This window comes from Lissotriton vulgaris, chromosome 3_1 (assembly GCF_964263255.1).
Source record: "Lissotriton vulgaris chromosome 3_1, aLisVul1.2, whole genome shotgun sequence".
In the NCBI taxonomy this organism is placed as follows: domain Eukaryota; kingdom Metazoa; phylum Chordata; class Amphibia; order Caudata; family Salamandridae; genus Lissotriton; species Lissotriton vulgaris.
In genome coordinates, this window is record NC_141689.1 from 1,762,951,641 (window position 1) to 1,763,023,729 (window position 72,089).

Here is a 72,089-nt window from a genome sequence, read left to right on the forward strand (position 1 = left end):
GGTGTAGGTGCAGCAGATGGCAGACAGAGACGTGATAAAATATCATGCAACTATTTCTAGGTGAGTAATGATGAGCCAAAGCAACTCATGACTGTTGAACAATTGTGTTTTATTAGCCTTAACATCAGGTGAAATGTGTGCACACAGCCATCAACTCCATACTCGTATGTGCCTTTTGTAGGTCAACATGGCATATATACAGTCCATGCACAAATTTCAACCCTTTTCCTATTATGCCATGGGTTACCTCACCCATTTGCATGCCTCAGTCACACCACCGACTATTTCTTGCGCCCACGCACAGCACTAGAATGGTGAATGTTCACACTGCCCTCCCTTGATGAGGCTTTGGATGCTGTTCCTTGCCTTACACTCCGTCGTCTGGCATCAGTCACCGGTGGAGTAATGCTGCTGCAGCTGGAGGCATCCTCACTGTCCCCTGCACCCAGAATACCTGTGCCAGCTATGTTGGCTGTCTGTAGCTGGTCAACAGCAGTGGTGACCTGCACCAATAAACTGTCAGTATCATGGCTGCAGTGGGCCATTTCCACCTGCATAGACACAGTGCGTCTGGACAGGACAGCTGTGGCATTGCACAGATGGTTAACTTCCTTTTTATAACCATGCAAACGGCTAAATAGGTGTTGCTTTTCCCGGTGTCTGGAGGCATGGTCCCTCTGCATGGGGCTACAGACCTCTTTGATCGCTACAGTCATCCTTTAAAATGTCTGCATTAGCCCTATGGCCCTCTGCTAGAGTCGTGTTAAGCTCTCTGATGCCGTCCTTGATGTTAGCCATGTTGTGATTTAGGCACACCAGCTGCCTTTGCATTGATCCCATGCTTTTTAATTGCAGCCACTGCACCTTGAACATAGTGCCCTCCAGCCCAGAGAAGACAGATGATTCCTTTCCTTCATCAGGGTCATGTTGTGCCCTTGCTCTGCGTCTTATGCGATTGATGTTGCTACGCTGCACAGTAGTCTGATCAGTTTGACGCTGTGCCTGCTCTTCGGGCCTTGACTGTGGCTCATACTGGATGTCTTCCACTCCTACTTCTATCTCCTGTAGTGGACCCACTGTGTACCTGTGTGGTTTTGGTGCAGGTGTTCTTGGTGTTGTGATATCTGACTCTTCTTCCCCTGCCTGTTCCTGTAGCTCAAGTGCCTCATCAATTGGTGAGTCTTCACCCTGTGGCACAGGTTCCTCCGTGAATACAAGAGAACTACTTATTGTGTGTCCTGCTTTCTGTTATTTTTTAATTAAATGTACTTGAGTTGGTATACCTAAATGCTGTACTTAACTTGGTCATTTACTGGTGTGTCTCAACTGCAGGTATGCTTCTATGTATCAATGCTTTACTATCTTATGTGTGGGACTGGATCTCCCATGATGCATTGCTGGGTGGTAACACAATTGTGGACTGGAGTGGCAATCTTACTTGATCATTGAGTCATTTATAAGTGGGGTGTTTAATGAGTAATGGGACTGGGGTATTTTAGCATGTATTCTACCTTGTCTGGTGTTGGTTGTGGCCGAGCTGTCGATGTCTGCTATGCCACTGATAGATTCTGATTTAGGGTGGACTCCACCAAGTCCTCAAAGGGTGTGGATGCGGGCTGTGTAGATGGTCCTTTACCTTTTTTCTTAGAGTCTGCAAGCCTGCTTGCCACATTCTCTCTTGACCTTGAATGCAAGTCATACCAGCGCTTGCGTAGATCTTCTATAGAGTGCTGTGTGACCCCTATGGCATTTACTTTGGCTTGGATGTCCAGCCAGATCTTTCTCTTCTCTGACTCAGGGATGTGCAGGGATTTTGTTCCAAAAATTTGTTCATGGCTCTTCACAATTTTCTCAATGAGGACCTCCAATTCTTTCTCACTAAACTTTTGTTTTCTTTTGCGTCCTGCAGCCTCCTTTGCCTTCTCCTGTGTAGCCATGATATTTGTTGTGCCTGTCTTTGTACTCCTGATGGGCTCCTGAGTGGTGTGCTCCTGCTGTCAGCCTCTTACACAGCCTCAGGCACTCAGAAACAGCATGGGCAGTCAGACTTCCTGGTTGTGATGTCATCAAACTGCATCCGCATAGCAGATTCGGTAATTTGCGATTTCTTATTTTGTGAAATCACAATTACAGAATCGCTATTTGGGAATCGGTAATTGCGATTGCAATTATTACAGATTCGCAGTTTTTGGGCACTTTTTTACCTGCATAGCGTTTTGTGATTCTCAAATAGCGATTTGGTAAAAATTGCTATTTGGGAATCGCGAACTGATTTTTTGATACATCTGGCCCATGGAATGTTATGAGTGTGGGAAGTCTCCTGGCTTTTCGGAACAGGCAAAGGGAGGTGGCTATAGGGATAGAGTCACCTGAAAATGAGCAGCAATCTAAATATGTTTTACCTAGTAAAATCATGAGTTTTTAAAGATTTCTATGAGAAACTATATACGGAGACGGGTGGGCCTCTGGTGGGAGGTTGTAATGTGGTATTGCAATTAATTGATGAGGCTAAATTCAGTTCGCCCTAGTTCATTAGCTGCTTTGAAAGTGACGGGCCCGATTATATACACCTTGAACTATGTAAGGTATTGTATTAAAAAAGATTTAAAAAAAAAAAAAAGAGCTGGCAGACGAAATGCTTCAAAAAGCAGCAACACCAGCATCATGGGGGGCAAAACGTATAATGGTATTTGAGACAAAAAAAGCTCTAATTGTATCCAGGGTCCTACAGACCGATAACATTAATTAACTGCAACACCAAAATGTATTAAAACATTTTGGTGAATCATCTCAGTAGTATAATCTCTGCTAGTATCCTCTAGACAACACAGGTTTATTCCTGGCTGTGGGACAGACTTTATTTAATGTATTTGACATTGCTGAAACCACTGGGGGAAAATGGGTTTGATCCTATTAGAAGCCGAAAAGGCATTTGACCAGGTGTCATGGACCCTTTTGTGGGCAGTGTTAGGGAGGCATGGATTTGGCTTGGGGTTTATTTGAATTATTAAATCACTATATTCTGCCCCAGGGCCAAATTACGGATTATGAAGATAGAATCGGAAGTGGTTTGTATCTCCAGGGGGACAAGACAAGGCTGTCCATGTTTACCACTTCTTTTTGCCTTGTATATCGACCCTTTGATTATAATGCTGGAAAGGAATCGGCAGATTAATCTGATATCTGTAGGGCAAGCAGAATAAAAGGTACCAGCATACGCAGATGATGTAACAATTATTATAACAGGCCCCCAGCAAGCTTTGGGACAGATAGAGGAAACAGCAAAGGCAGTTGGAGATTTGTCAGGTTATAAATTGAATCAGAGGGAAACTCAAATGGTATGGACTAGCAATATTGGGCAGTTTGATACTCGGGTAGTGGAAGAGACAACCAATCTGGGGAATTGTATATTGTCACCTGTGGAGCATATAGTAGATTTAAAGATGTCGCCCCAGATACATTCAATTGAACAGGATCTCGGTAGACTGAATCATCTCCATCACTGGTGGGAATGGGGAATGTTTGAAAAATGACTATTCTACCCAAATTATCATATCTGTTTATAGCGATTCCCACTGGAATCCAATCGTAGGTGGTTAATGAAAATTGAGAGCTTGTGCTATAACTTTTTGTGGGGATTTAAAAAACATTAGAAGGGCTTCTAAATACATGACTTTTCCAAAGGATCGTGAATAATGGGGTGTACCGAATATAGCTTTGTATTACTGGGCATTTATGTTGCACAATGTGAGAACTTTGATTATGGGAAATACATGCATGCTCAGACAAGTTGAATCCCCGACAATATATGAGCTGATAATGGGGGCGGAGGCTAAAGGCTATGGGGTTAAATATATTGAAGCCAGTTATCACAATAAAACAAAAGTTAAGATGTTGCAAGGGGCATGTCGATTGTGGCAGTAGCTTAAAAAGAAAATGAAAATTGCCAAATATTATTATTATACACCTCTGTGGGGACACCAACTCTACTATTGATATTTCAAGACCCTACTGTTAGGAATTGTATACAGAGAGGTATTTGTAAGAAGGGGGATCTGTTTGATGGAGAACAACTATGCCCATTCAGAGACCTTCAGGAGAAATATGGTCTTACTAAACAACACTTTTTGAAATACCTCCAGGTCCAGGACTTTAGTAATAAATTGCTTAGGATTCTAGGATCGGTGACTAAAATTCCAATTGTAGAGGGTTTAGATTGTTGCCTTACTGGTACAAAATTTCCGGATGATTTGGAGTCTCAAAATGCTAAAGGGGAGAGGAGGCTTGGAGTGGACGGGTTAATATTACAAGAAGCATTGGTTATAGGTAGCAAAGTACTATTAACAGCTGTATTTAAGAGCCAACATTTTAAAACGATCTTTGATCTGTATTATACCCCAGAGAAATTATTTCAGTAGGGTAGGCGAGATAATGACTGTTGCCATCAATGTGGCGCCATTGGTGCTGAAATAGTACATATGTTTTGTTTATGTCCGGTATTAGGATCTTTTTATCAAGAGATTGGTACATTTGTAGAACAGGTTACCAGGGGTCATATTAAAATTCAACCTACATTGGTGGTATTAGGGGTAGTAAAGGACTCAAATGGAAAAATCGGTTAGCCAAAAAGGAGGGGTATATGTTTTTCATAGGGAACCTCACAAAAGATACATCCTCTTTAGTAACAAGGGTCTTGTGTGAAAGAAGTAGGCTGGAGAGAGAGTGATCCTTTTTTAGGACAAGAACCCTCACTCACCCAAATGTGACATGCTTCATCATTGGGTTCCCTCCTCACATCAGGAACGCGAGTTCCCCGATGTGGGCTACAACTCCCCACTAGGAAAGTGTAGGTGGAGAGGAGCTGAGGCATTTTAGGTAGGGAATGGCAATGAGCACAAAGGTGAGTGAGGGGCAGAGTCGCACAAGACCCCTGCCCACGCAGATGTCCAGTGCGACTACTGTGTACTGATAACTGTTTAGCTGATGGGTACCTCGTGGCTATAGAGAGGTTCAATGCAATTAGTTTATAAGATGGAAATGGCGTATTAATTACCCATCATTTCCATGACAACAATTGAACACGGCCACTATAGCCATCTGAGAGTTTTTTGATTTTACTATTTGTTGCAGAGTGACTTGAATGCTTTTCTGGTCCTGATGAATGCCTAGATAACTCGGTTTGAGTCTAAATAGAGGCAGAAACATGTTAAGTACTGAGGGGGTATATTTGTTTTGAACCCCCAGTGGTCCCGATGTGAGGAGGGAACCCAATGATGAAGCATGTCACCCTTGAGTGAGTGAGGGTTCTCGTCCCAAAAAAGGATCACTCTCTCTCCAGCCTACTTCTATCACACACAACCCTTGTTACTATAGAGAACGTATCTTTTGTGAGGTTCCATTGCAGTTAGGGAATGGTACACCCCCCCTCTTTGGGATTGTCTCCCTTGGATTCCTTGTGTGGTTTTGAAATATGTTTTTATAGCCATGGCAGTTGCACAAATGTGTATAGCTACAAGATAGTTAAATCCAGATCCCCCCACATTGTTTTAATGGAGGTCTAGGTTCTTGGCTATTCATAACATGAAGATTGAGCTGTATGAATGTAAAGGACAAAAGGTACAGAAATGGAGGGCTCGGATATGGTGCTCAGTCACTCAACGGATTGATGGATTTGTCTGACAACCATATGGTGGGGTTCCATTCATACACAAGGTGGCTTTGGTGGGGTTTATGCATTGTGATTTTCTGGTGCCAATTTTGAACTGACTTGTTAAATATACTAGTGAGGTCCTTATGTATGTATGATGTTTTAGACCAAACTACCCCTAAACAGAAATACTATCATGGAGATTTTCCATGTTTAATTTTTGGAAGTACAGTACTTTTTTGGGATGTCTGATGTATTGCACTAATATGTACTGTACTGGATATTATTCATTGCTAATGAGTACTGTACTGTATAATATTTATGGCTAATTTGCACAGTTGCTAAAATTCATTTGTTATATTAGCTAAGGGTACATCTGATCAATTGTTATTGCTGTTTGATAAGATATTTGGAGAAATGTTTTCCCTTGGTGGGAAACCGAAATTTGCTCCTTTTGTGGTTTTAAATGCAAATAAAACAATAATAATAATTTAAAAAAAGGATTATAGACTTTAATCAGCACAATGACAAGTAGCTGTTAGCTAGTAGGTCATTGTCAGTAGAAGACGAGAACTAGATGAATTAACACCATCACGCATCTTCCAAAGCAGTGGTATGGTTAAATGTATGGCTATGGAGAGACAAAGGGGCTGATTCACAAGCATGTTGTGTATTCACATGAGGAAATTACAACATGTTTTAGTGACCGCTTTGTGTGGAATTCACAAAGGCAGCTAGCTGACTTGCACGCATCTCCGAAGCCCTACTTACGAACAACTCTTTCCTGCTCTAGTTACTAATGCGTAGGCTCAGGACATTTTGCTTTTTTTCTGTTTCATTCTCATTTTTCCCTTATAAACATGTTGTGTGGAAGCCGCCCCATTCAATAGACACATCTTGAGAATTTCTGGTCGCATGGCACATTTTCATCATTCTTTCAGCAGAGTAATACTGAAAAACTAAATGATTTTTTAAGTGACTGTGCACTTAAAAATGTACCCATACAGTCGATTAATAAATTGCGGAAATTCACAAAATCGGCTTTGCCTGGCTGTGACCATTTCTCTAACAATCCCTTTCAGCATGATACACACCTTAAAACATCCACCCTGTCACAATTGCCCATATTGAACTCATTAATATTCATGAAATACTGCCATAAATTACATATTGAAGACTTAGATATTTTAGAGTTCCCATCAGAGGTTGTTGCTTCTTTAATTTAAATAGAACTTGCACAAGATTGAAATGTAGCTGGCTGTTGGGGTGAGTTACACTCATTCACATAAACAATGTTTGTGGTTAGGCCCAAAACTTGTGGGTTGATGACTACATTCATAAACTGGTCTATAGATCTGTAAACATTTTGGACATCTCTGCTAGTTAATGTAGCCAGAGTAAACAAGAAGACATCAGAAAATGCTCCAATTTTTTATTCCTGTGAGGCTGATAAATGAATTAGTTTGGATAATAAAAGGAATGAAATTAACGTGACATATTGAAGTTTCACCTTTGTGAGACTGTGTGCGTGGACACAGACGCAGCGGGCAGGACTGCGCTGCCAAACAGAGCACAGATTGCACTGGGATTAATGTCTCTTAAATGCAAATATCTGAATGAATTTACCGTAATATATGTAAGGGACTGAGGGGCCTAAAACGCGCGGACACTCACTTCAATAATGGGACACATACACTCATAGTACTGGAGCGGACTGGGCGTCACGTGCAACCCCCATCCATTTATTGATACCCTTCTGGCCACGCCTGGCCAGAAGGTGATACATTGTGTGGAGGTGCTTCCGGGCCTCAGCCGAGACCCGCAAAACACTAGACCGCTACATCCCTTCCCAACTTGGTATTTTAAATCAAACAAGTTCAAAGTCAGCATGCAAAGTCTGACAGTTTTTGGCTTGGCCAGGGATTCGGCCTGAGGTGGTAATGCTCCCTGCCTCTGGCCAGCAGAGGCTCCGTATCTCTGGACACGGGGGAGGACGGCATGATGACTGAAGAAGTCATCGGAGATTGACGGGCCCTATCCTCAGGTCGACCAGCGCCATCCTCCAGGGACTCCTCACCAGCCGCTGGGACGTCCGGCACTGACGGGATGCGCTTAAACCATGACACGTTCCGAGTTACTTCTTCTCCGTTCCACTGCACTGTCACTGCCGTGCCATTGGTCGTCTTAATTATCCACGGTTCCGCTTCAAACGGGGTCCTGAACTTTCCACCTGGTCTCCGTGTTCGGATTAGTACCATGTCACCTGGTACTAGCTCCTTTTCTCGTGCACGCCTCTTCCGGCTCGCCCTCTCATTCGTCCTTCTCCTTCTCTCTTGGGTGGCCACGGGTACATATGGTTCTGGCCTCCAGTCTCTGCCATTGGTATTAAGTCTCTCCGGGGCCCCACTAGCATTAAAGACCAAGGGGATCTTTGTGTGGTGTTGTGCGGTGTGCTCCAGTATTCCCTCAGGAAATGTTGCAGCGCTTCCTCCGGGTCAGTTCAAGAAGTCTTTATTCGATTAGTTCATCATAAAAGACATAAAATACAGTTTATACATATAAAAAGCAGTTTAAAACAAGTATTAAATCATTGACAAGCTAATCAGCTTCTTGTACATATTTACAAAAATTTACAATAACGCTCAAATACAAACATGTTTCAGCAGAATACAGGCCTAATTGTAAAACACACATCTTTTAGGTCCCCGTTAAATTGCTTTTAATGAACCTGCATCTAAGCAACCAGGCCCACCCCAAAAATTTAGCAACCCCCACAACAATTAGAGGGTCCAAATTGGTCTTTAACATTCTGCTTGCTTCCCCAGCTGAGCTGGTACCTAGATTTCTACATACCGGCCTAAGCCATTTGGCTCTTGGGGCAATGTATAGTGGACACACATACAGAAAGTGATTCAAGCTTTCCCCAATACCTTGGCACTTGGGACAGTGCCCCGTCCATTCAGCTCCCCACTTTTTAGTAAAATCCCCAAGAGGAAGTGAGCCGCATCTGAATTGAAAAAATAATTTGCGGTCCATGGGTTTTGTTATAATATCCCAATACCTTTCCAACTTGGGCATATCCTTATAAACAGTGAACAGACCAGTAAGGCTACTCGAGCACATTTTAGAATGCCTGTTATGTGTCACCCATTCCCAATAACACTGTTTGAGATCCTTTTTTGAGGGGAAATTAGCTATCTCGGGGGAGGACCACAGGTCTCCATACCCCAGAGCTATTAGGGTGGCCTTAAGATCTCTAAACCAGCCAATGTTTGTGGCACCAAAGCTGTTTCTAATCTCCAAACAGGCTTTTGCATAGTGATGAAGTTCCGGCGTTGTCCATAGACGACGCCAGAATGATAGAGGGCGAAGTCTTGCTAGGTCCTCCACCGGTTGTCACCCTAAATCATAAAGAAGGGGAATTAGTGGTGTTGACTGAGGCAGACCTGTTGCCATTCTTAAGAATTTATTTTGGGCATGTATTAACGGGTCCAAATTGCTACCACCCCAGAGTTCTGCTCCATATAGGACTGCTGGTAAAACCTTACCGCCATATATCTTAATAAGCGTGGACATTGGCCTTGTAAATGAACCTTTGTGTTCCTTAATCAGTGCCCCACCCAGCTGCTGGTGCTTCAAGGTCATGAGCTCGACCTGATTGGACCAGCTCAAAGTCTCACTAAAGGTAACTCCCAAGTAGGTGAAATGCTTTGTCTGCTCCAGGGGGATATCCCCCATTGAAACCCTGGCATTTATTTGTTTTTGCCCTCTTAGAACCATAAATTTGGTTTTGGACACGTTCACCTCTAGCTCATGTTCGCTGCAGAAACTCTCGAACCTCAACAGGGCTTTCTGCAAACCCTGTCTGGTTCGTGAGATCAAGAGTGTATCGTCAGCGAACATGAGCAGGGGGATTTTCATTCCAGCCAGACTTGGGGCATCCGTGGAAAAATTGTCATAATACTTGGTAACTCTATTTATATATAGAGAGAACAGGGTGGGTGCCAGCACACAACCTTGCCTGACACCTTTGGCCACTGGGAAATTCTCCGTCACCTCACCCGGTTTACCCCAGCGCACAAAAGCAAAGGTATGTGCATGTAGGTTCACTATAAGTCGTACCAAGATGGGGGGCATGTCCATGTCTAATAGGCATTTCCATAACCCGGCCCTCGGGACAAGGTCGAATGCTGACCTTAGATCCACGAAGGCCGCGTATAGGTTGCCTTTGCCCACGGTGACCGTCTTCCAATGCAAAAGCATGAAGCGGAATGCCTGATCCAGGGTACTCACGTGGGGTCTAATCCCAGCTTGAAGAGGAGTAAGGATGTCATGCTCCTCTATCCATGCCTGAATCCTGGAAAGAACAAGACGGGTTATGATCTTCTGTACCGCGTCTATTAGACTGATCGGTCGGTAGTTGGATGGAACCGACCGGTCACCCTTCTTAAAAATAGGAAATATTTCTGCACCAGCCCATGAATCAGGTACCCTAGCACCCATGGCCAGTGCATTTACCAATCGCACTAAGTATGGTACCCATAGATCAAGGTCCTCTTGAAATATGTCCGCTGGTATGCAGTCGGGACCAGGCGCTTTTCCCCTGGGGATGGCTTTCAGGACTATTTCGACTTCTCTAGCCGAGAACACAAGTGTATCTAGCGATAGTGGCCAACTAATGGAATCTTGCGTATTGCTGCGGCATCTAAATTGTTCCTCAAAATGGGACACCCATTTCTGTTGTTCGACGGATGCGGGACTTGGGCGATCATCCTGTGACCGACCCCTTCTGAGAAGTTGCCAAAACTGCTGTAGGTTCCTAGAGCCACAGGCCTCAGCTAGTGATGTCCATCGCTCGTCATCCCAGGCGGCTTTGGCAGAGCGTTTAGCTTCATTGAAAGCCTTCCTACTTGCTTTAATTAGGGCTGGGTTCTTTGATTTTAAAGCTTTGAACAGACCCGCATGGGTCTGTCGACAAACGTCGTTGTACCAATTGGCGGGTTTCCTAACCATCCCTCTACCCTTATTGGCAACATACTTAATAAACAGTGATTTAAGTGACAAAAACAAGCTAGCATGAATGTCTGTGATATTTGAGTTGATCATTTCCTGGTTTTCACATTGATCAATTTCTATCAGTGAATTGGAAACCAGGGCTCTGATCTTTTTACGTGCTTCCACATCCACAGAGACCTTTGGCCAGCGAACCCTCCTCATGTCATTTGTGAGTACGACAGCCTCCTGTACCGGGTTGAGCTGTCGTTCAACCAGCCCTGCAAAACTAAAATCCTTCAGTTCCGCTACCAGAGGTTCGTGGTCTCTGATCTTTTTACGTGCTTCCACATCCACAGAGACCTTTGGCCAGCGAACCCTCCTCATGTCATTTGTGAGTACGACAGCCTCCTGTACCGGGTTAAGCTGTCGTTCAACCGGCCCTGCAAAACTAAAATCCTTCAGTTCCGCTACCAGAGGTTCGTGGTCACTTTCTGGACGTGGCTTAACAACCTTGTCCAATACCACAGGCCACATTTTGATATCTACTAGGATGTAGTCAATACGACTGCTATGTCTACCATTGAAAAATGTGTGTTTACCCATCCTGTCCGAGCTTACTCGTCCGTTAAGGGCACGTAACCCCCAGTTCAGACAGAGACCTTTAATATATGTGGCTGCTTGGATCCACTTATTAATCGGGGGTATATCAAGTTAAGGGACCCCCCAGATCAGATCCTCTGCTTCAGTTAATAAACCATCGTCATTACTTAGAGGTTCAAAACAAGTGTTTAGGTCACCCATAACAACCACATGACCAACTTTTAAGGTAGAACTTAGGAAGTCATCCAAACAGAGAAGGGTGTTTGAAACTCTGCCACCCGTGATTCCTCTAGCATATACATTGATCAGCAGTATATCCATCCCACTTTTTGTTTTAATACTAACTATCAATATGTCTGGACAATCAATAAAAATTTCCTTAACAGACACACCTTCATATTGGCGAACCCAAATTGTAAGGCCACCCATGGCCCGACCTCTATGACCTCTAATGGCTAGTTTGTTAAAGTTCAAGAAACCTGAAAGAAACACTGGAGAGGTTGCCCAGGTCTCCTGAAAAGACCAAACATCGCCTTGACAAATAAAATCAACCCAATCAGGAATGCATATACGAGATTCAATTCCCGCTATATTCCAACATCCCAAGGTAGTACCCTTTATACATACTCGGTCACACAAATTAGTTACGTCTAGAGGGTGGGATTCGTTGGGCTGGGGAAGGAGTTCTTCATACTCGAAGGCAACTGTATTCGTACCTTCCATTAGCATACACATTGACCCAACCTGGGTGATTGGCTCTGGATTAGCGCTCACAGAAGTGACGTCCATGGAAGACAATGAGGTGGGTACCATAGCCAATATATCAGGCTCTCTTGAATAATCCATACACCCCTTCACACAATAGTGAGGTTGATCTTCGAAACCTTTAACAGTGCTTAGTGAGTTACCCAGGACAGCTCCAACGCCCATACAATCAGAATTAGACTCATCATCCCTTGTTAAAATAGCTGGTCAGTCGTTAGACGACAGCCCTGATAGTGGGTCATAGAGGTTTCTCAGCGGGATGTTCCAATACTCATTGGGCTGAGTGAACCTGTTTGGATATTGATATGCTGGGAAAAGACTTGGGGGCTGTTGAAACTGTGGAAAAACGGGGGTGGGGGGAACCAAAGGGTACAGAGACTTATTATAGAGTCAGAAGTCCGATAAGGCTGGGGGACCTAGAGGCTGGGGCTTGGCCATAGCCCAACCCGGTGTTTGTAAGGAACTATTATAGCTAGATTGTGTGTAGGAGCGGTACCGTGTCTCAGGGTTAAATTGGGGTCCATGAAAACTAGATGTAAAGTTGGACCATTTGAGGGAACTTTTGGTATTTCTAGCAGGAGGTTGATCTGTTGGATTAATCAGGGTCTCAGGATAAAAATAACTGAGGTTCCTCGTGGAGATCCCTCCCTCATTTCTTCCCACATACCAATCTGAGAGATGGGATACTACTCTGTGATCCCTAAAGTTATTGATCACTATATCCCCCTCAATATTCTTGGGGCGTACCCCCACCCCCTGACATCTTCTGACCGAAACAATATCCCCGTTAAGATGAACAGGAAGAGGTCTATTTGTTTTCAGCCAGAAGATGATTTTGTTTTTTAGGCTTTCGTTATTTTCCCGATCCCCCTCCGAAACTGGTGGCACACCCGTCATTACAATAACGTAGTTCATAGAATCCGGAGGCAGATCTACATTATTCCTCCGTGATAGGGTTTTGTGGTGTTTAATGTTAGTATTTACAGATTTGCCCACCCCATTCTTTACCTGAGGCATTACTCCCTTGGTAGGTGGTTTATTAGCAACCACCCCAGGATTCGCTTTGGCAGAGCTAGCTGCTCTGGGGGGTTTAACAGCCAAAGCCGATGTTTTATTTGAAGTGGTGCCTACGTTAGTTGTACTTTTAAGTTGTTGGCTAGAGATAGTTTTTATATTGCCAGCAACATGGGTTATACCATGTGGTTTAATGGATAGTCCAGAGTCCTTATCAGAGCTAGGGGGATGTGTTAGCTCAACGGACGCCAGTAGGCGATCCATTTTGTCGCCCAATGTCCTAACACGCTCCAGCAAGGGTAACATATATGATTTGATAAGCTTCTCTATGATGACATAGGGCACCTCATTAAGCCCTTCAATGACAGTCTCAGGGGTAACCAAATCGTGTGGGTCTAGCAACGGTAACTCAACATTGGGTGGGATCGGTAGCTCAGAGTTTGGTTTGGATAGAGACGGGGGAGTTGATTGCCGACTTTGGCCTTTACTTTTTACCCCGCCCTTTCTCCTTTTTTTTCTAGGTGGGGAACGCACAACCCTCTTAGCCTTGTCAGGCTTGATTCCAGCGTCACACACACTCATTGGAACCAGATTCTCGCCAGGATCTATGCAGACCAATGACTGGTTGGACAACGTAGGACGAGATTCGGATTCCATAGTCTGGATATCAGGGTTGTTTAAATCAATGAGGCTAGAATGATCAATAGGGGGACAATCTAAATGGCCTCTGCTGGTAGCACTAACACACAGTGGAGAAATAATTGGAAACCTAAATATACTGGGGATTTGATTGATATCAGTAACATCATCTTCAATGGAGCTCAACCCGTGGGCTGCCGTTTCTTGGGTGAAGTTTGGGTCTGATAGTGCGGGCAGCGGAATTTTCTTTAGATGCTCAATAGAGCGTCGGTGCTCAACTCTTCTCTCGGCAAGGAGAAGATCCATATCAACTTCCTTAATAGATTTCTTAAAAAATTTGTCGAGTGGGCCGTGTACAGAAACACCCACGCTTGGGGGTGCGGAATGGCTCATATCCAGACAGTGCTAACTATACAATTTGACCCAGATTACACTCCAGTACACTACTGACAACTATAAAACAGTGGACATGAATAAATACAAATAACAGTAACCTGGCCCTGCCCGGCCTCCTACGGCCCCGGACGGCCACAGACGGTCCCGCCCTTGTCCCGGGTTTCTCCCGGCGCTCCCGCGCGCTTCCGCGCAGCCGTGCTGGCAGTGTCAATTTATAAAGCACAGGGGAGGGGGAGGAGCAGACAGGGAGAGCGGCCCAGGTGTTCTGAATTGGGGCTGGCAAGCGCTCCTGGGAACAGTAGTCCCGGTCCAGCGCCTGCTCTCGCTCGCAGCCCTGCCTGTCACTCGCCTTCACAGGGACACCGTCGTGGTCCTTGAAGATCCTGGAATCACCCCACACGAAGCGGGACCCGCGCAGCGGGTTCCGCGAGAGGTAGGCGGGTATTGCTGGTTTCAAAAGTGCTCCGTCCAAAGGGTTGCTGCGATTTGCAGATTAAGCGTCCCAGAGTAAATCCCAAGCGCAAGAGTCTTAAAGCACAGGGGAGGGGGAGGAGCAGACAGGGAGAGCGGCCCAGGTGTTCTGAATTGGGGCTGGCAAGCGCTCCTGGGAACAGTAGTCCCGGTCCAGCGCCTGCTCTCGCTCGCAGCCCCGCCTGTCACTCGCCTTCACAGGGACACCGTCGTGGTCCTTGAAGATCCTGGAATCACCCCACACAAAGCGGGACCCGCGCAGCGGGTTCCGCTAGAGGTAGGCGGGTATTGCTGGTTTCAAAAGTGCTCCGTCCAAAGGGTTGCTGTGATTTGCAGATTAAGCGTCCCAGAGTAAATCCCAAGCGCAAGAGTCTTAAAGCACAGGGGAGGGGGAGGAGCAGACAGGGAGAGCGGCCCAGGTGTTCTGAATTGGGGCTAGCAAGCGCTCCTGGGAACAGTAGTCCCGGTCCAGCGCCTGCTCTCGCTCGCAGCCCCGCCTGTCACTCGCCTTCACAGGGACACCGTCGTGGTCCTTGAAGATCCTGGAATCACCCCACACGAAGCGGGACCCGCGCAGCGGGTTCCGCGAGAGGTAGGCGGGTATTGCTGGTTTCAAAAGTGCTCCGTCCAAAGGGTTGCTGCGATTTGCAGATTAAGGTCTGTTCCATCTGCCACTGATATTCTCAGTATCTTGCTCACAGTCCTCATGAAATGCTCGGCCTCACCATTGGCCTGAGGCCATTGTGGCTTGATCCTATGGTGCTTCACTCCCAGACGTTGTAGGAACTCTTTAAACTCACTCCCTTGGAATGGCGGTCCATTATCCGTCTTAATCACTCGTGGGATGCTGAACATAGCAAATGTCTTGCTGAGGACGGGTTGCACATTTACGAAGCTGGTGGATGGTGCCACTTCGACCACCGAGTATTTAGTATAACTGTCTATCAACACTACTGTCACCCTTCCATCAGGAAAACTTCCAAAATCTAGGCTGACCCAGGCCCACGTGGATGGAGCAGGTGCTTCGGTAATAACCGGCGCTGGGGCCTCCGGCATGCTGGTCAGCTGGCAAGCCCGGCATGTCTTTACAACGATATCCACTTTGTCTTCCATGCTGGGAAACCACACCTTTTCCCGCATTCGTGCCTTCATTCTCCTGGTCCCCTGGTGTCCCTCGTGGGCCAATACTGTCGCCTGGTCTTGAAGTATCACGGGTATGACCACCCGAGATCCTCGAACTATGAGGCCATTATTCACTCTGCTGAGTTCATTGTAAATCTTCCAGAACTGTGCCAACCGTTCACGATCCGCTTTGTGCCATCCATTTACATTGCACAGAAAATCCTCCCACAAGCCGGCTTCTATCGTCTCTCTTACTCTTTGGATCACCACATTGTTTTCGTACTGGGCTTTGATGACATCTGCTGCAATTGCCTGGGGACAGGCCATCTGCGACACCATGTTCATAAACTCCTCTGTTTGCATCTCCTGATCCAGCACTGGATGTTCTTCTAATGGCGGATGTCGCGACAGGAAGTTTGCGGGTTCTTCGCTCCTGGCCTGTACACCAGGTCCATTTGGTAGTGTTGGATCTGGATCGCCCATCTCTCAATCCGTGGCGGCAGATGTGGGGCTGTGCCTTTAAATAACGGTATCAACGGCTGATGATCCGTTACCATCCTTGAAGAACCGGGTTTTAGAACCCAGCAGCGCCAGGGAAAATGCTGGAAGTCTTCGGATTCCCCTGCCTCAGCAAACAGAGACACGGGACACTTCTCGATGACGTCAAAAGACCAAAGTTTATTGGCTGCAACCAGGAACAGAGGTCTACGAAGCACAGCATAGGTGGTTCGCTAGAAACTGCACAATTTCAATGAGCGGAGCATGGTCTTTTATGCCAAAAATCACATTCCAAAGTAGCATTGATTACATATAAACTAACCAATGACAGTGTGACAATTCAAAAGTAGCGCATGACGACAATCCCATTTTCCGTTGTCCAGCCCACCAGAAATGACCAAGCACATTCCAATATCCTGATGGATCAGGCCGGACAAACCCATCATAAAACCTCAACCCAAATCAGTGATTATGTCGTAAAGGAAGGAGCAGAAACAGATTAGAAGCAAGATAGAAAGGTGGGTGCAGTGTACTGTAAACTCAGCAATGTCCTGCTCTTTGATCTTTATCGGACCAGCTGTTTAACAAGGAACTGGCTCAGCGAAATCAGCCTCGGGCAAGGGAGTCAGTTCGGCCAGGTCATTCAGAAGTCAGCTAAGGTGTACGCGTCCCAAGGACTTGCTCGGCCGCAGTCATCGGCCTATGTGAGGGCAACCACCCAAAATCCCTGCCGTACAAAAAATGGAACCCGAGGGTTCAAACGAAATCCCTGCATTCATAGTGTTCTCATTGATTGATTAATACGAAAACACTCGTACACACCGCACTCGTGATTTGCGGTCCGCTGACACCAAAATCGTCTATTTCCGACGACCTTTATTGAATGGGTTCGGAACCACCGAACCACAGACCCTCGAACTGCGGAACTACAGACCCTCCTTTTTCCCTTACATAGGCAACAAACCCAAACCCATGTCAGTCTGAATCTACGTCTATCTTCATCAGATCATCGATATGTTGCTGTAGCATCATCCCAGTACTTCGTACCTCTCTCTGGACAGGTCTCCTCGCACACGAAGTAGCACAAAGGCAACAAATAGCGGGGGCACACTGTATGCAGAGACAGAACAGGAAAAGGATAGCTAAGACCATCCCAATGACCATCAGAATCTTCCATCCCCACGTGGATATCAATCCCCAAACCCATCCCATCAAGGACCAATCTCCTTTATCTATATGTACAGAATCGGAGATGTTATGTAACTTGGAAATGATCTGGAAGACTGACGGAGCGTTGTCTGGAATGAAAACGCAGCAGCTCGATTGAATCAGTTTACATACTCCACCTCGGTCTGCAAGTATGACGTCAAGAGCAACTTTATTCTGAAGCGTCATAAGTCTATCCGACTGGAGCTCAGCAGTCAAGTTACTAAGGGCACCAGCAGTTTCGACTATGGTGGACTCAACCACTCTCGTCAACTGGCGAATGTTCCTGCTGTTAGCCATCGGTCCCCAGAACGGCAGAAAACCCTTAAAGAAATCTCCCAACTCTTGCCCTGCAGTATCTTCCGGACTGAAGACACCTCTAGAAACTCTCGTCTTATGGTAATCTGCCGCAGCTGTAAAAGTGGGAGGCAACAGGAAAGAAACAAAACATATGCCCAAAAAATCAGGGGGCAATCATGTATACGCTTTGTCGTAGCAAACAAAATAGGTACCCTTAGCTGCTAGAAACGCTGGGGAAGTCTGAGACGTAAATACATAAGTCTCAGTGCAGACACTCTTCCCTAACTGAGCTTTCGGATTCTTGCCATTACCCTGCAGACAATAGCGACCCTGATGGGGCACTATCCAAATCGGTGGAGAACTCTTCGCTCGCTGGTTAACACTCAGACTATCTCCATATCCAGTAACGTCCCAACCACTATATGGTTGTTTCTCATCCTTCGGAATAGTCTCAACCTCATTAGTCCCTTTAACCATGTCGACTATACCTCTAGCTAAAGCACTATTCTTCGGGTTGTTTTTCGGTGAACATAGGGGATAGACACTTTGGGCATAAATGAACATCGTTCTATATGCCCAAATAGAACAATTGAGGCTGAAAGGCAAAACCAAGTACGGAATACCTTTACCGGTCGTATGGGGCATTAGGCCACAAATCCAACAATTTGTCGTCTTCATAACTAACTGGTGTTGGTGCAAAAGTTGAATAAAGGAATTATTGGCGAATTCCAATCTTCTAACTACTTCATGTTCGGGCAGAGGGTGAAAAGAATGAGAAGAAATAGTAGGAGGAGGTGTAGGTTGCACAGTGGGAATAAACGTCACTTTAAAAGAGAATGTCACATAACCAATTAAAAATATCATTAAACTCAGTAGCAAAAATAAGCACAGTATTAAAAATCTTTTTCTTGTGATCAGTTTGCATATCTTGCTCTTAAAACTACTTGTCTCTACAGGTCTCTCCAACTCGAAGAACTCCATCCTCACTAAATATGCTGCTCACGGTGGTAGGGTGTTCTATGCTAAGGAATGCCTCTGTCAACCCAGGGCAACTCCCTTAGGCCAACCAGAACCGTCGACCTATTGTCTCAGGCTTGCACTCCAAAGACTTGTCTACCGCGACCCTACAGCTCAACCCGGATGGTGGTTCGAAAAACAAAAATGAGTAGTTCCTCGGAGGAGAGTTAACCTGCAAACAGAAAAATCATAAAAAACTTCATTTATTTTTTATTTGTCCATGACTCTCGGTCGCAAATTATAACGATCTTTGCCAGGCAATGTCTGTTCTCTAAACAGGAGTTTGAGCTCCGTAGTGTTCAATCAATTCAAAGGAGGCACAGCTTCTTGCAAAAGATTGTCACTTTCTTTCTCAGTGTTCGTTCCAATCAAACGGGCATCGCTGAATGGCAGAAAACGTGGCACAGTTTCAGTCTCAGAGTCTGGAAGTCCTTTCTGGACCCACCGGTTGTACGGCAAGGGCAACGGAGCCCGTTTGCAGTGTACGCCGTGGATCCAGTTTTTCTTGCCTTGCACACGAACTGCAGAACGTGTAGATAGTAAAACCAAGTGCAGTCCTGTCCAGCGGGGCTGCTCATTCTTGCTCCGCTGAAAATTCTTCACAAATATCCAGTCACCGGGTTCAATGGCGTGACCTGGATCTTCAGAAGCCTGTCGTAGACTATCGTGAACCTGTTGGTGTAAGACACGCAATTTAGCCGTCAGTTCGTACAAGTAATCAAGTAACACAGGGTGTTTAAGCTCACTAAACTTTGTCGGTCTTGGCACACCCCAAATATTTGCCGGGCGGCCAAACACGACCTTATACGGACTCAAACCCATTCATGAATGCACAGTCATTCTTCTGGACAGAAGGGCTAAGGGCAAATCATCTGGCCATTGCAAACCAGAGCTCGCTTGAATTTTGGCCAATTTTTATTTCAAAGTGCCATTATAGCACTCGACTAAACCAGCTGATTGGGGGTGATTTGCAGCGTGGAACTTCTGCCTTATTCCTAATCCCTCACAAACTCTCTTCATCACTTGACCCACAAATTCACTCCCATTGTCACTCCAGATCATTCTCGGCAATCCAAACCTGGGAAAAAACTCTTTGATAAGGGCTTTCGCTGTGGACAAGGCAGTATTGTCCTTCAAAGGGTAAGCTTCCACCCATCTAGAAAAGGAGCAAACAACCACCAACACATATTTCAGGTTGTTGCACCACTCCATGTGGATGAAATCTAGCTGCAAAGCCTTGAACGGATACGTTGGAGGAGCAAAATGACCAGCCGGGGTTGGAGTTCCCTTACCAGGATTGTACATCTAACATACCATACAGTTCTTAACCAGATTCTCTGCACATTTGGGAATTCCTGCATTCTGCCAAACTGGGGCCAACAACTTGCAAATCCCTTTCATACTGATATGTGTCATCCCATGAGCCATTGTAACAACTGGAAGCACATATGCATCGGGTAACAACCATCTCTGATGCTCAGACAAATCAGTCCAACAACCATTCGAGTCCAATCTACCCTTACTTTCTCTCCATTCATTCAACTCCTTCTCTGTAGCTTCAGCTTGGATGGATTTCACACTCTCAATCGTATCTTCACACATACTTTTCTCTGGAACCCATCTCGCCGGACCTGCAACATACATTCGGCTCATCACATTTCTCGCAGTTTCTTTCGCAACTTCATCCGCAAACGCATTTCCGCGACCAACATCATCCGTAACTCTCTTATGTGCACTGCATTTCACAATCGCTACTTGCAATGGCAAAGTAAGTGATTCAAGGAGTTCATTCACCAACTGACCATGTTGGATTTTCATCCCATGCGAAGTCAAGAACCCACGTTCACGCCACAAACGTCCAAAACTATGGGCCACACCAAACGCATACTGACTGTCAGTGCACACATTCACTCATTTTCCTTTTACCAACACACATGCTCTGGTTAATGCAATCAACTCTGCTGCTTGTGCTGAATTATGTGGGATACGTGCAGCTTCAACAATCATATGCAAAGTCGTAACAGCATATGCCGCAGTCGTATCACCATTCGGCAGCTTGAAGCACGAACCATCAACCCACAAAGTACCATCAAACTCTGGAAGAGGAGTATCCCTAAGGTCTATCCTCCCTTTCGTTTCTTCCTCAGTTCTAAGGAAACAATCATGTTGTTCTTCACCATTGTCTATCTCAGCTGAAATCAGCAACAACGTAGCTGGATTCAACGTGTTGCATCTCTTAATGTGCACGTGACTCGCTAACAAGGTCAATTCGTAACCCGACAACCGAGCACTAGTTAAATGCTGTGTCTTGGTACGATTCAACAAGGTATCCACTGCAGGTGGAACCATCACAATCAGTGTATTGTCCATAACCAAACCAGCAGACGGTCGAATTGAAACAGCCGCTGCTGCTGTAGCTCTCAAACAACTCGGCAACGCTCTAGCTACCGGATCTAAAGTCGACGAAAAATAAGCATATGGACGTTGCTTATCACCAAACTGTTGAGTCAAGACTGACAATGCACATCCCTCTCTCTCGTGCACGTACAATGTGAAAGGCTTACTGTAGTCGGGGGTACCCAACACAGGAGCCGAACACAACGCATTACGTAATTCTGAAAAGCTCTTCTGACATTCGTCAGTCCAAGGAATAGGATTTGGAGTATCCTTAACAGTAAGAGCTATGAAAGGCTTTGCTAACAAAGAAAAATTAGGGATCCACTGTCTACAGTATGACGTAATACCCAAAAACGCACATACTTCTCTCTGTGTCGTAGGCACACTCATTTTCACAATAGCTTGAATTCTTTCTGGGGTCAGTTTCCTTCCCTACTTCGATAAGAGGTGACCTAAGTAGGTTACTTCTTGTCGACAATATTGCAACTGCGAGAGAGAAACTTTGTGATGAAAATCAGACAAGTGACGTAACAGCAACAAGGTAGCCTCTCTACAAATCTCCTCATTGTCAGCAGCAACTAGCAAGTCGTCATAATATTGAATAAGAGCCGCACCATCAGGTAAAACCAACAAATCAAGTGGCGTTTTCAAAGCTTGGCTATAGATCGATGGACTCTCGCAATAGCCTTGAGGAGCGCGCTTAAAGCGGAAACTTCGTCCTCCTGAAGAGAATCCAAAGATGTCTCTACTCTCCACAGCAATCGGGATGCTGAAGAAAGCATTCTTCAAGTCAATCACCAAAAACCACGTGGCTGTAGCCGGGATCAAAGTCAACAAAGCGGTGATATCAGGTACAACAGGAAATTGCGGAACAACGATCGATCACAAACCTATATACAGGAGGCTGTGAAGAATCAGTCCTCTTCAGAAGAGGCAAAACAGGACTATTTTCACACCCTTTTCAATCAGATTGTAAATGATCGCCAAAAGTGCTCTCTCACCATCATTCGAGATACGATACTGTGGAATACGCGGTAACTTAGCATTCGCCTTGAGTGTCACAACATATGGCGGAATCTCCAAAAGGCCTACATCGTTCAGACCAGTAGCCCAAAGCGAATCAGGGAGGGAAGACAATTCAGGTGGAAGTCCAACTTTAGATATATACATCAGAGAGATCACTCTCTCACCCAATGTAAGATGTACTCCTGACGGAGAACAATACAGCGTCGCATACAATCTCTTCAATAAATCCAATCCCAACAAATTCTCACCACAACCGGTCGTCAAAATGAGGGATGCTTCAAATCTACGAGGTCCAACAGAAAGAGGCAATGGAGTAGAAATTGGATTCGTAACCGGGGCACCAGAAAAACCTACTGAAACATTCTCAAAGCCAGACAAAGGTGCGCCAGGGAGTTTAGAGTGCATAATAGAACTCTTCGCAGCACCAGTATCCAACAGAAAAGGCTCTGACACACCTGATGGAATCACTTCAACATAAGGTCCACTCTGATCTACGGGAACTGAAACTCTCTTTGTCTATGGCTGTCCTAGCAATCATTACCATCCACTTCCTCACCTTCGACGTAGTAATCGTCCGTATAGTACTGTGGCGTCCTACCAGATGCACCATTCTGCTGATCAAAGCTATTCATAGAATTCTGTCGAGGCAAAGAACGCACGTTCTGTCCACGACCTCTACCTCTAGGTGCTTGTTGAGCACCTCGACCTCTCACACCAGAAGCACCATTTGTGCGCTGTAACAAAACCAGACAACTATTCTTGAAATGGCCCTCTTCTTTGCAATACGCACACTGATTAGGCCCATACAGAAAACGTTGTTGAGAAGACTCGTTCGTTTGCGAGTTTCTCGAATACTGCTGATTCTGCTGATAATCGCGTTGAATATTAGTACGGGGTGGATAAGCTTGTTGTAGAAGAACTTTAGTCTTCAATTCCTTAGTCTTCTTATCCGCTTTCTCTACCTCATCTTTGTGCCCATTTTCATAGTACTGGGCCGTAGCTAAAATCTGCGCTGACGTGGAAACAGCCCAAGCACTCTCAGAATCCTTCAACTTATTGCACAGTTCTGGAAGCAAATTATGTATGAATTTATCGATGAACAATCTCTGGCCACCCTCGGTAGCCATGTCCTGACCACTGTGGTCTACAAAGGTCTCTTCAAACCGCGTGAAAAAAACAGACACTGTCTCATCTTTCTTCTGCTTACACGCAGAGAACTTGTCCCAATTGACACGCACTTCAGGCATCAAAGTCTTCATATAAGTGATAATTTTACCAGGGAGTTCAGCAATCACATCCTCAGGCCTAGCACCGCCTACTTGTCTATTATCGGCATCTCTAAGATTAACCCATGTCTCACCTAATTCCTCCGCATGATCCGTATGACAAATCTTACTCCAAATATGCTGTGGAACAACATTCCCAAACAACATATCTATATCTGCCAGATTCATGATACACGAACCCACAGTCTGAGTTAGCTCCTTATAGTACCCTGCTGGATTTTTGCGCGGGTCAGGCAAAGACTCCTTAATAGCTAAAACTTAAACACGCTTCCAAGGAACATGTACCCAAACACGCTGAAAATATGGCGGAATGGCTGGCTTAGCAGCTGCATCGCCAGGTCTCCAAACCGGAGGAACCTCACGCATCAGATACTGACGCGCTGTTCTCCTAACTGATGAATCAGGCTCAAACAGTCGCTCAGAAGGAGTGTCACTCCGGAAGGACAATGACGTCGCAACAGCTTTCTGAATTTCGAGAGGACCCACAATGGTCCCTTTCGCAAACTCAGAACGTATTCGGTACAACTCAGAAGGAGCTTGACCTACTTCTTCAATCCATTGTTCATGGAGGAACACACGCATCATCTCAAAAACGTACCGTTGCTTTGGTGCTTCCCATTAATGGAAAACATACATAATACCCTCAAGATCATACTGTGTAGAATACGCAACCCATTTACGCGCCATGTGATCCAACACTGTCCGTTCATTAGCATCAGGCAACTGACTAAGTGATTGTCTACGCTCGACAACAGGAGACGTACCCAATGATCCCAACAAAGGAGAAAAGAAACTAGAAACTGCAGCAGTCATTCTTTGTCTAGCAGAAGGAGAAGGTGAAAGAATAAGAGAAGACGGAACAATAGGAGAAGAATCCAAAGTCGGAACAGAAGGAGTCTTATAGATAGGCGTAGGAGTAGCAGACGAAGGAGGAGGCAAAGTTGGCGGCCCTTGGGAAGGCTGCGCCAAAGGAATAGTAGCCAACAGAAGAGGAGCTGGCTGTGGAGGAATCGCAGGTGGCAAAGCAACCGGAGGTTGCGCAACTACAACTGGTGGCGGTGGTGCTGTAGCATCCTGTGCATAAGGGGGTGGCGAACTCAATAGATGCGACATCAAAGGATCTTTCGCAAGATCTTTCTTTTCTTCCTGCTCTTTAGACGGCAAAACTGGGTAGCACTTATCTACCGCTAACTTCCTGATCCTAAGCATCTGTTCGCTCTCTTGCTCTTCCTCATTATCCCTAAATGCTATAGCAGCTTGCACCATTGACAAACCTCGTTCTTGTTTATTCTTCTTCGCTAATTTAATTTATTTCTGTTTGGCTTCTTTGCGCCATATGCCGGCCGGACTTTCTTCTTGAACAGTTTAACTTCGAGATTGTCTAAAATCTCCGTTTCAAAGCTACCATAACGGGGCCACTGTAGGACACCGTCTTTCCTCGTATATTTAACCCAGATGTCATTATACCCGATGGGGCCCACACCATGTTTTACATAGAGCTCATAAGTTGGAGTTCCAATCGGAGGAACCGGACACGAATCCTCCAACCGGGAATCCCTAGAACAACCACAACCAAATATCTTTCCAAGTCTGCTAAGACCAGGCATCTTCGCTCACTAGTCTAGATTCAAACTTCAAGGGAAATCTCAAAACGATAGTCTTGTGAATACACAAGTCCCTCGGCTTTGGGGCCTGCAGGTACCAAATCAAAGCGATCCTCAAAGGGATACCTAAACAAACTAAGGACTGGGAGACGCTCCACTCATACTTAACTGAAATGTCGATGGCGTCACCAGAAGACCCATCTATCGTCTCGCTCTACAAATTGTCTATGGCTCCAAGACAGGGTGACAGTCAGGGCAGCAGTCCTTCGTAGCTGTCGGAAAGCGGGGAGCCTTGCAGCAAAGACTTTCAGACCACGACGACATACAGGGGTCGATGAAGTGGCAGGCCTTCCTCCAGAATTTCCACACGAAACTCCTCACGATCTTCGGGCTTGGACCAGTACCGCTGAAGTCGCCCTACGTTGGGCGCCAACTGAAGAACCGGGTTTTAGAACCCAGCAGCGCCAGGGAAAATGCTCGAAGTCTTCGGATTGCCCTGCCTCGGCAAACAGAGACACAGGACACTTCTCGATGACGTCAAAAGACCAACGTTTATTGGCTGCAACCAGGAACAGAGGTCTACGAAGCACAACATAGGTGGTTCGCTAGAGACTGCACAATTTCAATGAGCGGAGCATGGTCTTTTATGCCAATAATCACATTCCAAAGTAGCATCGATTACATACAAACTAACCAATGACAGTGTGACAATTCAAAAGTAGCGCATGACGACGATCCCATTTTCCGTTGTCCAGCCCACCAGAAATGACCAAGCACATTCCAAAATCCTGTAGGATCAGGCTGGACAAACCCATCATAAAACCTCAACCCAAATCAGTGATTATGTCGTAAAGGAAGGAGCAGAAACAGATTAGAAGCAAGATAGAAAGGTGGGTGCCGTGTACTGTAAACTCAGCAATGTCCTGCTCTTTGATCTTTATCGGACCAGCTGTTTAACAAGGAACTGGCTCAGCGAAATCAGCCTCGGACAAGGGAGTCAGTTCAGCCAAGTCATTCAGAAGTCAGCTAAGGTGTACGTGTCCCAAGGACTCGCTCGGCCGCAGTCATCGGCCTATGTGAGGGCAACCTTACAACATGGCTGCCGTACACAAAATGGAACCCGAGGGTTCAAACGAAATCCCTGAATACATAGTGTTCTCATTGATCGATTAATATGAAAACACTCGTACACACCGCACTCGTGATTTGCGGTCCGCTGACACCAAAATCGTCTATTTCTGACGACCTTTATTGAACGGGTTCGGAACCACCGAACCACAGACCCTCGAACTGCGGAACTACATCCTGAAGGGATGTCCGGTGATGTAGAGGTGAAAATGATTACAGGCCCATTTCACAGCTAAACCCTCTCTCTCAACTTGTGAATATCTCGCCTTTGTTGCAGTGAGGGCCTTGCTGGCAAAGGCTAAAGTAACCCACACTCCCGGTTCCGCTTCTTGTGTAAGCAGTGCACCTCCCCCAACCGGGCTAGCATCCACGAGTATCTCTGTCTGTCTTGCCGTGTCAAAATACGCCATTGTTGTACCATCCAATAGAGCTGTCTTTACTTTATCAAATGCCTCGGCCTCCACCTCGGACCATTTCCAGGTGTTCTCCTTCTTCGTCAGATTCCGCAACGGCTCTGCAATCGTCGCCAGCTGAGGGGTGAATCTGGCACAATACTGGGCCATGCCCATGAAACTTTGAACCTCTGATGCAGTTGTCGGGGCTGGAGCGTGTTTAATGGCTGACGACTTCCGGGGGTCAACCTTGACTCCCTCTGAGTCAAATACATATCCAAAGAACTCTATGTTTTTTTTTTAAAACTGGCATTTCTCCTTGTGCAACGTTACTCCGTACTCCGCCAGTCTCCGCAGCGTGGCTCTCAGTCTCCGATGATGTTCTTCACTGGTCTTGGCATGAATGAGAATGTCATCACTGACATTTAGCACCCCTTGCAAACCGGACAATATCTCTCTGATGGAATTTTGGAATATTTCGGCGGCTGACATGCCAAAATTGAGTCTCTGATACCTCCTCAATCCTAGGTGCGTTGAAAACGTCGTTATGTAGCGGCTTTCTTCCGCCAGCTTTAGCTGGTGGTACCCCGCATTGAGATCAAGTTTGGAGAACCACTGTGCTCCGTTTAGGTCCGTTAAGATATCGTCCACGGTAGGTGTGGGATGTCTCTCCCTTTTTATCGCCTTGTTGGGCATCTGCATATCAATGCAAATCCTTATTTTTCCAGGCTGTCTGGGTTTTTCGGCGATCAACATCGGCGAAACCCAGGGTGTCGGGCCCGTTACCTTCTCTGTTACCCCTTGCTCTTCTAGCTGCCTGAGTTCTTGTTCGACTGCTGCTCTGAGGGGAAACGGGATCCTTCGATGCCTGAGCGCTATAGGCTGTATGGCCTTCTCAATATGTAATTTCACTGGCGGTCTTTTGATGGTGCCCAATCCATTGAATAGCGACGGAAACATCTGAGTTATTTCTTCCATTTGGAGGCCTTTGACCGCGTTGGCAAATGCGATCAGCTTGAGATCCTCTGCAGTGTGACTTCCTACTAGCAAATCTGCCTCCTTGTCGATCACATGAAACGTTGTCCTCACCTCTTCATCTTCAGCTCTTACTTGTACAGTCATTCTTCCTCGACTGGCAGCGGTTTCTGGCTGCCATTTGTTAGAATACGAACCTTGGACGGTACCAGCTGTGGGCGGGGTTTCAGAGCTTTGTAGTGTTGGATGCCCATCACGTTTATGGTGGCTCCTGAGTCTATGACTCCCGTTACTGTCGATCCATCAATCTGAATTTTACACTTTGGTTGTGGTCTTCTTCTTCTCTTCAGCTCGTTCTTAAACGAGACATAATAGCATTCCTCGTCATCGTCAGTAGATGAGTCATCTAGCCGTGCCTGCTGACGGGGCGGTACTTTGTCAGGTCTGGGCTGTTGTACGTCGTCCAGGGCGAGCTGCCTGACGGCTCTGGTCACAGTCTTCCTTCCTGTTGTGCCCTGTCCTCGCAAACCTCCTCTAGAACTGCCTCTGCCGACGCTGGCAAAATGGTTGTGTCCTCCGCATTTGGCGCAGGTCTTGCCACATGCCAGGCAGCCATCTTGGTTGTGTTCTTCATATCCTCAGTATCCGCATGGCGTCCGCCGCGGTGTTCTGGTTGGCCATCTTCCTCGTCTTCCTCGACCACTGCAACGTACTGCATCCACCCTTTCTGTCTTTATAGTGACCTCAGCATTTGCTTGGGGATTGAACACAGTTTCCATTGCTGTGGCTCGAGCATCTGACAACTCATGTGACCTCGCCAGGATCAATATCTCGTCTAAAGTGATCCAATGTTGCCTCAGTATTAATGTCCTTAGGTGCTTGTTCCGACACCCCTGAATTATCTGCGCCGTCACTTCTTTCGTTTGATCATCATCCGGGCACGTGCTTATTAACTCCCTCAGACGTGCATGGAAGGCATCCATTGTTTCCCCTTCCCTTTGTCTTGACTGTCTAAACTTGAAAAGCTCATAGTGGGGATTTAACTGTGGGTCAAAATGAGCATTTAATGCTTGAATTGCTGCATTGTAATCTGTGGCTGCTCCGGTGTTAGGCAGATGTGTGAATAACTTGTAGAGTTCATCTCCTCCAAAGTGCAATAATAATGACCTTTTTACTTCCTCATTTGTCTCTCTGGTTGCAACAAAATAATTATTCAATCGGCCTCGCCACACTGTCCATCTCGGTGCTGCCGTTCCAGGATCGATCAGTTCACTGAATGGGGGTATCGGGTGAATTTGCGGTTGTGGAGACTGCTGTATTACAGGCTGCATCACCAGTGCTGGGGCCGCTGCTTGCTGCCCCCCTCCAGCCGCGGCATTATTCGGTGGGTTTGGCATTGTCTCCACCCTCTTAGTCCGTTCTGCTCCTGATCCTCTTGATCTCTCCTTATTTAGTTCACTGCCTTCATCAGCTTGGTTGCTCTACTATTGTGGGCCAATGCTTGTTTGTTTATTATTATACTCCTTCTCTTCTTTTTTTTTCGTGTGCGGCCGATGCGCACGTGTGCCCCGGGGCTTTCCCTCACCCCTCACTATTTTCCTTGCCTTTGCTTCGCTGGAAGGAGTCTACACACGTCTCTGACGCTGGGGCTGGCTTCGCGCTCATTCGCGCATGTGTACTCCTCACTTCCAGCCGGCCGGGCCTCTCCGTCACTGGGCCTGCTTTTCTCCGCGTCTCCTCCCTGCTTTAACTTCACACTCACCGGTCCCTCATGCAGCTCTTGCTCACGCTGCTTACCGGCTTTACTTTGTCACGGCCACAGCTTCCAACCAGGGCGTTTCCCGGCTCCGATTCTTCGACAACTTTTCGAATCCCAGTCGCGCACTGCAGACGGTCGTGGTAAGACTTTCTTCTTTCACCTGCTGGATCGATCCCAACCTCCGTCGCCAGTGTAAGGGACTGAGGGGCCTACAACGCGCAGGGCACTCACTTCAATAATGGGACACATACACTCATAGTACTGGAGCGGACTGGGCGTAACGTGCAACCCCCATCCATTTATTTATACCCTTCTGGCCACGCCAGAAGGGTATAAATAATAGTTTTCAATTTACTAAAAGCAGAGGTGGCCACTCTTTGGGTGGAGCATAGTTGCAACACTAACACAAAAACTGGGAGATAAACAGCTGTTAAACTTGTCCCAGAGTCGGAAGTTGCAGACCACTACTCAGGGTACGATTCACAGAACTAACTTAAGACAAAATCCTAAACTTACTACCATTTTGATATTCACAGAAGGCACTTATTCATTTTGGTATTCAAAGAAGGCACTTACTCGTTTCGTTATTCACAGAAGTTAGGAGTCCTAACTATAGGACTCCTAAAAGTCTTCTGTGAATACCGAAAGTCTTAAAGTTAGGATTTTTAAGTTTAAAGTTAGACTTTACTATTCCTAAACTGAGAAAAATCCTAACTTTAAGACTTTCGGTATTCACAGAAGGCATTTAGGAGTCCTAAAGTGAGGACTCGTAACTTCTGTGAATACCGAAATGAGTAAAAGCCTTCTGAGAATACCAAAATGAGTAAGTGTCGTCTGTGAATACCAAAATGGTAGTAAGTTTAGCATTTTTTCTTAAGTTAGTTCTGTGAATCGGGCCCTCAGTCTTCAAAGTAAGGATGTATTTGTTCCCTGCCGGCAGGATGCATGGTACCTAAATTTTAATAGAAAGTTGGACCTTCAAAGCTTTCTTCACACTATTGGGTAACTTGGCTGTGCAGTCAATGACTAGTTCATAGGAGGTGGCGTTAAGGCTCAGACATAGAATAACACAATTATTGAACAAACACAATAAATATGAAAGCCCCATCAGGGTTATTGCTTGAAATAAAATAACTATTTCATAAATTCCTTCAATGTACATTACATTGCAAATTATTATAAACAGTGGAAGTCTCGGGTCTACAGCTCTAATTGTTAAACAGATAATAAAGAAAATAGCATTAGGATTAGGGTCACATTGTACAGCTCTTAGCAAGTTTAGATTACTGTTTCATTGTTCTTTTGGTGGAACATTTCTGATAGAAAATAATAAGTAAATTCTCTATACAGTGAACGATGAGAACAAGGATGGCTCCATAGAGGCTGACAGTGGTGATATTTTTTAACATTGAACTCCTAGGGGCATATTCACAAAGAGCTATTGCCAAATTAATGGCACTTTATTGCAGCCAAAGTCATGATAAAGTTACCACCCCATTCACAAGCTGGTGCTAACAGCCCACAGCATCAGTTTACCCGCCATAGCAGCCGCAAAAGAAATCACCACAGGGTACCTCCGCAACTATTGCTAATGAGATGCAGAGTAGGCATTCCGGTGCAAAAAGCTGTGAAAACACCACACCTCAACATTCTCAACGACCAGCCAGATCAGCGATAAGAACACAAAACACACAATAAGGCGTGCTAGCACCAGGAAATGAACACCTGCTCTGACCTGGTGTAAAGTCGGACCACAGCCTGCACCACAAAAGGGAGGCCAGCCCATAGCCACAACTGAAGACAAACAGATGCCATGGAGCAACTGATTATGCAGCATGGACAACCAGGAGGACCACATCTCCCGCCGGCACCACCCCCAGGCCCACCCCTCCCTGACAATCCCCGCCCAAAGACATGCCACACCAGTAACACCTAAACATGTACGAAATAATCTGCCTGATGTCGCACAATCACAACTGGTGACATTCATGTGTCATCACAGATATGAGCATCACACATTCACTTATGAAGCAAACAATGAAACTTTCTTGAAATTAACTCAGAAATGAAATGAAGACACATTGTGGCTCCCCTCGACACAATCCGTAGGTCACAGCCTGCAAGAATAAATACATGATGAGGTGTGTCCTGCGTACATCAGAGGACAGAGAGAGAGAGAGCGATGGAGAGAGAGAAAAGGAGAGAGAGAAGAGAGAGAGAGAGAGAGAGAGAAGAAGAGAGGGTGAGAGAGAGGAGAGGAGAGGGGGAGAGAGAGAGAAGAAGAGTTGGGGAGAGAGAGAGGGAGAAGAAGAGAGGGGGGGGAGAGAGAGAGAGAGAGAGAGAGAGAAGAAGAGAGGAGAAGAGAGAGAAGAAGAGGGGGAGAGAGAGAGGGAGAGATAAGAAGAGAGGGTGGAGAGAGAAGGAGAGAGAAGAAGAGACGGGGAGAGAGAGAGAGTGCCACCCCTGCGCAGCGAGGCCACACTGCTCACATGCTGCAACCCGTGTGTCTCCGACCACTTACCGATATTTATAGTAGTACACCATGTCACACATCAGAGTCATAGCCGTCATCTGAAACAGAGTCCAGATGCATGACTGGAACAGTACACACTCTTGCATAACACAACATCGCCCGGCCGCACATGCACACCCAGGCAGAGGCACCCCAGCCCCTCCGCCGCACACCGGAGCATGCCCGCCCATGCACACCCCGGCCTCACTGCTCACCGTCTGCCACCGGCGTGTAGACAGGATGTCCCACCATGTGCCGCTACAAGCCACAAGCCAGGTGCCCACAGACATGGCACCCTCCACACCATGCAGCCATGCTGCGTAGGCCACCAAGTCTCACGTCTGGTGCTGGGTCTTGATTACTCCATGGCATAGGACATACTGGGGCACCCGGAACCATTGCAGGATGCAAACCGCTCAGCCCAATGGATGCCACGAACTCTGTGAACCCATAAGCGAGGCCAAGTGGCGTTAGGCCCGCGCAGCCACTGGCTCGACCTACCCTGCGGTCCACCAAGGCTCACAAATCCTGAGCAGTCTGGACTGCCGGGACGGGGCATCATCGCAGGCTGCACACCCGCTCAGAAGTGTAAGGTGCCAATGACTCAGTGCACCCAAAGTCACCGTCCCATGGCGGGGTGCCTGTGCTGGCCGCAATGCGTTGTGTGCCACAAACCCTGTTCAACCCCAGTCAGCGCCACGTGGTGGTAGTCCCGTGCCGGCCTCCAGGCCTCGGGTCCGTCATACAGTCACCACCCCCAGAGGTGCATGTGACGTCGTCGGTCCCTTACATTTGCAGGGTCACATGGCATGTGATTCTGTGCCAGATGGGTGTGGTGTGCATGCAAATCTGCCCTCAGGGAGTGGCTGTGACATGCTGACAACTAGACCAGTGACCTACACACCACCAGCGAGTACACCTGCGACGGCTAGCAATAAGGCTCCCCCTTGGAGCATAAGTGAAGTGGTCTGGCCTGGCAACGCCATACCAGCGCAGGGCCTGCAACAATGACACCGGGGCTCTGGGCGTGGTTCAGTCCATGTCCGGACATGAAAGTGGCAGATGCGTGTGTTCCTGTTGTGGTGTCCACAGGACCCTTCACACAAATTCCTATGTAGCACCCTCTGACTGGCATTCCACAGGATGAGCATCATTGACGCAAGGGAAATCACTGCCCCTATATTCATCCACACATACATACATGAATGATGAAAGACATGACACAGCAGTGCGATACTGGATGTTTATTGCACATCCAGTGCAGTTCTGCAGCTGGAGCAGTACAGAGCAATGCTGAACACACTACACAAAATGGGCCCATGGAGGGCCAGCCAGAGTCCATCTAGGGATGACAAGTACTGCGGAAGAGGAGGGCTGCAGTCGCCAGTCTGGTCGCCGTGTCATTAGTCATTAAACAGAATGTGGTAGTCTATGTCGTAATCCAAGGTGAGTGCATCTGTGTAAATCGGGGGTCAGTGGAAGGCCATGAGGCCATGTTCAGGACCAAGCAGGAACAGGCCAGGTGGCAGAAATGAATGCGACTGAACCGTTCTGATCACAGGCACATCCACATCCTCATTCTCTGATGTGTGCTCTGCCCCATCTGGGAGTATTTCAGTACTGGCTGCGGCACTGTGTGCCACTGACACATCAGGGGCCGGAGGTGGATTGTCGGCCGCACTGTGTGCCACTTACACATCAGGTGCTGGAGTGGATAGGCTTGCAGCATTGGGAGGCAGAGACACACCAGGGTGCGGAGAGGTGGACCGTGTGGGGACAGCAGCATTCATCATCGCCATGCCTTGTGGCAGCAATGCCATGATGAGGATCTGCAGGGCATGGTAGATCCCAGCTACATTCTGCTGATGTGCAGCGGTGGCTGCCATCCTTTCCGCCTCCATCCGCACCATGTCCTCCATGAGCCTCCACATGTGTGCCAGCTCACGGCTGGTATCACTGGAGCCACTCTGAGCAGACAGGTGTTCTTCTCTCCACGTCATAACTCCATCGATGTCAGTCAGGGCTTGTTGGAGACCGTGGAGCGGGCCTACACACCCAAGGATGGCATCAAACTAGGTTGCCATGAATCCGAAGCCCAAAAGCACGTGCTCTGCGGTCTCCCTCCCTCCAGCACACGGCGTTGGAAGGCCATGTGTTGTTCGTGGGGGTCTTGGGGGAGTGCCGGGCTGTGGGTGCCTCCTACTGGGTGCTTTAAGTAGTGGGTGGGGTCTCCTCGATGCAGCTGCTCTGCCCTGATCCTGGAGGTGAGTGGGGGATGAGGTCAATGATGTCTTGGATGGTGTGGGTCGATGCCGGTGTTGTCCTCCTAGTCATCAGTGAAGAGTGGCTGGGACTGTTCTGCAGGAGGTGTTGATGGTGCACCTGCGAAGTGAAAGGGAGATGGTGTATTACAATGTGTTCACATGTATGTAGCTGAATGGTAAATGTTGACAATCAGACAGCATGGCATTGTACATTGTGACAGTCTGTAGATCTGGGTGAGGACCCAGAGTCATTGTGGGTGTGCACTGTGCTCTGCTTGATTGTGCATGTGTGACATTGTGGATATCTCCACCCGTCCCCCCAGTACCTGGTGGTCACTCACCCTGTTGTGGTTGTGTTGTGTCCTATCGAGCAGTGTCCGATCCCCCGACTCCGGTCACAGTCTTCACACTGGTGAATGTCGACACCAGCTCCTCCATGTCATCCAGCTCTAACTGTGGAGCTGGGCCCCCACTTCCAGTTATGTTATGTTATGTTATGTGTTTTGATGAGCGCAACAGCTGCCCCAGCAACGGGGCGTCCCGGCGCTAAGAACCATAGCACAACCTACTGGCGAGGGGGATAGAGAGATTAGAGGCTACAGAAGTGGAAAGAGGTGAGTTTTTATTGCCTTTCGGAAAGCGGACAGGTTATCGAGGCAGCGGATGTGAAGGGGCAGGGAGTTTGCATAATTTTGCTCCCAATAGTCTGAAGGAGCGACCCCCAATACGGCAAAGCTTCGTGCGCGGGACCACTACAAATTGTTGACTCATGGAGCAAAGATTGCGTTGGGGGGTGTACGGTGTAAGCAACGGTCGAAGTAGTTTGGGGCCATCAGTTTTAAGGATTTTGAAAGCAGTGGTAAGGGCCTTGAACTGAATACGAGCTTCCATAGGCAGCCAGTGGAGTCTCTGTATGGTGGCTCTAGCCGAGCACCTTCTGGGAAGGCCTACAATTGCCCTGGCCGCTGAGTTCTGGACACGCTGAAACCTGGTTGTCTCGGCTTTGTTAGCGCCTAACAGTAGGACGCTCGCATAGTCCAGTCGGGCAAGGATGGTGGATTGGACAATGAGCTGCCGTGTTTTGGGGTCAAAGAAGCCTAGGATGGGATTGAGGCTTCTCAGCAGCCCAGTGCATGTAGCTGCTACTTTTTTGGTATGCGTCTGGTAATTCAGCGCAGAGTCCAACCATACTCCTAAGTTTTTCACCAGAGATTTGGGAGGGGGGGTGGGGCCCAGCAAGGGGGGCCACCAGTGGTCGTTCCAACAACTGGTGTTCTTGCCCAGGAGTAACACGTCGGTTTTTCCTGCATTCAGTTGTAAACAATTTGCAGTCATCCAATTGGCGACTGCAGCTAACCCGTCCCTAAATCTTGTGGCAGTGGCAGAGGGCGCCTCCGTGAGGGTGATTACCAGCTGGGTGTTGTCAGCGTACGACACCAGCGTGAGGTCCCATTCCTTAGCCACTGCCGCAAGAGGTTGCATATACAAATTAAAAAGGGATGGGCTAAGAGCAGAGCCCTGCGGGACTCCTTGGCCGATAGCATGGGATTGGGAAGAAAAAGGGGGGGCTGACACGCGAAAGGATCTACTCGTAAGGAACGACTGAAACCATTCCAGTGCCAGATCTCTGATCCCAATGTTTTCCAGACGGCTCAGTAGGATATCATGGGAAACCGTGTCGAATGCTGCGCTGAGATCGAGTAGTATCAGCGCAGCACTCTGACTGGTGTCCATGATCCCCCGGAGGTATTCAGTAGTGGCAAGAAGGGCGGTCTCCGTACTATGGCCAGGCCTAAACCCGTGTTGGGAGGGGTCCAAGATGGTATTTTTGGCCAGATGGTCAGTGAGTACGGAGTTCGCATGAGCTTCCGCCAATTTGGACACCCAAGGGAGCAGTGAGATGGGCCTGTAGTTTTCCGGCTTTGCAGGGTCTAGAGTAGGTTTTTTAAGTATCGGAGTAACCCAGGCCTGTTTCCAGCATGTAGGGACTGTGGCCGATGAAAAAGAAAGGTTAAGGAGTGAGGCCAAAGAAGGAAGAAAGAAGTCCAGCGCTTCTAAAAAGTGGGCTGGTCTCATGGGATCTGAGGGGGCACCAGATTTCACCTATCTGCAGATTTTAGCTAGGTCTTTAAGAGGGATAGCTGGCAGGTGGGTGAGCTTGGAGCCTTTGAAGGGAAGATTGGAAAAACGGGTGCAGTCAGAAGGAATATGTGAGAAGGTATTGTAAATCTTTCTCACCTTTTCTGTGAAGAAAGTGGCTAGGTCCTCGCATTGCTGCGTGGAAGAAATACACGAGGCAGGGTTGCCACAGTTTTGTAATTTTTGCACCAATTTAAAAATAGTTTTCGTAGGGTTAGGGCTTGATTCAATTTCCTTAGCATAGAAGGATGCACGCGCCGCACGTATAGCTTTATGGTATGACTTGAGTGTGGCCAAATAGTATGCTTTGTCCATGCCCCTAAAGTCTTTCCTCCAATTACGCTCCGCTCTTTTGCATTTCTTTCTAAGAGTTTTCAAGTTCTCGTCATACCATGGGTTAGAGGGGGTGCTCCGTCCTCTAGTCCATTTGGCTGGTATGATAGTGTCAAGTCCTTTGATGATCCACTCCTGGAAGACGGCATATGACATATTAATGTCATTAATGCTTTCCAAGTTGGCCTCGCCTAAACTGGCGGGAAAGTCCATATTATGGAGTTTGTGCCAGGGCCGTTTCAGACGGGAGGCGGGCGGCGCCCTTTTAGGTTGAATGGAGGCTGTAATTACAAATGTGACAAGGAAATAGTCAGTCCTACCCATAGGTTTAGGAGGGTTTGCTTTGGCTTCCAGAATATTAGTAAAAACCGGGTCGAGTAGGTGACCAGCAGAGTGAGTAGGGGATGTTATAAGGGGGGTTAGCTGCAAGGCTGTCAGGTCCGCTAGGAGATTGCTAATACTTGCAGTGCAATTAACCTGTGCCTCGAAAGTCAAATACATTTAAAAAATGAGGCACTTTACGCAGAATGAGGAGGAAATCAGTTTTATGTGTTGAGCTTTAAAAAGATTCTTTTTAATCCATGTGTTTATCCTGGTCATACAGAGATTGAACTTGATGCATGTGGCCCTAGTCTTTTCTATGTTTACCACTAACTTTTTGCAGTTACAGTGTTCCAAAACACATCTAGTTTATTTTGCACACCCAACACTGTTAGATTCATAATCACAAGATCACCCCACACAAGAGCCACACTTTATGGCTCCCATTAATTTTGGGGCTCACCAACTTTGCTGCCAATAAAACTGACACCAATTTGGCTATAAATATGGAAAAGAGTAAGGGGACCAGGACACATCCCTGTCTCAGTCCATCAGTAATTGGGATATTCTGGGTCAATATCCCCTCCATATATGTAATTACCTTGCCCAATTATATGAATGCAACTCTTGTATTAAAACTAGAAGGCTCTTAGGAATATCTTGTTTTACCAGAGTTTCCTTAAGGCAGTTCTGGTCCACCAGATCAAAGGCAGCCCAAAAGTCTATGAAGCAGCAGATTAAATTGCCCATTTGCTCTACAGACTTCCATGCCAGGGACCATAAGCAGAAACAATGGTTTACCCTTAAGGCCCCTTGTTCTGGGGCACAATATGGTTTAACTTGACCCATTCCTTGAGACTGGCTAAAATTATTTTTGCAAACCATTTTTCACCTACATCCAACAGGAAAATCAGCCTATAATTCTGAGTTATTCTCATGTCCCCCCCCCCTCTTATGTATTGGCCTAATAATGGCCCCTTTCCAGTTACCGGGAAACTGCCCAGTGGCTAAAATTCCTTGGAATGTCTGATGAAAGCACACCAATCTGGCCTGCTCTTATCTAAGACAGCCGGAAGGTTGTCGGGGCCTACAGCTTCAGTTAATACCAGTAATAGTCCATTCTTCTACCACACAAATAATTACTCCATCCTCCTTGCCTGCAACGTGCTGCACAAGCTTCTAAACCTTTTTTTACATTTTTTGTTCCTATTGCTTCTAACAGGTTTTCCCAGCAACTCTCACTATATACTCTTTTACGCTCTCTAATCAATTTTTATATACTTTCTGGGTATTCTGAAGGCGGCCATGTATCTTATAATCAAACTTTAACTTGAGGCTTTGAACTCCTTTTCTAAGTTGGGCATTTAACTTTCTGCAATCAGCATCATACCAATCTTTCGCTTTCCTCGTGTTAGCCCAGCTGCTCTTCCTCAGCTTCCTGTTAGAGGTTAATTCAGCCCTTAAGAAGTGAACCACCTGCTTAGTTATATATTGATACCACTTCATACAGTTCGCATGATCTTGAGTCAGTGCTTGATCCTGTTGCAGGTTGGCTAATTTTGCTAAAGCTTCCTCCGAGATTCTAGTGGTGCAGCGCTTTGAGTAGTCATTCTGCAGTGGTAAAACCTTTTCTCTTGACCTACAAGCTCCTACTGTTATTCCTAGTAATAGGGGATAGTGGCCACTATCCTCCACTTGCAGTACCTGGAAGCAGACAGTTTTATAAAACAAAACAGACATGCATATAGATATAATCAATAGGAAAGAGTTGTTATCCGTTCCTAAATGTCTGGTGAGCTGGGCGGTCAGGATCCCTTCTCCCATTGACACAAAACAAGCCCCTTGAGCCCAAAAATGCAATATCCCACATTACCAATGTAACAGCTTGGAAGCTAGCAGTGTTTATATTGTATGAAGTCAACATCTCATTGAATAGGGAGTTAGACTTCTTTGGGTATTGTACAATGCATTTTGATCGCATTGCAACATCATACATCCAAAATGGAAAACGACCTTAACAATGTAGTCAAAACACCGCAATATATTTACATTGTTGCTTTTACAATGCAAGTTGTTACCAGGCCTTGCACTGGAGGGCGCTCTAGACTAAGGAATAATGGGGCATATTATCAAGGGGGTTTATCTCTGCTTTTTTGGCTTTAAAAGCCAAGAAAGCGGAGATAAAATTATCTCCCTATTACCTAGCTGTCGCTAACACCAGTTAGTGACAGCTAGTAGGAGATAGCGACCATCTTGGGCCCCACTTTGCATGTCAGTGATATTTATCACTAATGACATGCAAAGTGGGCGTGCCAAGATGTTAGCGACTGAAAACAGTCGCTAACATCGCTATCTCCTATTACCAACTTTTGGAGATATTCGCGCTAAGCGCAAATATCTCCAAAAGCTAACACCTGCCCTGAGCAGTTCTTAGCCATGTTATCCAATGGGAGGTGGATAACATGACTAATAGCATTAGCTCGCTAATGCATGAATATCGCTGACTTTTCAGCGATATTCATGCATTCCGGCGATTTTTATCGCATTTGCGATAAACCTTGGTAATACCAAGGTTTATTTGCGGTAAAAATCGCCGCAGCTCTGCGGTAAATTTTTGTCTCTAACCAAGCAATAGCGATAATTATCGCTATTGCTTGGTAATATTCCCCAGTGTGATTTACTTTTCTAGCACCTTCCCTACTGTATGTAGGCTGGAGTTGGAATAGTAAATCTTACTATTCCTAAATCAAGCACCCTACACCTCAAGTCGTGGTAACGACTTGCATTGTAAAAACAGCGATGTAATGTACCTCAATCATTTTGACCGCGTTGCAACATCATACATCCTTGTAAAATTAGTTTAGTTGCAAATGAGGGAGTCATATCATGTAAGGCGTTAAAAGCTAAACAGAATGTTTTAAACTGGGGGACATATTTATCATAGAGTTGCAGCTTTTGTGCCACGCAGCGAGGTGCAAAAGTGGCGCAACTCTTAGGTTTGGTTTATGAAACCACGCAAGGCCACCTTGAGTAGCCCTGAGTGGCTTGATAAATCTATAGTAACGCAATGAAGTGCAAATCGCTGCATTGCGTTACTCTGCAATGGGAAGGCTTTCCCTGGGTGGAAGGTAGGTGTTCCCACACATCCACCCATGGATTCTGAAGAATTCCAAGATTTACCAATACTGATAAACCTGGGAATGGGTCAGAATGCTACTCTTTCCCAGGAGAGGTGTAACAAGGAAAAATATCTTTATTTCTCCTCGTTACTTCCTCTTTCTATGTGTGCTGTATTCTGCAGCACTCATAGAAAGAGGAAAATGCCTCAGGGGATTGTTTTTGTACAGGAAGGTGTGCCATTCCGGGAACAAAACAATCCTGCTTACAGTGCAGGCCCCCTTACACCAAGGTATAAGGGGGCCTGTGTTGGCACCAGCACTGGGAAAAGACAGGAATGTGCTGTGTTATGTTAAATATGGTGCATTCATGTCTTTTCATTGTCATGCAGTGCAGCAACGTGCTTTGCTGTGCTGCTTGAGTTTTTGGTAAATATGCCCCTGGATCCCTTGCTTCACTGGTAACCAACGCAGCTATTTCAACAGTGGAGTCACATAAGATTGGTTTGGTACTTTAAAGAATACACATGCAGCTGCTTTAGGAATGGCTTGCAGTGTAAAAAGATTGGTTATTGGAAGTCCGTTGTTTAGGTGTTTGCGTAGTACAACCTGTATCCAGTCATTGCTGCGATTACCATTTTATCGGCTTCCAAATACTAATGTGGCGCCAACTTCATCATCGATCTGAGCAGAAAGATGCATCTCTAGACCACTGACGCAATTTGCGGTTTCATTGAAAGCATGCCACGCACTATCACACCAAGGCTTTTTGCCGAATGTAGGGGTTTGGGGAGGGGCCAAAAATGATGATTCCAGCGGTCGAATTTATTATTAAATGAGTATGATGTCTGTTTTTTGAGCATTCAATTTTAGATAGTTGCTCTACATCCATTTCCAAATGAAGCACATCACTTCTTGAAAGGCGTGTTTTTGCCAGAGGTTTTGCCATCCAGACACGGAAAAATTACAGCCTGTAACCTCTCAATGCCAGCTTCTTTACCTAAGGCCATACTAAAGTATAACAAAAAGGGTAAAGAGATGGCAAACTATGTGGTACTCCATACACTTTCTGCCACAAAAGAGGATAGTTGCATGGCATGTACACAACCTCTTAAAAGGGAACATAACCAACCTAGACATGGTCCTCAGACCCTGCCACCTCCAAATCCTCTATCAAAATCTTATGAAGATCCATATCGAAGGAGGCTGACAGATCAAGGAGCACAAGTGCTGACACTTTTCCCATATGTCTTAAATCGTCCATAACTATTTGCAAACGTTTTGGGTGCTATGCAGTGCAAGAAATGGAAAAATAGAAGTGCAGGTACTCTGTACCAGAGTACATGCTTGTTTCCGAGAACTGCTGGTACTCTCCAATTAAAAGCATTAATTCTCTCTTGAAAAGTGCCAGTACACCCCCTCTCAAAATAAAAAAGTGCCGTTACTCAGTACCGGGCAGTACTGGCCCATTTAAAGCACTGGTGCTATGGGCAGGACCAACCTGTAAAGGGTCAAGGTAGTTAGACATTTGAAGATGACTGCAGATACTATTTGCTACATGGACTTCTAAAAGTATTGCCAGAACTCAGGGGGCTCAAGTCACAAAGATTTTGCTTTGATCTACTCTTGCTAGAAGTACTTTGAGAGTAAGTCACATCTACTTAGAGAAACACATTTGCAAATGTGAACATTGCATATATCCGGAACATAAAAGCAGACTGCTACTAAAAAACGGTAACTAAAGTTATACATAGAAGGCGCCAGACAGGGTATGATGGCCGCAGTTAGTGTCACAGTAGTCCCTTTTGGACATGACCACATCATTCCAATGTGACTTTTGCTTTAAATCACGTTTATTGTACTTAAAGACAAAATAATGCAATTAATAGTCTGCGTTTGCTTGATTTTCTTTGGATTTGTGCAAAATCCACTGGATTACTGTCGTTCAGTCAAGGTCTTAATCACTCATTGTAAAATCCTTTCTTGCATTAAGAGTGCCATGACTCTGTTTTAACTTTACTTCCTCCTGACCCCTTGAGGAAAAGTACAAACAAGAAAACCTTGATGAACTTTAAATGATGCATACAGATGCCCTGGGCTGCGTAATTGAAAACAAAAGAAAATGTCGTAGCTCGCTGCTTTGATCTCCCACTCAGTGTTTTCATGTGGAGACCAGACGACTGACTGGCTACATGATTTACAGACCATGCATTTCACTCATTTGATTTTTCTTGTAAATAGAACTGTACACATGTCAGGGCCAGTCATGCATGGTTTTCATGTTGTACTCAAAACACACATCAAAGATTATTTTTCAAATGTTTTGAAAACATGTAAACAAGATATCTGAATGAAAGTAAAACAAAGAAAGGAACCTTAAGCTGTTCTCAATTTAGGTGCAGAACATAAACGGAGATAATGATGTTCGGCACTGCAGGCGAAATAGCATGTTGTCATTGAAGCACTCCCCAGCCACTAAGACCAAGCATTGACAAATTTCCCCTTTTGACTTTGCAATGCTTTTTGTCAATGAGAATCAGCGTTGCCAAAAGGAAAAATTAAATAATTGGAACAAAAACAGCATGATTATGGGTCAATGTGCATTCATTATGAAAAGAACCGGTCTCGGAGCAAACTGCTTCTAGGGGCTCCGAAAAAGAGAAAAAATACGATTAAAATATAGTAATGTGTAGGGGAGGGGAAGGGGGAGCAGGGGGTGTGCCCAAGTAAACCTTACTGATTATTAAGGGCAACGGCGACAAGAATGATGCAATTGAAGAATTGGGGGTTAAATGACAACAACAACATCAGAGTGGGACAGGGAGAGGTGGGGGAAGCAACAGATCAGCTGGTGTGGGAAGAGCAACGCAGATGATGAGGTGGGGGTGTGGACATTCGGGGTTGGGGGTTTGAAGGAGAAGGCACATATGCGCGTCCATGAAGTGGTGTAACAAAAAGAAAGCAAAGCAGTTCCCTGATGAGGAGGCAAGGAACACGTCACTCAGTCAAAAGGAGGGTAAGGAAGCCATGCACCCAAGTGAGTCGCAAACACAAGGAAAGGAATGCCACCCATCGAATAAGAAACAAGTGAATGAGCTTGACAAAAATCTAACTAATGATAAGCTATGAGCTAGTATTCGCATTGTACCTTGCCAGTCACTGGTAAATACCCTATCAATAGAATGCTCAGGGAGACTTACATATTCTTCCCCTCCAGGTCCTCTGTTTCCCTAGTGATGAAGAAATACAACAAACAACCATGACGATTATCTTTCTTGCACCTCAGTGGGCCAGACAGACCTGGTTCACTGACATAATGGAGCTGGTGTAGGTCAAATTCGTGCTGCTGACACCACTGTCATACATACATGCCATGCAGAGGGTCCAGGTGTTTCGAACAGAACCAAAAGCACTCAGCTTAGCAGCATGGCTTCTGAAGACATAGAGTTGATATTTCCATTGTTTTTTATGAAAGTTGTAAATTTTGAAAGAAGTGAGGAGACAAACAATGACGGAATACAATTCTGCAAAGAGGAACAGATTCAGACGGTGGTGCTCCAAACAAATTACTCCCAGGACCTAGATGGAGGATGCCACGTTTCTAACATATTTAACATGTCTATTGGATAAGGGGCTTGCCTACACCTCACTATAGGTACACCTTGCAGCCGCCACGGTAGTGTACACAAGAGGGGTAATAGGAAGGAGTTTATTAAAAAAAAAAAAGATGTCAACAGGTTTCTAGAAGGAGCAAAAAACTGGCACTACCCAGAGTCTCTCCCACACTTATGCGTAATTTAAACCTGGTGTTAACACAGCTCATGAAACCACCTTTTGAAACCATGCACACTGCAGAGCTGCAATTTCACATTTTGTAGATGGCTTTTGGAGTAGCCTTGACATTCATATGCAGGGTGAATGAACTTCAAGCACTCACAGTCCAGGAGCGATTCCTTCATATTCATAAAGGCAGTTTAATAATTAGAACTAACAAGACTAGACCTAAGAAGGGCACTGATGCACTACATTTCAAACCAAACATTAAGACTAATCAGTACTTTGTCTTCTTTACCACAGCAACCACGGGGCACCTGTTTCAAAAGGAACTATCACAATACAACTAGCCCAAATAATACAAATATGTCACACAACAGCAGGAATGAGACTAGAGGAGAGACCAAGAGCACACTCCACCAGAAAGAAAGCAGCTACACTTGCCTTCATAGTGAACATCTTGATCCATGACTTCTACCACGCAATATCATTGTCCTCTGTACCTAGCTTTACCAAACACTACTGTGTGGACATTCAAGCTCATAAAGAAGCTTAGGTGGGAAAGGAAGTACTTAAACGCCTGTTACCAAATAAAAACTATTTTTCCACCCAACCTCCCACAGAAAAATAAACCACTGCCATAGAGTCTATGTACAGCATGTGAATCCAGAAAGATTTTTGCTGCAATACAAAATGACTACTTACCTTTATGAGTAGTCTTTCAGTGTAAAGACTTTTTGGATTCACATGCCACCCTTCCACCTTCACCAGAATATGAGTGCAAGATTTGCAACATGATAGAGAGGAAGGAAGCCAAGAATGCAGGTTAAAGGAATCGGAGGATGACAAGCTGTGGAGCTTGTGGGGTGTATGTCTAACGTGGTTAAAGAAATAGGGCTGGGACTAGGGCTGAGACTAGGGCTAGGGTTTTGGACGTAAGGCTTCGAGTTTCATGTCTGATTGGCTGCTGGGACTAGGGCTGTGATTGGCTGTAAGAAGCTGGGGTCCTATTGGTTGTAGGGCTTAGGCTAGAACTATGGTTGGTTAGGAATATGGTTAGGGCTAGGGTTCCCATTGGCCAATGGGGGTTACCTGATCACTAGGACTATTTAAGCTGAGTGCTCAGGGCGGCTCAGCCTGGGCGTCGAGGTTAAGGGCAGAGAGGATGAGGGTAGTTGCCTGGTTGAGCCTGTTTGGGACTGGTCAGGCCTAGGGCCAGAAATGCTCCCAGAATTCACATACACGAGCACCTACCCTACCCCAACCACAACCAGATTACCACACTCACAGCAAATGTACTCTACTCATCTACTACAAGATAACCCTACACAAAGTTCAATGTTTCAACACTCACTAGAAAACCCCATAAACCACACCTATACACCCTTCTACCCCAGCTACCACACATTTGCGCCATCACTTACAAACGATACACCATCTATCCAAAATCACTAACCAATCCACTCATCACAAACATAACTCAAGTGCACACCATATTTAACTATATCCCATAAAGACACACACTCCCTGCTCTAATTACTCCAAACAGGCCCCTCTTTGTCACCAACAAACCTATACTCATCCTTCCATCTTTTCATCTACCAATACCCTCCTCTTCTTTCTACCACAATAACACAACTGCACAACACTTACACTCCACTGCACCACACTTATTACCTCTTTCAGCAATTAAATCAATCACAAGCACAACACCACATCCTTTACCTTACAACTTGCACTCGCCAAAAATACTTTACATACAAATCCTTCTCAGAAAACAAATACATCAGTACCTCCTTTCACAGCTCCTCAAAAATAAAACATAACACACACACCAGCACAACAAAATCTCTCACAGACAACACCTCATAATACTTTACGCCACAAATTACAAACTACAAACATACACCCACTCCCACCATCGTGACTACACAAATGATACACACATGAACAGACACCAATGCCAAGCTTTCTATCTCCCCCCCACACCTACCACAAATACAGCAACTCCACAACTCTCTTTTAACTGCCCTTTTAGAGCCTTACAACATGACCCACGTGCTGCACAACCACCCCTAACTCATACACCTTTAACCCTAAACAGACTCAAACAAAATAAGCAACATGCCACTCGTCACAACTTTTCTTCCCCATGTCTACTGCACAACAAGGCTATACTACAAAAACAACCAAGCTCACCAATTCACTCTCAACCACGGTCTCTACCACCTACACACGTAGACCCATCAAAATGCCTTTTTAACCTGCTGGCCGAGGTACGCGATACAGAACAGCTACACTATTGCTCTATTACCAGCGCTAAGGACACGCCTGATACAGCCCACAAAATATTGCTCCCTCTCTGACAAAACAATGTCACAGTTTCACAAAAGCACATCCTCTTAACTGCCTATTAATAAATGCTCAATCGCTCTCTAAAAACAACATCACATCTATGACCTTCTCACTGAATCATGGTTGGGAGATTACATGACTCCAGTCTTGCATGAAACCGTTCCTCTAGGCTATCAAACTATCATACAAAATAGTATAGGCAAAAGAGGAGGCGACCTAGCTGTTGTGTTCAGGCAAACATTAAATATCACTAAAACTGATGACATCACCATGCAAAATTGTGAGGCCCTCTTCACCAGATGTAACACCATACCATCTTCCTCCTGTAACTTCCTCCTCCAGACTTCCACCCATCAATGCAACATTCCCAGACACACTTCTAGACACAGTTTCAAACCAGATAACACTACACTCCAACCTATGCATTTTGGGTGACCTCAAAATTTGGTTTGACAAACCCAATATGCCCCGTCCAAAAGCAATCATCACTTGCCTAGACGCACTGAACCTGCATTGTATAATCCACAAATCCACACATATTGCTGGACACATCTTAGATGCCATTTTTGCAAATAAAGAACTAGTTACCTTTCAAACAATGACTCCACTCACATGGTCAGACCACCATTTGCTTGCTTTCCAAAATAAAACAACACTAAACGACACACCTAAAACCACCTTACGTGCATCCACCTATCGACTGTGGAACAAACTCAATTTGGAACACTTAGAAACACTGCTTACATCCAGTGCAGATCTAAACACAGTAAATTCAGTTAATAAAAATATATGAGTGGCTACAGGAAGCTTTTTATATCCTAATACCACAAAAAATGACAGACTCAACAGAACAAAAGAAAACAGGCACTTGGAGAAATACAGAGATAAAAGAGATAAAACCAAAAATTAGAAAGCTTCAACCTACATGGCTCAAAACAAACATCATTCAAGACAAACTTCACTACAGAAACTTAACAGATTATACAAGTCAGCTATCAAAAAAGCTAAAAAAGGATAATATTCAGAGAGAATTCAAAATGCTAAATGTGCAAATAAAGAACTCTACAAAAATCTCTCTGAATTTCACATACCAAATTGCCAAGAAGGATCTCATCCCATTGCTCAAGATTTCACAGACAAACCACAAAATCATTACACGGCCAAAGCAGACACATTGGACTCATATTTAAAACAAAAGACAACCACCAGCACCAACCCTTTACCAAAAAACATAATCCAAGAATATGCTAACCCAGTCACTCTATTCCTTCAAACACATTTTACACTATGAAATTATGGGCCTGGCCAAGGCAAGCAGGCCTGCTGGCAGCCCTTCTGACCACTGTCCACCACACATCGTCAAGAAAATGTTTCTAACTACCTCTGCTGCCACACCAGCAAGAAGTATCATCAACAATTCCTTAACTACCAAAATATTTCAAGAAGAACTAAAAAAGTCGTACATACCCCCATTACTGAAGAAAACAAACCTGGACCTGCTGAACCCCAACAACTACAGACCGATTACAAATGGACCTTTCCTGGCCACAATGTCATAATTCAGAACCAATGTCATCCATACCCCCCTTATTCTTCCAAACCATACTTCACAAAAGTAGGAGTCCCTCAAGGCTCTATCATCTCACCTATGCTTTTCAACATCTACGTGAAGTCATTACCAGCACTGATGAATCAATTTCACCTCACGTGCTATAACTATGCAGATGACACACAAATACTCCTTCAACTGGATTGCCCCAAATGTATTCATTTATTTATTAATTTGTAGAGTGCATGGTTATACCACAGGTGCGCCCCCGTGCTAAGACAGAAACTCTGAATAGCTACGGCAACAATTTGCATGTCCTACAGAGTTACACAGACTATCCAAGAAAATTACCATTATGCGTTTTTACCGAACAGCCAGGCCTTTAGCTGTTTACGAAATCTACTTTTGCATGGCTCTGTTCTTAGGGCCATCAGTAGGGTGTTCCATGTTTTAGCTGCAAGGTACCTGAAGGAGCGTGCCCCCATTCTTGCTCTGAATATTCTTGGTACAGTCCCCAGTGCCTTCACCATAGATCTTAAACCCCGTCCTGGGAGGTATTGGGTTAGTAGTGGTTGAAGGTACCCTGGGCCTTTCTTTGATAGAATACAGTGACAATGGCACATTGCCTTAAACATGACTCTCTTTTCCACTGGCAGCCAGTGGAGTGCTGTCACGGCTTTCCTCGTGTTAACTCTTCTTGGGAGGCTAAGTACCAGTCGAGCCGCCGCATTCTGCACCCTCTGTAGTTTGGATAGTCCTTTTTTTGTAGCACCAATAGTACATTCCCGTAATCCATTTGGGAGGTCATTACCGCATGTGCTATGGTTTTCCTGGCATTAGGTGGTAAAAGATCAAGGACTTACCTTAGTATTTTCAAGGCCCCGTAGCATGTACTCGCTACCTTCCGGATGTTGCTGTTGAAAGTTAGTTTTGAATCAAACCAGATTCCGAGGTTTCTCACTTCTGCTTGTGGGGTAGGTAGTTGCCCTAATAATTCCGGCCACTACGTGGATGACCATATGGTTGGTGCCTTGCCTACAACCATTACCTCAGTTTTACTCCCGTTTAGCTTGAGGCAATGGTTCGACATCCAGTCTGCCACCTCTTCTAAATATTTGGAGAAATGGATTGCTGCCTGATCCTTGTCTTGAGATAGCATCACAATTAGCTGTATGTCATCCGCGTAGGAAAGAATCAACACCTCATGTTCTTCAACTCGTTCAGCCAGTGGTCCCACATATAGGTTGAATAGAGTGGGGCTCAAAATTTAGCCCTGTGGGACCCCATGGGGCAGGGGGATACTCTAGGATAAGTATGTCTGTTGTGCGACTTGAAAGCTCTGTGTGGAGAGAAACGATGTCAGCCAACTCAGAGCACTTTGCCTGATGCCACAGGCCTCTAATCTTTGGAGGAGCGGCTTGTGTGATACAGTATCAAACGCCGCACTAAGATCCAGCAAGATCAGTGCGGCTGTTTGCCCTTCATCTGCATATTTTCTCAGCGTTTCTGTGGTCTGTAGTAGTGCTGACTCCGTGGAGTGGGCCATTCTAAAACCTGATTTAGAGGGGTGCAATAGGTCGTTCCTATTGATGTGGTCTACCAGTTGCTTATTAGTTACTTTTTCTGCAATCTTGGCCACAAACTGTGATAGTGAGATAGGGCGTAGATTTTCTAATATTGTTTGCTCTAATGATTGTTTGATTTTTGAGCGGCCTAACAATAGCCTGTTTCCATTTGGTGGGGACCACACCGTTCTGAAAGGAACGTGAAATGAGCTCCGAGATATATGGCATTTTCAGGTTTGCACCCTCCATTACTATCTCTGGTCGAGCTGGGTCTGAAGGAGAGCCAGATTTGATCCCTTTTGATGTAACTATGAGTTCTTCTAATTCCTGGATCTTAAATTCATCCAGAGTCACCCCTGCAAAATTTGTCTAACTTCTACCGGTCAGATAGTCTCGTCGCGCTTCTATCAGGAAGTGTCATAGATTTTTGTCACTCTACCAGCAAAGAATTCTGCCACCTTATTACAGCTCTCTACAGAGGCAGTTATATCACTTCTATTTTCATGTGCTTTGAGAGACTTCAGTATGGCGAACATTTCTTTTGAGGGAGTTACTGGCCCTTTCCGTAAAAAAAATTACATCTTGATTTCTAAATTAATGAATGATATTATTTTAGTTCCTTTATGTAATTTTCTTTGGCCCTACTACAATATTCCTTTCTCCATACTCCAAAGACATTGGAAACTCACCAATTTTCAGTTGTCTCAGAGCTGTGGACCAATGGATGATATGGAGCCATCTCAAATTGAATGTCTTCAAAACGGAAATACTCATGTGTGGAGATTGGAAAAACAATGACCCACTCCTCGCATGGCCTGATGATCTTGGACCACCTCCTAAAATATCTAAGGAAGTAAGAAATCTCAGAATGACCAGGACTCCAAGATATCAATGAATGCCCAAGAGTACAAACTAGCAAGCTCAAACTTTGTTACTATAAAAACTCTGCAACGCATCTTTTCCTACCTGGGATTCCCACACAAGGTTCAGGCTACAATCTCTCTTGTTCTGTCCAACCTCGATTACACCGATAGCCTCTATCATGAATCACCTTCAATAACTATGAATATACTACAACGGATTCAGAGCTCAGCTGTCAGAATACTCCTACATGTAAAGCCCAAATCTCCCCAACCTTGAGAGCCCTACATTGGTTACCAGTTGCCAAAAGATCCACATTCAAGCTGATTTTTATCACCCACAAAGCAACACATGGAGTATAACCGCTTTTCATCAGGAATAAAATCACAAAATACATTCAACAAAGGAACCTCAGCTTCAGGTTACCACCTCGCTTAAAAATCCCACCATACAAGACAGAAAACCATAGGCGGCACATCTTTCTCTGTTCAAGCAGCCAAAATATGGCATCATTACCCTCAAACATTGGATCCACAGATAACAATCTTATCTTCAGAAGATTACTCAAGAGTTGGCTCTTTTCTACATAACCACTGTACTCAAACACAAATGTACCACATATCTCTGTGTATGTAAATATTTAATTTGATTATATGTATGTATCTAATTATGTGTACTTCTTAATATAAATATGTGCAATAATTTGTACTTATGTATTTATATATTTATTACAATACTCCTACTATAAAAAACGTTAACTCTCTCCAATGCAGTGCCATATATTTCACCAATACCTCTCTCAGTATATCCTCTACCTCCACTCTCCGACTCCTCCCAAACCTCATTCTACTACTTTGATCTCCAAAATAACCCTTTCTAGCCTCTTCCCTCCTCTATCCCTCATTTGATCATCCCAAACCTCATTTGAATACTATGATCTCCCAAACAGCCCTTCTGAATTCTTCCCTCACGTATCCCTCTTTTGACTCATCCCAAAGCTCATTTTACTAGTATGATCTCCCTGATCCATTTCTAGGGACTCTTCCCTCCTCCATCTCTCCTTATACTTATGCCAAATCTCATCTTAATACTGTGATCTCCCAATAAACACTTTCTAGGCTCTTCCCTCTCCTATTCCCTCATTATCCTTTTCAATCCAACTGACAGACTCACATGTCCACTGCTCAACTTAACTCACATTTCACAATACTATAACACTAATCTTTTTTGGGTTCTGGAGTAGCGGGCTGCTTGCCGAAAAGCGATTTGAAGCCTCATCAGGGAGAGTAAGCATTATATAACTACAATTACATTACAATACAATACAATACTTGCATACATACATAAAAATCTTTTGAAGTTTAAACATTTTAAAAACATCAAGGAGCAATACTATTTAGGCCAACATAAGCTATGAGCTAGTTTAATATGGTCCCATTACTTGAGATTAAAGTTCAAGAATGGTTCTTTCTTCTGAATACTTTGAATGATTACCTTTTATTCTTGACCATCCTGTCCTGGTCAATGGAGGTCTCAATGATATTAGCCAAGGAATATAAGGATGAACTGAAGGGGAGGCTCCTGCCAGTTTTGTCTTTGACCATGAATTTATGCACAAATAGCATAACATTTGAGCTTCCTGGAAAGGGGAGGGGGGGGGGGGCTCACATTTCCTCTCCATGCGAGTAGCCTTTTAAGCACAAACATTTAATAGTCTGCATCATGATAACTTGATAACTTTAGCTATCACTTCTAGGAAGATGTAAAATAAAGGGCCAGTTGTGAGTGAGCAGTGAAACCCTATATGTTGAACACTTGTTTTTAAATTCTTTACAATGTATCTTTCAACTAATATGGATAGATTGTATACTTAAAATATCTTTATATAATATAACAATTCTGCTGACTTAGCTGAATAAAATATTTTTGTGCATTATCATATAATCTTATGCCACCAATTCTACTTGGACGGGTCCACAGGACTCTGCAGCCATGTTTCACATAATTTTTCAAAATCACACTGCAGGCCACAATTTCCATTTGTGAATAAATTACACGTTCAAAGAATTGTTGAACTTTATATCTTGTTAAATAAGAAGGAAGTCAACTTTAAAGTTTTAGCTTAATTGGAAGTTTAACCTCAAGTATTAACACTTGCATAGATTTCAAAAGTTGATTTTATAATTCACTGTTTTATGATTATAAAGTTTAGGTAACCCTTACCTAGTTGTAGGAATCCATGTGCAGTGTGCAACTGACCCTAGAATTCTAAAGGCAGGTGCCCAATATGGGCCACCAAATGTTTCCATCCAAAGATTATCAGTTACCAATGACAATCTCTTATCCTTGCTGATCTCAGAACACGCAAAATACGAGACCAACTTTTTTGACCGACAGAAAACCAGCTAGTCTGCGTCACATGTCACTTTACATTGAATCAAAAAATAAGACTGGCAGTCAATTCACAATGGCATCTATTACATTTGAATGAGTAAGAACCTAAACTGCTCAAACCACTGTTTGCCTTTAGGAACAACCGGAACTTAAGAAGCCTCTTAGTGAGAGCTAGACCTTCTGTATAAGAGCATTTTTGTCAGAAATCCATCATTGGACCCAACCCTGTTAACCCCTTCGATGCTCATGACGGAACGGTTCCGTCATGAGCATCGGTCGAGCTGTGCTCATGACGGAACCGTTCCATCATGACCACACCCATTTTCATTAGGGCCCAGCACCGTCGGTAAATCTGCACCGCACGGATGAGGTTAAGGGTAATCATAGGTGTGGTTTGTGCCAGGCCTGCGATAATGCTACTACTTCAGAACAAGCTAAGGTAGTCAATAAGACCATCCAATTACACGCCATGATAAATTACAGGACTTCGAATGTCATGTATCTTATTCTATGTCCTTGGGGCCTGGGATATGTAGGAGAGATGGGCAGGGAAATAAGATTTAGAGATGAAGACATAAATCCAATATTCGCAATCAAAGAGAAGATGCATCATTGGTTCAACATTGGCTTGAGCATGGGCACTTTGAGAGAGGACTGAGGTGGACTGTCATGCAGAGGATTGTACCAGTTAGAGATATGGATGACAAAAGACACCGCAAACAAAGAGAGGTTTTCTGGATTTTCTCTTTAGATACATTCAGAAACGAGAATATGCCATGGGAAAATGCGGAGTATCTTGGTTCAAAGTTCGTTTTTAGGTCGAGCCTATAGCAGCGCGATGCGCTGCAATAGGAAAATTACCTCTTGCAGCTGACCAGGACTTTTCACAAGCTTGTGCTTATGGCATTTTTACCACCAATATTTCTATTGGTGTCTGCGTGCGTCTTCCTTAAAAGGCAGCACGCAAATGGGTAAAGACGGGCGTATGTCCCGCCTTTCCCAGACAAAGTAACCTCCCACGGCCTAAGGCTTGCGGTTGCACGCACGGGTGACATCTGTTTTGAATTATCGTGCCCAGACGCGGGCGCGATAATTGAAAACAGATTGCCTGGCTCTCGCTCTCGCACGCACCATTCGCGGGCTTATTCATGCCTGCCTGCCGTCAGGACATGGGTTAGTGAATGCCCCCATTTACCCCGGCTGCCTGCGGTGTGTTTTCTTCCTGCTTGAACCAAACAGTTAACGCGACTCCTTTTCGTGATCTAGGGGGAGAGCTTGTCTTTTATAGCACTGTGTGCACTTCCTGCTCACCTGAGAATAGCGTGTACAGCCCACTGCAGAGTGACTCGAAGGCTTCTCGGCAGAATGCTGCTGTTTTCTTTCGTTATGTAAGACTTTACTTTATGACACACCTGTCGAGTTTCCGCCTCAGCCCCAGGGTGTAATTGGGCAGCATGGCTGATGTGACTGGGAGTTCCAACCTGCCAGGGGTGTGCTGGTTGCTGAGGAATTCTGGAGACGGATCAAGAGGCCGAGGAACCTCGGGCAGACGCAGCGACGTGTCTGAGTCACCAGTGACTGGCGGGGCAGGGGAAATATTAGTAGGAATAGCAGGGTAAATTTGGAGACATGTCACTTTCTCTCGGGTCTGCAGACACGCAGCACAGTAGTAGTAAAGTAGCTGTAGAGCGGTCACCGAATGTCCTATATGTCTGTGGCACTTAGTCACATCATGTTCGGTTCTGACAGCCGTGAGGCGAGAGGTCAGTCACGTGTGCAGGCTTCACGGTGAAAGTAAGTCCCGAATGACGTCGGTAGAGTCAGTGGCCTGTTTGCCAGTGAAGAGTTCAGTGTTAGTCAGTTGTATGTCAGGGAAGTGGCAGCCAGCCATGTGTCATGGTGTGGTCAAAAACATGGATGGCTGGTAAAAAGTCAGTCACATATCTGGCTCGTCTTTGACAGGAAGATTTGGTTGTGGCAGTCTGATATCAACCACCATCATACTAGTAGTAGTTGTATTTAATGTTATTGTTTATTTAGATTACTTGAAATCGCATACAATGAGAGTACAAGATAAAATAATTATACTTCTCCCAAAAGATCATTAACAGTACACAAAAATATTAACTGTAGTTCAAATTAAAGGTTTGAAACATTCACACAAAAAAACAATTAACCATCCAATGGCTTGTGCTCGCTAACAAGAAAGGTTGGTAGATCAGGTTTCATTATTTGGTTCAGTTTACGGACATATTGGGCCAATAGCGTTTATTTAGGGTACCAGGAAGAGTACAATCAGCGAGATTTAGTCTTGCAGTTTGTTTAGGGGTCACAGTTAGTGCTCGTAGCTTACTGGTAGTTCTCATTAGCCCAGCTCCCTGCACGACCTGTCAGTAGGTTTTGTTAGATTATATACTCTAAACACTTTTCCACTATAAGGGCTTTAACAGTTGAGGCCATTGCGGAAGATATGGTATGAACCTTTTTAAAAAAAGAAAAAGCCTCAGCTTTAGAAAAAACTCTACAGCAGTTATTCTGAAGTGACATCCTCCCCCCCTTGATAGCCTTGACAGGCTTATTTGTCTTATGGTATGAGGTTGCCTAAGATTAAGGGGGCTCAATGGCCATGTCGTCCATGTATTTACTTTTAAGAAGCCTTGCCTAGTGACACTTCTGGTTGGTGGTCTGTGTCCAGGTCTTGAGCTGCATGCAACAAACTGAAGGCTTAACCACGTGTAGTATGCCCTAAACAAGACATGCGCACCCCCCCACGAAAACGGTATCGTTCAAGCACACAAAACTCCTCCCCCCGCCCACCCCACCACACACAACCACCCTATTTGGGCATGCACTGGGCTCTGTAACGGCTGTCTGGAGAAAATGCTCCAATACGGGTCGAGCTCGTGCTATATAAATATGCAACAACAGAAACTGTGTTGTTGCCAAGATCATATTCAAAGGGGTCTGCTAGAGCCAATGACCCGCCACCAGCTGTCAGATTTGGCTCACGCGCACCCGTCCGGTCCAGGTCTCCACTGTGTGTGCTAAAGCTGTCCTCTCAGAGAAAAGCCACCCTTCCTGGGGAGAGGGCAGGGAGGGGAGTCTTGGAACTGGATAGACCATGCTAGCATCCTGTTTACGATCTCATGGTGCTGTAAAGATAACTTCTGGAGGTAGGCTCCAAGGTGGAAAAAATGCGTTGCAGAGATCCTTGAGTAATCTGCTGGTCAGAAAATACAATCCTGCTATAGTGATGAGTTATGTGCTATTTCTTTACAGTTGCATGTAACGCACATGACATTCCCTTTGAATACCTGCAGTTTTATTAAACATTTCCGTTATTTTGTTGGTGATTAGTAAGCATGGGCTTAAAATCAGTTCCGCTCGCGGAATTTGCGGATTTTCGGCAAATCCGCAATCCGCGAATTCTCGCGAATTTCCAGAAAATTAGCAAATTCGCACGCAGCTGGTTTTTTTGCTTGGTGATACAATATTGCGGCGCCCGGCGTTCACTTACCGTCATTCAGCGTTTGCAGAGTTGTTTTTCTCCATGTTTTGCGTGTGCTGCGCCATTTTGGATCTTGCTGCGGGATCCCGCGGGAGTTTGTCGACTGCGATTACGTCATCGCGGCTTGCCACCTTGCACAGCGAGAGTTTGTCAACGAGAGTACGTCATAAAGGCCCGTGATCAAGCCTCACGGGAGTAAACAATTGCGAACACGTAGATGCGGCGGGCAGCAACAATCATGCACTCGCGAAATTGAGAAATTTGCAATTCTGAACAAGAAATCCACCAGCAAGCAGCATAAACCTTCTGAAAATGATGATTTTTATCAGAATAACTCCTCAGGTTGACATTTGCCTGCACTTTTTTTTGCAAGGAGTCCATTTTGCGGGGGGTGGGAGGAAGGAAGTACCCCACAGTCTCCAACTTCCTCTTCCTGTCCAGCAGGCTCCTCCCAGTGCTTTGTTCATGTCCTGGTCACTTTGATTTGGATCTTGACCTGGAAGGATTACTTTTTGTGGATGCTGCTGGATATTTGGATTTGAGGACTTTTTGACTTTCTTTGGATCACTTTTGGATTAGAAATTTTACAAGTAAGTTTGTTTGGGGCATTTCAGTTGCTGCAACTACAATTTTGGAATTTTCGATTATTGGGCTGTTGTTGGGGCCTTTTGCCCAGGGGTACTCAGTGGTGCATGGACTGAGTCTTTCCGTGAGGTCCCTTTAACGTAAACATCATGGAGGGCATGGATGGCATTGGATTGTGGTGATTTTTGTGTGTTTTTCGTTTTTTTTGGCTGTTGTTGGGGCCTGTCCATGTGGGTGGGGGCCATTTTGAGGCCTGGTCCAGGCAGGGCCTGGCCATGTGGTGGGGGTCTAGGGGCCACTTTGAAGCCAGGCAGTGTGCTTTGTTGTGCCATAGGCCTGCACCCAGTCTGCCATGCTTTCACCCATTATGCCCAGGGGTACTCTGTGGTGCATGGGCCTAGTCTTTCTGTGGGGTATCTTGAATTTGAACATGATTGAGGGCATGGAAGGCATTGGAGTGTGGTGATTTTTGTGTGTTTTTCGATTTTTGGGGGTGGTGTTGGGGCCTTTTACCCAGGGGTACTCAGTGGTGCAAGGACTGAGTCTTTCTGTGGGGTCTCTTTAATGTAAACATCATGGAGGGCATGGATGGCATTGGATTGTGGTGATTTTTGTGTGTTTTTCGATTTTGGGCTGTTGTTGGGGCCTTTTGCCCAGGGGTACTCAGTGGTGCATGGACTGAGTCTTTCTGTGGGGTCTCTTTAATGTAAACATCATGGAGGGCATGGATGGCATTGGATTGTGGTGATTTTTGTTTGTTTTTCGATTTTTTGGGGTGTTGATGGGGCCTGTCCATGTGGGTGGGGGCCATTTTGAGGACTGGTACAGGCAGGGCCGGGCCATGTGGTGGGGGTCTAGGGGCCATTTTGAAGCCAGGCAGTGTGCTTTGTTGTGCCATAGGCCTGCACCCAGTCTGCCATGCTTTCATCCATTATGCCTAGGGGTACTCAGTGGTGCATGGGCCTAGTCTTTCTGTGGGGTGTCTTGAATTTGGACATGATTGAGGGCATGGATGGCAATGGATTGGGGTGAATTTTGGGTGGGTTTCGATTTTTGGGGGTGGTGATGGGGCCTGTCCATGTGGGTGGGGGCCATTTTGAGGACTGGTACAGGCAGGGCCTGGCCATGTGGTGGGGGTCTAGGGGCCATTTTGAAGCCAGGCAGTGTGCTTTGTTGTGCCATAGGCCTGCACCCAGTCTGCCATGCGTTCATCCATTATGCCCAGGGGTACTCAGTGGTGCATGGGCCTAGTCTTTCTGTGGGGTGTCTTGAATTTGAACATGATTGAGGGCATGGATGGCATTGGATTGTGGTGATTGTTGTGTGTTTTTTGATTTTTGGGGGTGGTGATGGGGCCTGTCCATGTGGGTGGGGGTCATTTTGAGGACTGGTACAGGCAGGGCCTGGCCATGTGGTGGGGGCCTAGGGGCCATTTTGAAGCCAGGCAGTGTGCTTTGTTGTGCCATAGGCCTGCACCCAGTCTGCCATGCTTTCATTCATTATGCCCAGGGGTACTCACTGGTGCATGGGCCTAGTCTTTCTGTGGGGTGTCTTGAATTTGAACATGATTGAGAGCATGGATGGCATTGGATTGTGGTGATTTCTGTGTGTTTTTCGATTTTTGGGCTGTTGTTGGGGCCTTTTGCCCACGGGTACTCTGTGGTACATGGGCCTAGTCTTTCTGTGGGGTGTCTTGAATTTGAACATGATTGAGGGCATGGATGGCATTGGATTGTGGTGATTTTTGTGTGTTTTTCGATTTTTGGGGGTGGTGATGGGGCCTGTCCATGTGGGTGGGGCCATTCTGAGGACTGGTACAGGCAGAGCCTGGCCATGTGGTGGGGGTATAGGGGCCATTTTGAAGCCAGGCAGTGTGCTTTGTTGTGCCATAGGCCTGCACCCAGTCTGCCATGCTTTCATCCATTATGCCCAGGGGTACTCAGTGGTGCATGGGCCTAGACTTTCTGTGGGGTGTCTTGAATTTGAACATGATTGAGGGCATGGATGGCATTGGATTGTGGTGATTTATATGTGTTTTTTGATTTTTGGGGGTGGTGATGGGGCCTGTCCATGTGGGTGGGGGCCATTTTGAGGACTGGTACAGGCACGGCCTGGCCATGTGGTGGGGGTCTAGGGGCCATTTTGAAGCCAGGCAGTGTGCTTTGTTGTGCCATAGGCCTACACCCAGTCTGCCATGCTTTCATCCATTATGCCTCGGGGTACTCTGTCAGTGGTGTTTTTTATTGGTCTTTCCATTTTGGGGGGTCGGTATAATAAACATGCTTACTTTGCAAACTATTAATTGAAGCGCTATATATGCAACATTTATTTAACTGATGTTCCTCAGGCTTTGTTTGCTTTTAGGTGAAGAAAGACGAATCATCAGACTCATCGTTCCTCATCAGTGCCAGGAACAAGTGCTGCTGCGGTGTGTGCAGCACAACGTCACGTGTGGCCACAGACAACTCTGCAACTTGTGGAACTGCGGCCTGCTGTTCTGACATCTGAAGAAGATGGCCCCCCAAAAAGTTGCCTGTAGCTCCTCTAGCAAGAAAGTTGCCAGTAAGGAGCAGAAGAAGCAAGTGGCGCCACTTATCAAGGAGACTGGTGTGCCGACCGCCGCATTTTTTGGGGAAAAAAAAGTAAGCCTTCAGCAGCAGCAGGGTCTGCTGGGGACCAATCTGGGAGCAGCACCCCGCTCCATTGGGCTCAGTGCCACCACCACCACGCCAACTTAAGTCCAAGCCCTTGAGTGCTGCAGAGGCAGCCAGTCTAGTTGTTCAATCACCATCGACCAGTGATGTTGGCTCATCGCAAGAAAGTAGCAGCATCCCTCAATCAACACAGGTTGCTGTAACTCATCTGACGAGTGTTCAACAACCACAGCCGCAACAACAACCACATGTGCAAGTACAAGCCCAAGTACATGTGGAAGGAGAGGTGATGCAAGGAGATGTGCAAGCAGAGGTGCATGGAGTGGCACAAGTGCCCACAATAGTTGTTACTCCCGAAGTAGGGGCACATCAGGAAATTGACATTCAAGCCGAGGTATCATTTGAGGAAGCCACTCCTCCTGCTCATTCATTGTCTTCCAGATCCCTAGCAAGGAAAAGATTAAGGATGGTGTCTACACCTTCTTCAAGCACCCTTCCTTCTGATGATATGGATGAAAATTGGGAACCAGCACAGCCGTCTGAGAGTGAGGCACACCATGATCTGACAAAGGTAGCTAAGCGTAAAAGGAAAGTCCCCGAAAGTCTCATAGTTATGGAGTGTGATAATGACGCTGAACAAGAAGTGGCGTATACTCCTGCTGATGAAGACTCTCACGACGACGACGCAGTCATCATAAACGTCACTACAGGCTCAGCGGGCATGCAGCAAACAGACATTTTTACCCTAGCCCGAAATGCTGCTGAGCATGATGTTGGCGACGTGGGAATGGGACCACCACCAATGCAGTTACCTAGTACACCACCACCTACCGCTTCCATATTTTCTCGCCAGAAGGGACCTCCATCCACCTCGACCTCCATTTCCTCAATTAGTGGTGCTGCAAGGGCACAACGTAGTAAAGTTCGGCAACACACATCCTCCACTTCATCTGGCATTAGCATTCCCAGTATCGCCTCCTCCACCCCCCACAGACATTTGAAGTCCGCAGTTTGGGACTTCTTTAGTGTTAGCCCAACAAGGGAAAACATAGCAATTTGTACTATTTGTAAGCTTCGAGTTAGTCGTGGTCAGCTTGGTACCAACTATGGTACCGGAGGACAGAGAGGTCATCTTAAGAGACAGCACACTGTCAAATGGCATGCGCACCTAAAGGAGATCAAGGAAGCCCGAATTGCAAGTCAACAAACTGTATCCGTTGATGTTTCATCTGATGATGATGAGGAAGAAGAAGCGTCAAACATTTCTACACTTACACCCAGTACCCCTGTCAGCAGCACACCCCCTGCAAGATATATGTGCCACACTAAGAGTGTGGGAGAGAGTAAGACACCAATGCGAAAAAGTTCATCATCACCGAGCGTAACTGGGTCGAAGAAGTCATCATCATCCCGTAAAAGTGTCCAGCCCACCATTAGAAGCATGTTGTTTTCAGATGCGCCATTTGAACGCAACCACCCAGTGACGCGTCTGTATAACACTACGCTGGCTAAAATGCTAGCGCTGGACCTTCTCCCTTTTTCTTTTGTGGAAAGGGTTGGTTTTCTTGAATTAGTGGCAATGCTCTGCCCTAAATGGAAGGTTCCTAGCCGGTTCTATTTTGCCAGAGTTGCGGTTCCAGCACTACATGAAGATGTGCTGGAGGTGATTTGGGCAGCTTTGCAGAAGAGTGCTGTTCACACTATACATCTGACAACAGACATTTGGACCAGTTGCCATGCCGTTGATTACATGTGCATCACTGCACACTGGGTCTCTTTTTCAGGGGTTAATGCAAAGCTAACCGCAGGTGTTGACCCGGACAACATTTTTAAAGCTGCTCGGAAACATGCAACACTAGGCATGTTTGTCATGGAGAAAAGTCATACAGGAGAAAACATTTTGCATGAGTTTAACACAAAGGTCTTTCAATGGCTGTCCCCAAGAAAACGCATGATTGGTTATGTTTTCACGGATAATGGCGCCAATGTACTTAAGGCCATGGATAAGGGTAACTATTTCAGAGTGCCGTGTTTGGTGCACTGTATAAACCTGGTTGTTAAAAAATTCTTGAGTGAAGAAAGTCCAGTGAGCGAGTTAATGACCACCTGCCGAAAAATGTGCACAGATTTCAACCATTCTTTTAAGGCCCGGAAGCAGCTGAGGTGCCTGCAACATGAACGTAAACTGCCAGTGAAAGCACTCATCCAGGAGGTGGTAACACGTTGGAACTCAACCTTCTACATGCTTGAGCGTCTGATAGAGCAGTATGCAGTAGTCGATCAGTATTTCTTTACACAGGGTACAGCTATGAAGGACCTGAGGATACAGGTGGAGCAATGGAAGCTAGTTAAAAGCCTGACAGACATGCTTCGTCCTTTTGAGGTCTTCACGCGTGCAGTCAGCAGGGAGGACTGTAATTTGGGAAAAGCTATCCAATTGTTGCGCATGCTAGAGCACCAACTAAAGGCGGTGTCTTCTACGTTTCAAAAAGAGGAAAAAAAGGAACAAGCATTTGAGTTGGCGGAGAAGTTATTACAGCGCCTATTTTGCGATGAACGTCTTCAAAAGATCCACACAGAACAGCATTACATTTGTCCTACTATTCTGGATCCACGGTACAAAAAGGCATTGGCAGGCAGAGTATTCTTTCCTTTTGATGACGCATATGTTACAAAGTACAAACATTGGCTAGCTGTGGCAGCCAGTCGGTTTGAAAGAGAACGGCAGGAAACTGAAGGAAAAGGCAGTACATCAGCATCAGAAGGCCATCCAGAGTCAAAAAAATCCACTTCTGCATCTGTGGCTGTGGCAGAAGTGAGTGATTTTCCCTCTCAGCCTTTAAAGACACCAGCAACCGTATCATCTGCACCAGAAACAACAGTAACATTGTGTGAAGAAGAGGATTGGCTAACTCAGCTTGGGTTTGCTTCTCAAAAGGTTCCAGCAAAAAGTAAGCAAAGTGGAGGCCTGGAGAACCTTGAGTCGATGGTGCAGGACTATCTGAATGAATCAACAGAGGTCTATGTTCATGATGACCTATTGGGGTTTTGGCATGGGAAAAGACAATTGTGGCCAGAGATCACCAACCTGTATGTATGTATTGCGACTTATATAGCGCCCGTATCACCCGAAGGCATCAAGGCGCTTGCCTTGGGAACCCATCCTGGCTTTTTCCCCGTGAGATAACCCCTACTGGGCTTCCCCAAGGTGAAAGCCAGGCATCCCGCAGCGGGTGGGCCGCCGTAGTGGAGATTAAGCAGCTATTGCCCAGAGTTGCAGCATGGGACCCCATGATTAGAATAGGCACCGAGGCAAGAATTATCGAGTCCGTGGACACTTTTGGGTTCAGGACCCTGCCGCGTCGGGAACTGAACCCTGGTCCCGGGCCAGACCTCTGCATCAGGGTCTGCCGCTCTAATCAGTGAGCCACACTTCTCCACCTGGCTATAAATTACTTGTCTTGCCCACTCACAAGCATGTCTTCTGAACGTGTTTTCAGTGCTGCTTGTGGCATTGTAACTTGCATAAGGACCCGCCTCTCGCCCAAAAATGTTGGGAGGTTAACAATGATCAAGATGAATCAGCACCTCATACCACCAGATTACAAAATACGAGAATGCACGCAGGAAGAAGACGAGGAGGACACCAACTTAGATGAGGGAAGTTCTTCTCTGTTAGGTGACCTACTCCCACCTGAATTTGCAGAGTTTGAGGACGAGTTCTTCTTCCCTGACACCGAGCCCTGAAAATGAGTCAATGAATCACTAACTTTCTTTTTCGTCCTTATTCACTTTTATTCCTGTGTGCCTGTCTTTCTTTGTTTGGCAAAATCTATATAAAAAAAACTTTAATCACCTAATCACAAAAACAAGCCGATCAGCAGAACTGTCTTCACTTATTTGCTTATTGATTTGAAGGTGCCGCAGTCTGCATTACTCAGGTTCACAAGAACATGCTCTTCTATCCTCCTCCTCCAGACTCCTATTTCGCTCAAAACAGATGGCTGGATTACGCCCAATGAAGAAAGACTCTGCACTTGTGGGGGTGTTCTACTTCTTTGCAGGTGAGTTGACGGGTCTGGGGCCATTGCTGGGAATGTCTAATACCGGATAAAAGTGGTTTGGCCAAAATCGGAGGTGACATTTTTTTTGCGTTTTTGCTGACTTGCTTGTTTTTGAGGTGCTGTTTGGGGGGGTTCCGGGTGTTTGTGGGTGGGTTTTGGGGTCTGGGAGCACTGCTGGCACAGTCTAATGTTGATTGCATTTGTTTTTCAGGAAATCCATGGTGGAAAAGGAGAGTTGGGGCCTAGCTCTACAGCTCATTTGGACTGAATTCCAGGTAGTAGGCCCATTTTTGCTTTTTGCCAGTTTGGGGGTGTTCTGCTTTTTTGCGGGTGGCTGCAGGGGTATGGGGCCATTGCTGGGAATGTCTAATACCGGATAAAAGTGGTTTGGACAAAATCGGAGGCGAAAAGTTTTTTTGCATTTTTACTGACTTGCTTGTCTTTGAGGTGCTGTTTGGGGGGTTCCGGGTGTTTGTGGGTGGGTTTTGGGGTCTGGGAGCACTGCTGGGTATGGATACTTTTGATTGCAAGAGGTTTGAAGCGAATCCATGGTGGCAAAGGGGAGTTAAGGCCTAGCTGCAGAGCGCGCGTGGAGTGATTTTGGAAATTTGCCTGAAAATTTCTAAGTCCCCATTTTTGTAGTTTTGCTTTTTGGCTGTTTGGGGGTCTTCTACTTCTTTCCGCCTGGGTTGACGGGTCTGGGGCCATTGCTGGGAATTTCTAATACCGGATAAAAGTGGTTTGGACAAAACCGGAGTTGAAAGTTTTTTTTGCGTTTTTGCTGACTTGCTTGTCTTTGAGGTGCTGTTTGGGGGGTTCCAGGTGTTTGTGGGTGGATTTTGGGGTCTGGGAGCACTGATGGCACAGTCTAATGTTGATTGCATTTGTTTTTCAGAAAATTCATTGTGGAAAAGGGGAGTTATGGCCTAGCTGCACAGCGTATTTGGACTGAATTCCAGGTAGTAGGCCCATTTTTGCTTTTTGCCAGTTTGGGGGTGTTCTGCTTTTTTGCGGGTGGCTGCAGGGGTCTGTGGCCATTGCTGGGAATGACTAATACTGGATAAAAGTGGTTTGGACAAAATCGGAGGCAAATTTTTGTTGCGTTTTTGCTGACTTGCTTGTCTTTGAGGTGCTGTTTGGGGGGGTTCCAGGTGTTTGTGGGTGGGTTTTGGGGTCTGGGAGCACTGCTAGCACAGTCTAATGTTGATTGCATTTGTTTTTCAGGAAATCCATGGTGGAAAAGGGGAGTTAGGGGCTACCTGCACAGCGCATTTGGACTGAATTCCAGGTAGTAGGCCCATTTTTGCTTTTTGCCAGTTTGGGGGTGTTCTGCTTTATTGCGGGTGGCTGCAGGGGTCTGTGGCCATTGCTGGGAATGTCTAATACCGGATAAAAGTGGTTTGGACAAAATCGGAGGCGACATTTCTTTGCATTTTTGCTGACTTGCTTGTCTTTGAGGTGCTGTTTTGGGGGTTTCCGGGGGTTTGTGGGTGGGTTTTGGGGTCTGAGAGCACTGCTGGGTATGGGTACTTTTGATTGCAAGAGGTTTGAAGCAAATCCATGGTGGCAAAGGGGAGTTAGGGCCTAGCTGCAGAGCGCGCGCGGAGTGATTTTGGAAATTTGCCTGAAAATGTCAAACGTCCCCATTTTTGTAGTTTTGCTTTTTGGCTGTTTGGGGGTCTTCTACTTGTTTCCGCCTGGGTTGACAGGTCTGGGGCCATTGCTGGGAAGGTCTAATACCGGATAAAAGTGGTTTGGAGAAAATCGGAGCAGAAAAAGATTTTGGCGCTTTTGATCACTTGCCTGTCTTTGGGGTGCTGTTTGGCGGGCTTTTAGGTTGTTGTGGGTGGATTTTGGGGTCTGGGAGCACTGTTGGCACAGTCTAATGTGGATTGCAATTGTTTTTCAGGAAATCCATGGTGGAAAAGGGGAGTTAGGGCCTAGCTGCACAGCGCATATGGACTGAATTCCATGTAGGCCCAAAGTTTTCGAAGTGTGGCTTTTCCCGGGTTTTGCCTTCTGGCTTGTTGGGGGGGGGGTTAAACTTGTTTTCTCCTGGGTTGACAGTTCTGGGGCCATTGCTGGGAAGGCCAAATACCAGAAAGAAAGTGTTTTGGAGACATTCCCTGGGGAAAACGTTTTTGCATTTTCTGAGATTTTGCTCACTGTACCGTTTTCGGGGAGCTGTTTGTGGGGGTTCTTGGTGTTTGTGGGAAGGTTTGCGAGTCTTGGAGCATTGCTGGGTCTGGATACTTTTGCTTGCTTGCAAGTGTTTGAATACAATCCATGGTGTGTAAGGGGGGATTTGGCCTACTTCACTTTCAAAGTACGTTTTGTCACCAATTTCTACTAGGCCTCGTTTTTGGAGATCTGATTGGGGGTCTTCTACATTTTTGCGACTGGGTTTAGTAAGGGTCTGGGAGCACTGCTAGGAAGGTCTAATTTTGTTCTAAAACACAGTTTACAGTACACCTAGCTTGAGGGGAAAGATCCGCTAAATTAATTCGCCCATACTTATTTATCCTTCAAAAGGAGACTCAGACAGAGCACGCACTTTCAAAAATATTGTACTGTCTATTAGGAAACTCATAGTGTGACTTTTTGCACTACACAGCGTACATGCCTTATATTTATTTGTCAGTGGTGTTCTAATATCACTTCCTGTTTTTTCATCAATAATTACAGGCCGGGTTTCAGTCTGTGCAATGGGAAAAATAGGATGAAGTCAGACTTCACATTAGCAAGCCGCAATTCAGCATCCGCCAGGCAGGCAGTGGACAGGGTGTCTTCTGGTCACCAACATTGATGGACGGAGCGTCAGATGGAATGGAGGAGTCCCGCTAATAAGAGGAATGGTTGGATGCATGCAACTCACCAAATTCAACATGACAACTACAACAACATACAGATACAGTATCCGTTCTTTTCTAATTATCTTTTAAGTAATGTTATTGCTGTGAACTTCTATGAGTGTGACTGCATTTCTTTGATCTCTGCTTCTAAATTCATCCCTACAGCCATTGTACAGGTTTTACTTCTGCTATTTTTCAAACCTGATTTAATGTACGAAGTGTTTCTCTGAGTGCAGAGATAGGCAAGTGAAAACGCATAATTATTACTGCAGCCCTGTACTGTCGCATTCTTTCATTCACGGTTGTCGAAAGTACTACTTACTTTTCAGTAACCATGCATGCAGTAGTGCATGCACTTCCTTTATGTCACTTAAAAGATTTATGGATAGCTTTGTACCCAAAGATTTGTTTATCTTCAATTATTGTTTGTCCATGCTGTGCTTTTTTTTTCTTCTCTCAACAAAGCTTTCCCAAAAAACCCCATTCCCATCCATTTTCCAAACCCTAACCCTCTTCCCCCGGGCTGTGTGGTTTTGATTGATGTGTGACTAAATGACAGCAATAATTCCACACACTTGCTGGGGAGGATAAGATCATAGCAACAGGCTGGTGAAGGAATCCGAGGATATATTCTTACTCAGCTTGACACTGAGTCACTATTGGCAATAGAAAGCAGATTTTCATGTGCGCCATCAACTTGATTGGTCATCAAGAACATCCTCCTCCTAGACGTGGCAAATTATTACGCTGCTGTGTCCTTCACCTTCAGTACTATTTCTTGTAGTAGTAGCCAATGTCAAAGAAATTCAACGCAAGTACTAGTTATACTTTCAATACTTTACCATTTGTTAGGCTACATTGTGGCACTGTTCTAGTGTACTGTCACCTGCTATATTCTCTATCGTACCGTTCTAATGCTACGGTAAGGACAAACAAGGTTTCATTTTCTTTTTTTCAGATGCTGCAACTGCCCCTGTGTAACACCACAAGTACCACCACAATGATGACATTTCATCCGCCCAGGATTGCCAACCTTAATCGCCATTTCCCGTGCAGCCAGCCCTGTGCCTAGCCCTATTTCCAAACACAAATTACAGGTAAGATAAGCGTTTGGGGGGAGGTAGTATAATGGAGTATTAGGAGAGACGAGAGACTGACGGTCCTAGGACTATTGAATTCACTTACTCTGTGAGAGTCACTTAGTTTTGAAAACATTTGGGCAATTAGTACTTACACAACTTGAATCAAGATGCCACTTAAGTTTCAGGAGAACAAACTTACTGTTAAACCCCCACCCACCAGCCTCAAAAGCAGTAAAAAACACGTATGCTAAGATAAAGTTTGAAGTATATTTATATATCCCTAACATAAATAATCTCCCGCAAGACTCAACCCACTCCCCTCCCGAACCCCAACGAATGTCCATGAAAACTAAGTCCAAAAAAGTAGAAAACCCAACTCCCAATTCCCACCCCCAGAAGTCTTTAAAAAAGGGGCAAGGGACAGCCTCCTCCTACTGCTGGCTGCTGTTGACTTTTCGGGCCAGGTCGGCATGCTCCTTGCGGAGGGTCTCGAGCAGGGTTTTGGTGTTGAGGAGCTCCTGCTCGAGGTAGGACACCCTAAGTGAAAGGCGATGCACGCGTGTCTTGCACCTGCTGTGGGGGGAAGCTGATTTCTTTGCTGCTTGGCATGGCGGGTGGCTGCGGTACCCCGGCCCCGTACCGCTGGAGACCTGCTGCGCTGACTGGCTGACCCAGGGAGCGGAGGAAGATGCAGGTGTCGCCGTGGATGTTGTCGACGTACTCTGCGTGTCCTCCTCCTCCTGGGCCACCAGCCACCACCGATATTCGACGACAGTGGCCTCCAGCCTCCGTTGCCGGGCCCTTTTAGCCAACTTCTTCCGTGTTGGTTTGGAAGGAGCATCTATATGAAGAAAAAAAAACATAGTCTGTAACCAATGCTCTTTAAGATTAACACAAAATGATTCAGCAGAATGTTGTGTCACAGTAGAACTAGCAACCTGCAAGCGCAGTACACAGAAATTATGTATGAGTGTAGTTTAAAGAACTGCGTAATGCTAGACACTAAGGGGCAGATTTGCAATTACCGCTGCATCCCTCCAAAGTAGCGGGGATGTGCAAGTAATTGTGCGCCACGCCACCACCACCCATGGTGCGCCGTATTTACAATGCGGCGCACCATGGCCCCAAAACATCACCAAAGCGTTACGCGTCTGTGCCGTAAAGGCGGCGCATTGCTGGAGTTGCGTCGCAACGATGGCGCAGCAATGCTCTGGGGTGCCCTATCTTCCCAATGCTGCGTCAAGCCGTACGTCTGCTTCAAGCAGGTGCAGGGTTTGAGTCACGCATCATTGTCCTAAAAGTGACTGATTGAAATCTTGTAGATTTCCCTCAGCCACTTTTAGGATGCGTTCCTGCGCAGGAACGCCCTCCCTTGTGCCGGAACGCCCCCTGATGGCGCAGGGCTTTACAACGTGATGCATCTCCCATATGCGTCACATTGTTAATACGCCGCACCATGGCGCCTCTTTTGTTCTGCCGCTGCGTCACAAAAGTCACGCAACAATGGAGCAAAAGAGCCGCAAGGGGCTTGTAAATCTGCCCCTACAGACTCAAGTCCAGTCCTTCCTTTGTACACCTGGCAATAAGAAGAAATAGTGGTTGTGGATTGATAGTTTGAGTATTTTAATGACTGGTTAATGTAGTAGGAAACTTTTTAGTGTTGTCGCTGATCTGCAATCACGATGGAGTTTGTCTGTCACTTCGCGTGTAACGCGTTCCAGGAGATCCGTCCAAGGGTGGGTGGCCTGGTTGTAGGTGCGCCGGACCCGAGAGTGTTGATACATGGCCCGGCACACCTTCTCCCACCGCTTCCTGCGCTCCCAGAGCCCGTAGCCGCTAGCGATCTTGCCGCCTGCCATGATGGTCCTGCGGAGGCGGCGCTGGACATAAAACACTAGTGCGGCCACCTCCTCCGCGCTAAAGATCTCCCGTGGCATCACTAGCTCCCCCCTCAAACGCCCCCACGGGAGCCGGGTGCGGGACCCTTCCCCTTCTCGGGCTGCTTCCCGGCTCCCTTTACCATGGTCTGGGCAGAAAGGAATTTAAATAATACATAGGAAATAGAATAGGAAAGAAGAAAAGAAAAGAGTTTAAAAAAGTAGTTTAAAATTAACCAAAAGTAGCAGAAAACACAAAAATATAGAGCTAAAAAAAATAGAGGGATAGATAATAAGTAAAATAGATCAAAAAAAACTTCAAACAAGCAAAGGATGGCAGAGATTGAAAGAGGATACAGAAAGCATGCCCAGAACCATAGCAATGAATGAAAAACAAGATGGCCACGCCCGTTCATGACCGCGTGGGTAAGTTCGCGCGAGATTTTCCTCGCTATAATACGCAAACTTTTACTAGCGAGCTGCACACTTTGCGAGATTACACATAGCGCCCGGAAACAGAAATACGTCACGCAAACAAGATGGCCGCGCCCATGTACGACCGCTAGGATAACTTTGCCTCGTTGCACTACCAGCGGCTTGTGAAAACGCAAAAAACCACGTGAACTAACACGCCGCAAAAAACACAAATCGCATATTCGCACAAATTCGCGGCTTCTGAATTCGATCTCGTGCAAATTTGTGCCCCGCGTATACCACGAAATTGCAGAAAAACGATTTTTGCAAAACTGAAAGCACTCAGCCGGTGCAAAAGTTCAAGCTCATCATTAGTAACCATTCCCTGTAGTGCTTCCTGAGGGGCCCCTCCAGAGTTCAGTTGCCTACTTGCAACTATTCTATGACCCTGCTCTGACCCTCACAGCAGGCTCAGAGAATAGCTACAAGTATGCAACAAAGGTCCTGTTAGAAAAAATTACACTGCAACAGAAAGAAATTACAGATAAGGAAGCAGGTGCCAGACTGGAAGTTCAAATTCAGTGACACATTATTCAACTCCTAATCCATTCATGTCAGTTGAGGCAGGGCAGGTGTGCTTTTCCCCCCATAATCTACAGTGATTGAACCAGAGGGTGGCAGTGATGTACCAGAGGGTGGCATGGGTGAGACAGAGGATGGCAGTGGTGAAACAGAGGGTGCTGTGATGAACCAGACATAGAAATAACTTGGTCGCGACCGTTGCGACCCGATAAGTAAGTTCGCGTTTGCGAACTGGTAAAAAACCCTCGCGAACTGGCAGAAACCCTTGCGAACACAAAAAAAAGAAAAAATCTGCAAATTCGCGAAAGTTTGCGGATTTTTCGGATTGCGGTTTCGTGAATACGCAAATTTGCGAATCGTGAATTCGCAAAATTCGCCCATGCTTAGTGATTAGATGAGCTTGGTTGGATAGTAATAAATATTTATTATTAAATGCAAATATATATATATAAATGTATATGATATATAAATGTTTGCTGTTCTTGTGACACATCCACCTAGATGCGTCACTTTGTAAATATGGCGCAACAAGGCGCATTTTTTACACCACTGGTGCATCACAAAATGTGACGCACCGGCGGCGTAAAAGTGACGCACAGCCTCATAAATGAGGCCCCAGGATTTTAAGCAGAATTGCGTTTTGATCTCTTGTGTTGTTTACCCTCTTCTCCCCTAGAACTGAGAGACCCTGATTGACTGGGTGCCCCGTGGATTAGACATCCAGTCATTCTTCCATCTGGTATTTATATTGATGCATAACCCCTCTAGATAGAGAAACACCTAAGCTATGAATTTCTGGTGGGGTTTGCGTTCATGTGCATGGTACATGGGGCAATCTACCACGTTTGGCTTGTGTAGTATGCTCACTTGGTTTAGATTATATTCACTTGTTATCAGCGGCGGATGGTGACATTTGAAAGTGGTGAGGCACAAACTTTGTTTCGGAGTGCACCGTGGCGAGCGAGTGGGTAAATGGTGCATTTTCAAGCAAATTTGAGAAGCAAGAAGGTTATTGAAGCAATTGTGAAAATGCAGTTATTACATTAATAGACTAGACAACCACACTGCCACAAGGATACCGCTGGCAACATTGGTACAAGGGACAGACCGACTCACAGCAAATCTGGCTCTCATTCAAAACTGGCACCCCCAGGGGGCTGCAAATTTGAAGCATGCATCACCTGCACAATTTCCCTCCCCCACCCCGTCAGTCCCCCATACCTTCAGCAACCAGAATAACCCCCACCCCCAAAGTGCATTTCCACCTCCACCATTAAACACTACCAAGAGCAATGCAACGGTCTCAGCGCATGCTCACGTCTCTCAGACACCAGTGGCATTCACACTGCCACCATTTACTTTTCACCGTCAATCTAGTGACGTGCATGTGCGTATGTGTGTACTGCTAACATAGGCACACCACAAACTGACATGTACCCATACCCTGAAGAAATGTCTGCTTTACTTATCGCTGGCCTTGTTGCTTCACTATAAAACCTACGTGTCTCTTAACAATCGAAAAATCCACAGTACTAATTACGGACCAAAACAATTTCAAAGCTAAAAAAAAATCACATTTATACAGTCCTACATTATCATGATTTTTCGCAATTTTACTAAGGTAGCACAGCCTTAAAAAAAACGTAAAACGTGTGAGTCAGAAGGCTAGCATTTTATACACTTGGGAATATTCATCACATACCCCCAATAGACCGCACTCGAACATCCACCCCATATTTCACTTGAATTTACGTTTATTTTATAGTTTTCATATGACCCTTTTTCACTTAGCAGTAGACAGGGCCTCATAAGACATGTTTGAACTTTGTATTAAAACTGTCAAAGATCTGTGTTGTCTTCACACTCCTTGTAGTAACCAATAAAAATAAAAAGTGCTGCGTGCAGCATTTTACATTGAAAAAAACATTTTTGCAATATTGATTCAAAATCTAAGGGCCTTATTTATGAATTTAAAATGGGAAAAAGTGACGCACCGGTGGCGCAAGCCCTTCATAAATAAGGCCCTAAAGGTTTTGTTCACCCTTGCCCTT